General features: G+C 43.3%; 2 protein-coding genes across 4 annotated transcripts in view; both read left to right on the top strand.

Annotated features, from left to right (window-relative positions):
• The window catches only part of ARHGAP11A (Rho GTPase activating protein 11A), a 27,883-nt gene extending 16,030 nt beyond the window's left edge, over positions 1-11,853 (top strand). The window contains exons 7-12 of the mRNA XM_025884553.2: positions 1,518-1,592; positions 2,360-2,527; positions 5,395-5,524; positions 6,438-6,546; positions 8,800-8,938; positions 9,347-11,853. Of these exons, the coding sequence (XP_025740338.1) occupies positions 1,518-1,592; positions 2,360-2,527; positions 5,395-5,524; positions 6,438-6,546; positions 8,800-8,938; positions 9,347-10,932 (2,207 nt within the window). The 3' untranslated portion in view covers positions 10,933-11,853. The remainder of the gene's footprint in view (positions 1-1,517; positions 1,593-2,359; positions 2,528-5,394; positions 5,525-6,437; positions 6,547-8,799; positions 8,939-9,346) is intronic.
• A 2,920-nt stretch (positions 11,854-14,773) lies between these two features.
• On the top strand, positions 14,774-70,454 carry SCG5 (secretogranin V). Of its 3 annotated transcripts, XM_073876760.1 has the most exons (7): positions 14,774-14,880; positions 16,334-16,566; positions 54,518-54,667; positions 58,679-58,791; positions 65,916-65,969; positions 69,448-69,574; positions 69,908-70,454. In XM_073876760.1, the coding sequence occupies exons 2-7, from the start codon at positions 16,341-16,343 to the stop codon at positions 69,982-69,984; spliced, it is 747 nt and encodes a 248-aa protein (XP_073732861.1). In that variant the 5' UTR covers positions 14,774-14,880; positions 16,334-16,340; the 3' UTR covers positions 69,985-70,454. The 3 variants fall into 3 exon arrangements, with proteins under 3 accessions (XP_073732861.1, XP_025740249.1, XP_025740251.1); XM_025884464.2 differs by lacking the exon at positions 69,448-69,574; XM_025884466.2 differs by lacking the exons at positions 65,916-65,969; positions 69,448-69,574.
• Positions 70,455-71,530: the final 1,076 nt, after the last annotated feature.

The following is a 71,530-nucleotide window of genomic DNA, read 5'->3' as shown; positions in this document are numbered from 1 at the left end:
CACTCTCACTTTTTAAAAACTACCATTGCTGAGCTGATGACTCTCAAACTACTTCTCCAACCCTGATCTTTCCACAAACTGATTCATATCCATTTCAGTGTTCCATAGGCATGTCTAACTTTTCCCTGCATAATTTCCTTTTCTTTGGGTGGCACCATTGTCTTTGCAATCATCAAAATCAGAATTCTGGATACTCTTATCTACTCTTTTCTCATTCCCACATCTCACTGATCACTAAATCTTGTCACTTTGAGCTCCTAAATACCTTTTTTCCACTTCCATTTGCACTCTTCCTGCCTTAATTCAGATCTTCACCTTTTGCTTGGCTAATTGCCACTCTTCCTTTTAGGTCTCAAATATCACTGCCTCAGGAGCACCTGTAACTCCCCAGTCTAAATCTGTTGTTAAATTTGTACTTCAGACTACGAATCCCATTTTTCATTTATTTTCCTTGGTTTTTTTCATGTTTTTTTTTCTCTGTTGGAGTAAGTTTTATAAAGGCAAGGACCATGTCTGTTTTGATCACTTTTGTATCTTCAGTGGTAGCACTGTGCTTGACACATAGTAGGCACAAAATAAATCTTTGTTGAATGACTAAATAACATACTTAGAAGAACCTTCAGCTAGTTAGCCAGCCCCCTAACTCTGTCATACTGCTGCCAGTTATTTTTTCAAAAATGCAGATCTGACGATTTTGCCCCCCCCTTTTGCCTTTGGAGAAGTTCAAGTTCTTCAAAATGACATAGAGGCCTTTTTCCATCTAATGCACAAGACTTATCTCTTACCATATCCACTGCTCTCTGTTTGCTCTAGCAGTATCAAACTACTGGTTTCTAGCATACATAAATCGTGTCGTTTCACCTACATGCTTTTGCATATGCTATTCACCTTGCCCAAGTGCTACCTTCCTACTAAATCAACACCTACTAATCCTTCAGAACACTGTCCAGGTTTTGCTTCCCCTGCCAAGCTTTCTCTTTTCTTGCCATTTCTTCTCTTCCTCAATAGGTAATGATTTTCTCTCCCATTCTCTTTCTGTACATTATACACATTTGTTTTACACACATTCTTTATTGTATGTCTTTTTTTTGAGAGAGAAGAGATGGGCATATAAGTTGGGAATGTAATCAAAATACATCTTTTAGTTTTTTCCTATTTTGAAATAATTTCTTCTAAATAACCTTAAGTGACTTAAAATGTAGGGCTGCCTGGGTGGCTCAGTTGGTTAAGCATCTGCCTTTGGCTCAGGTCATGATCTCAGGGTCCTGGGATTGAGCCCTGTGCCGGGCTCCCTGCTCAGCAGGGAGTCCGCTTCTCCCTCTCCCTCTGCCCACCAACCCCCACTCATACTCTCTCTCAAATAAATAAGTAAAATCTTTAAAAAATAAAAATAAATGTATAAGCTGACATAAACTTAGATGCTGGAAAACCACAAACATCAATATGATTTATTAATGAAAGATAAGTAAATGTTAAATTATAATTGATTATATGATTATATGTGTTTTGCATTTCAGATTTTGTTAGTGGAGCATTGAATAAACTTAAATCTAACAGAACACCCTCTGTTACACCTCAACAAGAAAAAATTGGTAGGTATTATATGTTTTGTATTTAAGTGAAAATTTCTGTATATTATACAGAGTAACCATTGCCTAACTTATTTTGGTTTAATCAAATCCAAATATTATTTTAAATGGAGATATGGTACTATAATTGTGTTGTGACATTGCTAATTACGTTGGGTATAATGAACCCAAAATTGTAGGTAAGAATTTCTTTTAGTTTGTTGTTACATCTTTAGTCTTTTAAATCATGCTTTTCTGTTGAATGTAAGTTGGATGCTGTTGAATATGTGAAAATAACTCAAATTTCATTTTTGTTTTAGAACCAGAATTTTATTAGTGTATGTTCCCATTTTTATCTTGGTTTGCTTGTGGCTGAAATTAGTCAGGCCAATAACATAATAACAGACGATATGATCATTTGTTTTGTTTTTCAGATTGAAGAAATTAAGTGGTTAATATTTAGTTATGATGAAAAGCAAAACTTTTATGTAGATCAGTTTGTTTGATCTCCTTGATTATTATTTTCCATATATTAGTATTCTTTACTGTGGATTATATGCATCTTTCAGTCTATTTGGTTTAAGTCACTATTGTTAATCTTACCTCTTTGTGACTTCCCTGTTAACATTTTAAATAATTGCATGGTGTTAATTTAGTTATAACATATATTTGATAATGTAAACATATTCTTCATTCTTTGGTTAGCGCTAAGTAACAACTTTATAAGAAGAAATTACATAAAGCTTTTGTTTTTCCCACAGAGTTGATAAAATAAAACATTTTTTTTTCAGCCCAGGTATCCATATCACCCACGATTCTTACACCAAATGCTAAGCGTAAACTGCCAGTGGATTCCTCTCATGGTTTCTCAAGTAAGAAGAGGAAATCCATCAAGCACAATTTTAACTTTGAGTTGTTACCAACTAATCTCTTCAGTAGCAGTTCTACACCAGTATCAGGTAGCAAATAGAATTTATATAATTGGGTTGTAAACATTAACATGAAAGTGTCTATTCTGAGCAAAGTGCTATTTCGTATTAATGTCACCCCTTTTAGGAGGTATGGCTTTATTCAGTTTATCAAATCTTTTAATTTTTATAAAGTCCCCTCACTTTTAAAATAGACACTGACCCTCTATAATTAATGTGTATGTGTGTATGTTGACTGACCCTGCCTATTGAAAGTTATGATAAGTAACTTAGAATGAGAGTTTGGGCTCCTGTGTGTAGCACTGGTGCTCAGGTTTTAGGTGGTTGGACATCCTGAATTCTACTTCATTACTTCCTGATCTAGAGCTAGGACTGTATTGTTATCTCCTGTTGAGGTTGCCAAAATTTGATTTTCCCTAAATGCAGAGTGGTGGGGTACTGTCATAGAGGAACCATTGTGCAGTTAAAGGGGGGGTATTTTTTAGTTTTATACTCAAGTAGATTTTATAAAAGCTTTAATAACTTGGTTTACGCTGTTCCTTATGACACGGTTTCCAGATTCTTTACCAGCCCAGCCATTTTCTTCCAAATGACATATAAGTTCCTAATATAGCCACCCAGAGCCGCCAGAGAAAAATATAATTTTGCTAATTTGAGTACCAGATTTTTGTTAGTATGGTCTTAGATTGAGTTGGCTCCTTTAGCATGTACAGAATACAAGTTGGCCCATGGTTGATCTTACAAGTTAACGTTAGGATCAACGCAAAATGAGATGAAATCCTAACTGAGCCCAGAGTCCTCTATCTCCTGTTTGTCTCACATTTCATCAAAAGTGAGTGATCTCTAATTCTTTTAGGTTTTTATTGATTTCAGACAGTGTTGAGAGTGTTACTTTAAATTTGTTAGCTAGGTTAAGAAAAGTCTAGATTTTCCTTGTTTGTTTTATTAGAAAGTTGAACTTGTTTTTTATGGTCCTTCACAGGATCTCTGTGTGTGGTTTGCTAAATGTAATGATAAGACATATCGTTGTAATGATAAGACAAATACAGATATATCTGAAGCTATGTGTGTATTTCTTTCAGTATTCAGAGGTTGGAGACTTGAATTCTTTTAAACTAACTTAGTGTTTTCTCTCTTTCTCTCTCCTTTTTTTTTTTAGAGAGAGAGAGAAAGTGCGAGCAGAGGGGGAGGGGCAGAGGGAGATGGAGAGAGAGAATTTCGAACAGATTCGGTGTAGAGTCCGAGGCTGGGCTTGATCTCATGACCCTGAGATCATGACCTGAGCTGAAATCAAGAGCCTGAGGCTGAACCAACTGAGCCCTCCAGACGCCCCTAACTTAGTGTTTTCTTATTTTTTTCGACCTTGGAGGACTGTTTCCAAATGGCCAGTGTGAACTGTAATTCTATCTGCCTTTGCTTATTAGCATTTAATATCTACTTCAAGAAGCGAACCTATTGATTCCTTCTCTCCAAGCTCCCAAAAAGTAGTTTAAACATTCTTGTGTTACTGGAACGTTAGTATGAGCCTGCTGAATCAATGATTTTTTTTTTAATAAAAAAAATCAGGTTCAGGGGCACCTGGGTGGCTCAGTTGGTTAGGCGTGCGTCTGCCTTCGGCTCAGGCCATGATCACAGGGTCCTAGGATCGAGCCCCACATCGGGCTCCCTGCTCGCAGGAGGCCTGCTTCTCCCTCTCCCACTCCCCGTGCTTGTGTTTCCTCTCTCATTCTCTCTCTCTCTGTCAAATAAATAAATAAAATCTTTTTAAAAAAATTTAAAAATCAAGTTCGATAACAATAATCCTGTTATTTTAACTCACCATTTTCTTTCTTTCTCTTTTCCTTCCTTCTTTCCCTCCTTCCTTCCTTCCTCTCTTCTCTTTCTCTCTCTCTCTTTTTTTTTTTTTTTAAAGATTTTATTTATTAGAGAGAGAGAGAGAGAGAGAGTATGAGCAGGAGGAGGGGCAGAGGGACAAGCAGATTCCCCGCTGAACGCAGAGCCTGGTGCATGGCTCCATCTTAGGACCCTGAGATCATGACCTGAGCCAAAGTTAGACACTTAACTGACTGAGCCACCCAGGCACTCCTGAAAAGATTCATTTTCTATATTTGTCTAATTTAATTACAAAAATTATATTTTAATATCTTAGGGAACAATAACACATAAGTCTTTATTACCAAACACTGTGTTTATATTATTAAGAAAAATAATAATATAGTTTACATTTACTGATATTTTTATCAGACCTGTGAAAAATGGGTGAGACTGGAGCCATCTTAAAACAGAGCTAGAGTGGCCACTGCAGAGAAACTGCCTTACCCACTTTTTTTTTGCTGTTTGGTTTTTTTTTTGCTTTTTTGTGGGTTTTTTTTTTCATTTTTAAAAATTTTAAATTCAGTTAATTAACATATATTATTGGTTTTAAAGACAGAGGTCTTAACTTACCATTTTTCTTTGGCCTTACTTTCTCAGCCACAATTCAGTAAATTCCATCGCAAAATTGAAAATGGATTGGTTTCTAATTTTGGATAATAACAGATATGTGCTTTTTTTAATATATAAAGGCAGCTATATTAATCTACAGTTCACAGGGTACCTATTTATAATTTTTTTCCTGTATTAATCTACACTCCTTATTAAGTGAGTTTAAAGCAAAACTTTAATATAAAAATCATGTTTAATCTGACCCTTAATTGGCAGCTAAAAAGTAAGAAATTGATACTTTTTTTAAAAGGTGAATTGGGTTTATTTGGCTTCTGAAGTTGATTACCAGAAATTATGTGATTTTGTTATTGCATAGGGTTGGAAATTAAGACTTTAAATCTAATTGCTATTAATATTTTATACTTTGGAAAGGAAGTGTGGGTGGTATATCACATGTGGTTATATTTTTATAGTTCCCTTTGATACAAGCCCAGAAGGATCATCTCAGAGTTCAGTCTCTCCTATAACCATCAGTGGAAACCGTTTGATTAGTACAGGTGTGCTAAGGCGAAGTAAGAGGATTGCAGGCAAAAAAGTTTGCAGGTAATAAATCCAGGACATTTCGTTTCACTGGTATATATCGTTAATAAAATACTTCGTTTGTCTTTCTGCTGAGAATCATATTTGAGTCATAATTTTTTTTTATTTTTATTTTTTTAAAGATTTTTATTTATTTATTTGACAGAGAGAGACACAGCGAAAGAGGGAACACAAGCAGGGGGAGTGGGGGAGGGAGAAGCAGGCTTCTTGCTGAGCAGGGAGCCTGATGCGGGGCTCGATCCCAGGACCCCAGGATCATGACCTGAGCCACAGACGCTTAACGACTGAGCCACCCAGGCGCCCCTTGAGTCATAATTTTTAAAAATTCCCCCTGCCTTTATTATCTTATCAATCAGCTGCCCTTTATATATCCTCCAGAGAATGACTTCTAATTTGAGTCCACTTTGCTTGCTTAAAATCCTATTGTATGTTGATGTGTGTAATTTTTTAATTTCCCGTTAATTTGTAGGCTAGTCTGTTCTTCTTAAAAAAAAAATTTTATTGGAGGGGGAGGGGAAGGGGCAGAGTGAGAGGGAGAGAAAGAATCCTCAAGCAGACTCCCTGCTGAGTGTGGAGCCAGACATGGGACTCAATCCCAGGACCCTGAGATCATGACCTGAGCCAAAATCAAGACTGAGCCAACCCAGGCGCCCCAAGGCTAGTCTGTTCTAATGATTCTGTTTTATAAGTGACTAAGTAACTCTTGTGATAAACAGGAGAGGCCATTTTATATACAAATATAATGTATACATTAAAGCTTAACTGATTTTAGAAAATTATTACTCTGTTTAATTACTAGCAATATAATTTGCTCTGGACTTTCAAATTGCATTTTGCAAGAATGCCTCCAGTTTTTATGCTAACATTTTTTTTTTTTTTTTTTGATGCTGACGTTTTTAATCCCATGCTTTTTTAGAGTGGAATCAGGAAAAGCAGGCTGCTTCTCTCCTAAGATCAGTCGTAAAGAAAAGGTCCGAAGATCTCTTCGTTTGAAATTTAGTCTGGGGAAAAGTAGCAAAGACATAGTAAGTGTCTTTCACCATTTCATTGATGTTCATATTAGCATAAAGCTGTAGACTTGACGGTAAAAGACACTCTCAACCCTGCCTCTCCAGCTACTGTCTCGTTCTCTCGTTTATACCAAACTCTTACACATGAATTGATATCTACTGTTCCGTCCTCTTCTGTTCTGCTTAAATTGATTCTGATGAGGCTTTCATCCCCAACACTCAATGCAGCTGCTTTCAAGATCACTCATGAATTCAGTGATGCTCAAACCAGTGGACAAATAACAGTCCTTATTAGACTTGTCAACGGCATTTGACCTGGCTAATCACTTGCTCCTCTTTGGCATACTTTCCTTCTTTGCTTCAGGGGCACTTTACTCATGATTCTTCCTTCTTCACTGGTTACTTTCCTAATTCCTTTACATTGGAGTGCCCAAAGAGTTCCCATTTCTCTTTCTACTCACTCAAGGTGCTCATTAGCTTTAAACATCATATATTTACTTAAGACTTCCAAGTTTATATCTCTAGCCCAAAATGCTTTCCTGAACAACTTGACTATTTCTTAACATCTGCCTACTTCTTTAGTTGATGTCCATCCAATAGACATCTCAAGTGTAACCTGTCCCAAATAGAGCTCGCAAGATGCATTTCTTCACTGCTGCTATTTCTCCACTCCTCCCCCTCTCCACCAACGATATCCCCACCTATAGTCATCACCATCTCAGCTATGGCAACTCATTCTCCCAGTCACTTAGGCTAAAGACCATGTAGGCAGGGGCGCCTGGGTGGCTCAGTCAGTTAAGCGGCTGCCTTCGGCTCAGGTCATGATCCCAGAGTCCTGGGATGGGAGTCCCACATCGGGCTCCCTGCTCAGCGGGGAGCCTGCTTCTCCCTCTCCCTGTCTGCCACAATGCCTACTTAGGCTCTCTCTCTCTCTCTCTCTCTGTTAAATAAATAAATAAAAAATCTTAAAAAAAATAAAGGGCCTTCTTTAAAAAATAAAAATAAAAACCATGTAGGCATTCTTTTTTTTTTTTTTTTTTTAAAGATTTTATTTATTTGTTGACAGAAACACAGCAAGAGAGGGAACACAAGCAGGGGGCGTGGGAGAGGGAGATGCAGGCTTCCCGCCGAGCAGGGAGCCCGATGTGGGGCTCGATCCCAGGACCCTGGGATCATGACCTGAGCCGAAGGCAGACCCTTAATGACTGAGCCACCCAGGCGCCCCCCCCACGTAGGCATTCTTGACTCCTCACTTTCTCACACGTCCTGTGTAAACCATTAGGGAACCTTGTGTCTCCTCTGCTTTTAGAATATATCCAGACTGAACAATTCTCACTGGTACTACAGTTCTAATATTCTATAAATTCTGTCATCTCCAACTTGGTTTACTGCAATAAGCTCCTACTAGTAGGTCTACCTCTACCTTGCTGTAATACTACAGCCAAACTGATCCTTTTAAATCCCAAGTAAAGTCCTGTCACTCCTCTGCTCAGAATCCTCCAGTGACTCCTCATTTCACTCTGAAAAAAAAGATAAAGTTCTCATGTTTACATGCACCTCTCCACAGGACTGGAGCCAGCCTGCCTTTCTGAGTCCTCCTCTCACCGCCCCCTCGAGCTCACTCAGCTTCTTGCCTCCGGGCTGTTTGTCAAATGTGCCAGACCTGGTTTCAGCCTTGGACACTGCCCTGGCCTTTCTTCTCCCTGCGATAATGTTCTTTCCCCCTTTATCTTCATGGCTCCCACACATTTTTCTTTACTCACACATCATCTTCTGACCACTCTGTGTAAAATGACAGCCCACCATAGCCTTCTTACCCTGCTCTGCTTTTCTCCACAGCATTTCTCACCTTGTGTGTTGTATAATATACAGTATAATTTATGGGTGTTCTTGTCCTGCTCCAGATCTCCCCATCTAGAATGTAAATTCTGAGGGTAAGATTTTGGTCTGTTTTGTTTTGTTCACTCACTGTTGTGAGCAGGTCCTAGCATAGAGTCATCACAAAAGAAATTATTTCAGTTAATATGTGAGGTGGTTTTTACTTTAGATCATAAAATACCAAGTAATAGCCAAGTAAAATGCTTACAGTTTTCCTCAGCATGCATGCAAGTACATTTGTATTTGGTATGAAATTGTTTACTTTTATATACCTTTTTCACTCAGCTGTAGAGGATTTTGATAACTACAAAAATTTACTTTGTCTTAGTATTTGAATTAACTAGGCTTATTTCTTAACCAAAACATTTTCAATTTCTCTTTTCTGTACAGACTGGGTGTTCTGGTGTCGACAGACATGAAAATGTTGGTCGACGACTGGCAAATCAACAAAGTTTAAAAAATGGGATTGAGTCTGTAAAAACAGGTCTGCTTTTTAGCCCAGATATTGATGAAAGATTAACAAAGAAAGGTACAGTTACATGATATTTTTAGTTTTACCCAAAAAGCCTACTTTCATTGCTTTTCTGAAAAAGTTTTCCTGGCTTTCTTGAGATATAATTAGATATAATTGACATATAAGCTTCAGTTATTTTATCATAAAATATATTAATTTACTGTTCTAGAAATTAAAAATTCATGTCTGAATAGTGAAAATATTTGAATTGGCATCGTATTTTTGTCTGAACAACTGGAAGATGCTTTATAATATAAATACAAAAATGTTTGACATTTTTATATTAAAAATTATTTCTTTTAACACAAATCCTTAATTTATTGAAATTTAATGTTTAATACCTTTATCTGCCATGTGTTTGAATAATAGTTCAAATATGTTTCAAATATAAATGATTAAAAAGACTGAACTGTTTTATTTTAGGTTCAAAAAAGATCCATAAATCTGACGAAAACTTATTAACTCCAGAGCGTCTAGATGGAACAAGTTACCGGATGTCTTGGACAGGACCTAGTAATTCCAGTTTTCAAGAAATTGCTGCAAATGAAGTTTCTCCGATCAAAGGAAACCTTGAGGTGAAAAGCTCTTTGGAGCGTGATACTACGGTTGAAAAGTCCCCTGTTCGTTCATGTGAACTTACCCCTTCTAACGTACACGATAAGCATAACAACAATGTAACTGGAAGCTCTCTTAGTGGGGATGAAAATAACTTGACCACAGAGACTTTGGTGAAAATTCAGAAAGCATTTTCTGAGTCTGGAAGTAATCTTCATGCATTGATAAATCACAGGCAGTCATCAATAACTAATGTGGGGAAAGTAAAGCTAAATGAAACATCCTCTACAGAATATAGCCCGGAGAAAAATCTATTTGAAACTAGTGATTTGACTGTGATAGAATCAGATGAACATCAAACTAAAACAGATGAAAATAGTTTTTCAGAACAAGACATCTCACTACATCAAACTCAAAAATCGGGTGGAGAAGCAACTATAACATTTTACTCAACTCATATGAAGACTGAACATGAGAAAAGCATCCATTCAGATATACCTAGAGATCATTCAGTCAAGCCAGAATTGCCTAGTGATGAACACATAAAGAAACAGCAGTCCCCAAGGGATAAACTAAATACTCAATTAAAGGAGAATGAGAATATGATTGAAGAGAACTTCTTACTGAAATGTGCAGCTTCTAGGGAGGATGCAGCTGACCTCTCTTCCTCAGAGCAGATTACATGTAATATAACAAACTTACCAGAACCGAGGCCTGTGAGAATCATTCAGCAGCAGTCACTGGGGGGAACCTGCCATACAACCAGCCCTGAAAGCTCACAAATGACAGAGCACGGGAGGGTGTCAGACCACATACAGTGGTTTAACAAGCTTTCTCTCAACGAACCAAATAGGACCAAAGTTAGGTCGCCTCTTAAGTTTCAGCGTACACCTGTCCGTCAGTCTGTCAGAAGGATTAACTCCTTGTTGGAGTATAGCAGACAACCTGTAAGGCACAAATCGGCAAGTCTCGGTGATGCCACTTCTCCTCTGGTTAAATCAGTGAGCTGTGACAGTGCCCTTTCCTCTGGTACAGAAAGTACATCAAAAGATTCGTTGATTTCAAGTATCAAATCAGGTCCTAAAGAACAGAAGTTTACAGCATGTGAACAGCCAAATGTTGATGCAATTTCAAAATCCGGCATGGAGTTAACTTACAAGTCTTTTTCAAGGATGAAGAGGTACCCAGACTCCAAGAATGCTTCTCTTGGGTCTCCCAGAATTTGTAAACAGGAAGTAGTATCTGATGATCAAATTAAGGTTCCCTTGGATGACCTGACAAATCATGACATATTAAAATCTGTTGTAAATAATAATATGGGCTTTTCTCCTGGGATAAATACCAGAGTCCTTAGGAAACCGTCAGAAAAAGAAAGGATCTGGTATAAAGGTTCTCCAAAAAATCCTATTGGCAAAGCTCAGCTACTACCAACGAGTAAACCTGTAGACTTGTAATTGATAAATGTTAATACTTGTTAATGTAAATAAAATTAGTGGTTGGTGATACGACTGGCAGGATAATCTACATGTTAGTTTGTTAGCTCAGGAAGATGAAGTGATAGATTTTAATTTCACTGCACAAGCAACTTGAATTCTTATGCTTGTATAAATGACTATTTTGTTTTTCTTAATTATGGCAGTATTTAAACTTGTGATCTCTTAAAGCAGAATTTACACTTTTTGAAAAATTGTTGGCTGGGTTTGTGAGAAATTAATTTTTGAAAATTGTATGAATTTTATATTAAGTGTGATAGGAAGAGTGGAACGAGTTACCTATTTCCTGTTATTCCTCCTAAGTCAGGTTTCTACAAGAAATTTCTTACATGTAAAGGGAAGAGATAAGCCTTATAAATCTTATTTCTTTAATTACACTGATATTTATGGCTTTTGCCAAAAATCCCTAAAAATTAACTTGTTTCAATAGCATCTTAATCCTTTACTCCTATTTGGGGCAGAGTAGTTAGGCTTATATTGTCTGTAGTTGTGTACAGTTATGTTCCCTGGGACTAAGAATTACGGCTAAAGCAGAAAAATGACTCAAGTGTCCTCTTACAGAATGATGCTGCAGAAATAATTGATGACTTTTGAGCCATACTGTTTTTAAAGTTAATTTGCACAGATACATTTGTAGCTGTTTTGTCTGATACAGAATTTAAAATTATTTAAGGAGGAATAATTAAGCTTGGAAATTTTTAATCAAGGTGATTTCTTAATATGCACACACTTGATTTTATAATTTAAAATAGTTGATGTACCTCTGTACATTTAACTTGGATTCTTAACTTTTGATTCTTATAAAAGCCTATGATGGTTTTGTCTGGTGTGTAAATGTTATTTATTTAGCATAGACATTAAAGGTAACCTTCTGGAAAATGACTTGTCTGAATCTCTGATGAAATTCAAAGTACCTCTTAGAATTTGACCCAAATTGTCAAGCAAATCTGTCTAAATTTATATTTTAAATTATTAAAAGTTACAAGTGCTTAAGGAAAGAATAATGTCAACAATGGTGGATATTCTCGACGTTTTAGAGGAAGGAATGTTGCAGGCAGAACGAACCACTAAAGACAGTTTTGCAGGGCAGTTATTAGAACGCCACATTCAGATAGTGGAGCAGAATGGAACAGCATTGCACATCTACTCAGAGCAGCCCATATTTACAGAGAAATTTAAAGTCATCAGATGTGTCTGCTTTACCAAGTTCTACTTGTTAGCAATACATCTGTTTTATTTCAAAGCTATTTCCTGTTTCTGTGTTACCTAGGAATCAACCGTTTCTCACTACTAGTAAGAATTTTTTTTTTAAAGAGTTTATTTATTTATTTGACAGAGAGATAGCGAGAGCAGGAACACAAGCAGGGGGAGTGGGAGAGGGAGAAGCAGGCTTCCCGCAGAGCAGGGAGCCCAATGTGGGGCTGTATCCCAGGACCCTGGGATCATGACCTGAGCTGAAGGCAGACGCTTAAAAACTGAACCACCCAGGCACCCTCTCACTACTAGTAAGAATTTGACTTATATAAAGACTGAAAACCTGTAGCTATAAATACCATGTTTTATGACATCAAAACAGGTTTGTGATATAAACTGGATATGCATTTCAGGTGTTTATGATATTTCTGATAGTAAGTGGAGATAGAAAACACTCATAAACTCTGAAATATATGTTGTCTGATTCAAAGCAATTGTTTAAACTTCACCTCCCCTCTGGATAAACTTTTAAAAATGTACTGATGTTATTTTATACCCATGGGTATGGGTGAAGTCCAGTAAGAAGGCACAGGAGATAAACTGTACAATTACCTGAATTAGTGGCTTTTCTGAGATTGATAATAATGAAAGATATTCATTAAAAAAAACAAACAGGCGCTTGGGTGGCTCAGTCGTTAAGCGTCTGCCTTCAGCTCGGGTCATGATCCCAGGGTGCTGGGATTGAGCCCCGCATCAGGCTCCCTGCTCCGCGGGAAGCCTGCTTCTCCCTCTCCCATTCCCCCTGCTTGTGTTCCCTCTCTCGCTGTGTCTCTCTCTGTCAAATAAATAAAATCTTAAACAAAAAAAACTACCCTGGGATGCCTGGGTGGCTCAGTCAGTTAAGCGTCTGCCTTCACCTCGGGTTGTGATCCCAGGGTGCTGGGATTGAGTCCCACATCGAGCTCCTTGCACAGCAGGGAACCTGCTTCCTCTGCCTGCCGCTCCCCCTGCTTGTGCTTGCTCTTTGTCTCTGACAAACAAAATATTAAAAATAAATTTAAAAAAACACCCACATGTCACTCCCACTTTTGTTAGCTGAAAGCTAACAGTATAGGAGGACTATGAAGGTGAGTAGCTTGGACAGTCAGGAAAGTTAAATTTTAGAATTAATCTATTTTATATAAAAGATAATATTGCTCATGAGAGTATCTGGTCAAATGTTAGCTGAACATACTTAACACAAAAGTATGGTACATAGTCACTAACTTAAAGGATTACTTTCACTTTGTTCTTGCAAGTGTGACTAAAGATCTCATACAAATTTGTTTACCACAAGCAACAAAAAATACAATTACATAAGACTTAAGTTAGCAGGCTGGCAACATTTTATAATCACTAAGAATTTAATATTGGTGTTTGATCATCAAGTCCAGGATATATATGTTTTTAAAATACCAAATTTCATATGAAGCAAACCTTTTGGTGTATCTCAATTTCCTTTCAACACAAAAGCTGTAAATTGTAATGGCTTCTCCATTTTTCCAAGCACAAAACGAAGATAACAGTAAACAATGTTAAGATAAAATTCTGAATTGAAAAACTTCAGTATGTGTAAATAATATTAAACCCCAGCATGGTCTTTGAGCCTAAAACCAATAATAGTCCGCATTTGTCCTGTTGATTTGCAAGCACTGAAACAAAAAGCTGGAAACGAGCATCCATGGAAGAAAAGACACTAGAAAGGAGGCTTGGCTTTAAGCCAAAAGGCCATGTGTCTTGGGAATGAATTTTGTGGGCCCCTCTAATTTGTACAAGATGCTACAGCTGAGCAGGATTTGCAGCATGGAGCTAGGGTAAAGAGATCTGGATTCTAGCCTCATCAAGATAGTTATTCTCTGGCCCCCAGGGTACTTTACTCATCCCCAGTTTTGAAAGAAATGTGCCATGCTCTATTTTATGGTTTTACATCTCAACTTTGTATTTGGACTAAATTTACATGTTCAAGATTGTTCCGTAAGTACTCAACAAAAAATTCTGGGTCTACCTGGATAAATTTCTGCAATGTGCAGGAAGTTCAATTTCTCTTCAGGCTAAAGAAATCTTGATAGTTGGTCTGGAAGTTTAGAAATATAACAGAACTAATGTTCCTAGAGGTTTTCATGCTTTTTGGTGTATCGCTTCTAAGAGAAGTTTCTAACACCTCGTATTAAAAATCCCCAGTTTTTCTGCTCAGTGAAAGGGCTCCTGAAACACCCTTATGATGGATACACCATCATTAAAATTTCTTAGGACCTCTTCATCTTTTGTCTCTCCTATCATTGCCCCTTCTTCAACCTAGAAGACTTAAAAAGAAAAAAAAAAGATGGGAGGTGGCAAAATTAAAGATGTGGCATTGCGGGTGAAGGGCAAAAGTGGCGAGCTGACACACTGTTCAGATAATTGCTTGAGAAAAAGTGAATTACTTCCGCAAGGGTCGATAGATAAAAGAGTCTCCAGGACATGTGTACATGGAATGCGTGGCTCAGGTCAGGAGGCGCCAGCATCTGGGTCGCGCTCTGGGGCCTCGGAGCGGGGCGGCCTCCACCTGCTGGAGGAGCGGTGGGGGCGGAGCTAAGATGAGGAGGGAGGTGACGCACGCGCGATACGGCTCACCCGGCCCGCAGCTCGACCCCCGCCGAGGCCCAGACCGCAGCAGAATCCTCTGGCTGCCGCTCGGTGAGTTCTGCGTTGATGCCTGCTCGACCCCCTGAAGCCCACCCGAGACGCGCGGGTTTTACGGGATGGGGAGGGGAGGGGGCGTCCTGCTGAAATCCTTGAGCTGGAGGCTGGGGACAGACAAAGAGTGGGTGGGGATTAGAAGGTTTGGTTATAAATACGAGGGAAAGAGTATCGAGGGAGGAAATGGTGTAGTTCATCAAATCAGAACGGTGTTGGCCAGGGGTTTCGACGAAACAAAGACATCCTGCATTCACAGCGGGCCAGGGGAAGATGGAGATGGCTGGAGAGGTTGGCGTCTGCCTCTGGCCTTTTACGTCAGAATCGCAGCTTTTCTGTTTCAGCAATTTGGGGAACAAGGTTTCATATCTAGGGGTGGCTTGGAAAAAACCTTGCCTTTACAGAGGAATAAAAATGGGGGTTATGAATATTGCAGTTTCAAGGAAGAAAATGAATCCCCCAGTCCCCTCCGTAGAAGAATGGTCAAAAGGAGGGTTTGCACAGCCATTGCCTGAAGCGTCCATCTTAAACAGGTTCAACAGCTGCAGAGGGAAGCTGCATGAATATTTGTCCCCTTGTTCTGCAGGCTTCTGGTTCCAGAGAAGCCAACATTTAAGACAGGTTGACTCCCTGCAGCAGTTTTCTCCCTCTCCTCTCATCATGACCAGGTCTTCAAGTTCTAACCTCTAGAACCATGAGACAATATTGCCAGCATCATATTGACAGTATGGGGGCTCTGCCTGGCATTGTGCTGATGCCCACAACAACCCTATAACACAGATGCTTTCCTCATGCCCGTTTTGCAGAAGAAGCGGGGGCATTTGCCCAGGATCACTCAGCCAGTATGTGGCTGAGCAAGCTTGCCTCTTCTCCCCTAGCAGGGCAGGCCTGAGCTGGCTGTATTTTCATCCCCTTCAGGATCTCACATGTACTGGATGTCTGCTGAGCTAAGATGTTCCCTTCCACTGCTCCTAACCTTTCTGTGCTTCTTTACCATTTGTGTCTTCCTGACTCCTTCCTTGGGACCTCTTTTTTCCCCTGAGACTGGGAAAACTCCCGATGACCCTCTCCCTTTCTCTAATTTGAAGCTGGTTCTTGTTGTTGGTTTGCTTGCTTTGCTAAGAGAGGAGAGGTTGGTGGGGTTAGGGGTAATGAAGCAATTTCAGGGAGCTGCAAGGAGAAGAAAAGGAGTGAGAACGGCCATTCCTGGCTAGTCTTCCCAAGGCTGCCATGTGCAGAGGGAATTGGCTATCTTGGGTTGTTTCGTTTCTTTAATACCATTCCACAGCAGGTGTTCCACCTAGACTGGACACTTAAGGCAAGAGCAAACCCCTAAGGCTTTTTCATTGCAGCCCCCATTGGGTGGGTGGTCCTTGAATCACTCACTTGTGTGATTGATCATCACAGTCGCTGATTGTCGCCAGTCGATACATGTTTGGTCTTTTTTCTGCAGGTGAAAAATGGTCTCCGTGATGGTTTCTACCATGCTCTCTGGCCTAGTGTTTTGGCTGACATTTGGATGGACTCCAATATCTGCGTATAGCTCGAGGAGCCCTGACCGGGTCTCGGAAACAGATATCCAGAGACTGCTCCATGGCGTTATGGAGCAGTTGGGCATTGCCAGACCGCGGGTAGAGTATCCAGCACACCAGGCCATGAATCTTGTGGGCCCACAGAGCATCGAAGGTATTTACTGTATTCTCCCAGTTGGAAGTTTCCAGTAGTACTTAAAATAATATGTGCTGAAGAAACTTTATTTCCTCCCTCTGTTTCCCATTTCTTACTCTTCACGGTATATACATGCATGCCTCCACATAAGAATGTAAGTATCAAGAGAACAGGGACCTTATCTATCTAACTCACAGCTGTAGCCCTAGCACCTCACACAAAGTCTGGTACATTAATATTTGAATGAATAAAGGAGCATCTAGCATTATCCCTAAAGAAAGATTAGAACCCAGCCCCCGCATCTTCTCCCATACTGATCTTTAGGAAATTGTGTCCCCAGCTGGCTCCCTCTTTGAGTCACTGCCAACCAGTATTTGTAAAAAAATCCTTAAAATGCAGGACCTTTAGGATCTGACTTGATTCTTAGGGATTATGTTGTATAAACGCAAAGGAAGCCGAAAGAGGTACTGACATTGAGTTTGTGTCAAAAAATGTTTTTGGAATATTTTTAATTATTACAAATGTTAATTAAATTCTTTTAGTGTGGCAAGACCATTGCCTCCCAGAATTTTTTGAAGTTTCTGGCAATGTCATTGTAATACTTTTATTAAAAAGCAGTACTTTGTTGTTTAATGATTTATCTATAGAGAGAATCTGAATCTAGTTCTTATGAGTTGGTGACAAGCAGGTGCCTTATTTCCATGCCTTGCTTTGTATCCTCTCTGATTCTGAAACAATCTTTTTCTCCAGTGACGGGGAATCCTACAGCAGTAGCATGGTTAATTTAGGTTAGCTACAAGGGAGAACTCCAGACTTTTGCCCGTGTGAGGGGGTTCCGAGGAAAAAACATGAATTCTTTCTGAGTTTTGTCAAAATACATAACCAGCAAATGCTATTCTGTATGGATTGATGATGCATCATTTTGCCTGAGTCTGTGATTTCCTAAAAATGCTATCTGCGCTGGAGGCCTGTAAATGCCATGGATGTGGGCAAAAAATGATTCTCATTTCTGTCTTGTTATCCATGGTTGCAAGCCATTGAGTAAAACTAACTGTGGGATTGTTGTCTGTTTAGGTTGGCATCGCATGTCAGGAATGGATTAACAGATAATTTGAACTGGCAAGCGTGCAAACCTAGCACAGGGCTTAAATCAGAGCGAATCATGTCACCCCTTTAGGAAGAATCTCCGTCCTTCCCGGCACCTGCTGCCTGTCGCTCCTAGCACACCTATCCAGTTCAGACCAGCTTTTTCGGGACAGTAAATATCTGCCCTTTTAGCGCAGTAAGTGCTTGATTAGCCACCCAGCTGTTGTCATGGAGAAGGCTTTCCGAGTTTCCGTGAATACCTGATGCCTGATCATCTGTGTGGAAGAGAAATAGCAGCTCCCTGGGCATGCGAGGCTTGTGTTTTTCCAGAGCCTCATTTTCTTTACTCGGTATCCAATTATTTAGCACCCACTCCACGCCAGCCCCGGTGCAGGGACTGGGGCAGCTGTGTCCTAAAAGAAAGATTACCACAATGCAACCTGCATGGCAGGGTTTTGGGGAGATGTCCAGACAAGCTGCTATCATGGAAGCAAAGAATAGGAGTAATTTGTTGTGCTTGGGAGTGGATGGGCATGGCTATAAGGAAATTCTTCTTTGGAGGAGCAACATTTGACTTGGGTTTGGAAGCCTGAATTGGAATTCAGCAGGGAATAATACCAAGGGAAAAGGCAAGGAAGTCTGAAAGAGCAGGACAATTAGGACAATTCAGAATGAAAAATTCTGTTTCCATTATGATCCCCTGGGATGATGTGAGTTCATGGCGATGTTACGTCACCTCTCAAAGTGTCTGTGTAAGGGATGAAGATTGGCTTGTGTTTTAGTTTTCTATCACGCTATAACAAATTACTACAAATTTAGCATCTTGCCATAATGCCCATTTATTATCTCACGGTTTCTTTTGGTCAGGCATCTGGCTTGGGTTTGCTGGACCCTCTGCTCAGTCTCATCAGGCTGAAATTGAGGGGTTGGCAGGAGCTTGGGGTCCTTTCAAACTCATTAAGGTTGTTGGCAGAGTTCAGTTTCTTGCTGCTGTAGGACTGGGGTCCTTTCTTGCTGGCTGTCAGCCAGGGTCCCTCTCAGCTCTTAGAGGCTACCCCAGGTCATAAGCCACAGGGCCCCAGCGCAACAGGGCAGCTTGCTTCTTCAAAGCCAGAGGGAGAATATCCCTTTAGTCTCCTAATTGTAATGATGTGAGTGGCCATTCCCATCACCTTTGTCATTTAACAAGGGACTGATACCCCATTATATTGACAGGTCACACCCACACTCAGAAGCAGAGGATTATGCAGGGTGGCAATCCTGGGGGTCACTTCAGGATTCTGCCTTTTACAGCTTGGATGAAAGCTAATAGAAAATAGTCCAAAGACTTTGGGGGAGAAAAAAAGCAGAATAAGAAGCCTGGCTTTTTCCCAGTCCTGGACCTTGGCGCTTAATTTGTTAGGTGATCTCATATTTATTTATGTGAGTGTAGCATTGTCTCAATTCATCCATTTATTTGCAAATAAATGATCAATTCATCCATTTATTTGCATTGTCTCTGCTCATTTACTCCTGCTAATTCCCAGGCTTCTGACACATAAGTGTAGTATCTTTTATATCCCTTCCAACATTTATTGTAGGATTTTATTATGAAGGACCAAGTTAGAAAAGGGTTTTTTTTCCCTGATTTTTATAGAAAGAATAGACATAAAGCGTGTATTCTGGTGTGAATATTAACACATGTTTAACGTAGACTATTGGCAAAGACACCTGAGTTTCAATGCCAGCAAATTACTTAACTTCTCTAAGCTTCTGTTTAGCTTGGGGATAGGATTTGAATTTACTGCCTGAATTTGAATTTATTACCTGCAAGCAGGTAATATTCCAGTTCAGAAAAAAAGGTGTTCACATGTATAATTGCCCTACTGTGAAATCATTTTTGAATGAATCATCATCACACTTTAGATGACTATTACTGGACTCTAAGTCCCTTGCAGGAAGGGCTGTTTATTATCTAATAAATGGCACATTGAAGATAATTTTCCCTTATATTGTCTATTCTGATTAATTAATCTTATTATCCTCAGATTAATCTCCTTAGTGAAGATATATATTGGGTCTCAAACATAGGATTATAAGCTAGCCTTTTAGTAGAGGATATAGGATCAGTATTAATTACCCATATATCCCATTAGAAAACTTAGCCCCTCCTTTGATCTCATACCCCTATTGTACCATTTTTTGTTTTGTTTTTTTTTTGCTGCCCTTCCCAGCATCTGTTCACCGTGTACTGATGGCGCTTCCCCACCTCCCATTCTCTCCTCGTCCATGGTTCCTGCCCCTTATTTGTCAGGTCAACAAGTATTTCTTGAATGCCAGGCACTGTTTTAGATACCGGGGAAAGAAACATGAACATCAAAGATTGGCAAGACAGGAGAGATACAGTCCCTAAACAAACAGATAGGTAAAATATATAATAAGTCAAATGGTTATAAGTGCTCTAAAAATATAAAGCAGAGGAGGGGGTTGGAGGAAACAACTTAAAATAGGGGAGGGGGCCCCTCCCTGGGAAGAGAAGCCAAGCTCTGAGAGTTGGAGAGTAAGCTGTGTGGTACATAGAGAAAGACATCCCAGGCAGAGAGCTGCCCGTGCAAAAGCAAGGAGGCTAGTGTGGCGGGAGCCCAAGACTCAGGAGGATGGTTGGAAGGAGCCTGGGTGAGGGCAGGAAGGGGAGGGTGGAGGCTGGGTGCGTGGGGACAGAGCTCCTCACAGGGTCTTCGGCTTGTCCTCTGAGTGCATATCCTTGAAAAGGATCACTCCAGCTGCTGTATTGAAAATCATCCTGTGGGGAGAGAGGACTGGAATGGGGGAGCTCATTTAGGAGGCTTCTACAATAATCTGGGGGGGGGAGATACACTAGCACGATAGGTAGAGAGGTAGCGAGACATGGGCAGATTGTGGGTGTATTTTGAAGCTAGAGCCAACAGGATTTGCTGGTGGGTTGGAGGCAGGAACTGAAAGAAAGAGGAGTCAGGGGTGACACCAAGATTTTGGCCTGAGGAACTGAAAAGGAACACTTTTCTCCAAGAGGTACACACTGAGCCTCTCCAGGGGAAGAGTTCAAGTTCAGTTTTCCACAGGTTAATTTTGAGATGCCTTGGATGGGTTCTTGTCTTGCCAAATCCACCGATGTTCTGTCTTCATCCTGTTCAACCTCGGCAGCATTCGACACACTTGACTTTCTTAAAACCCTTTTCTTTCTTGGTTTTTGCACCAAGATGGCACACCGTTGGCTTTCCTCCTTTCCCTTTTCCCCGTTAACCGTTTTCTTCCTGGTCTCTCTGGCAGCTTTCTCCTTCTCCAGGGTTAAGTTCTCCAGGACTCACTGCTGGCTCTACTTTTATTCTTCTCAATTCTCTATCTAGAGGATTTCATTTCTTCCCTTGACTCCAAATGCCATTTCTTTGCTGATGACGCCAACATTCGTATTTTCAACCCAAACTTGTTTCTTGTATATCTAGAGGCTTCTGTGAATTGCTAAATTACCATATGTCAATCCTGATCTCTTCACCACCACCTTCCTCAACCTGATTATGTCAATTTTTTCTGTCTAAATGAATAGTGCCACCACTTAGTCATGCATGCAGGCTAAAAACCTGGAATAATCCTTCCATTTTCTCCATTCCATGTCATACCCAAATTATTAGCAATTTATTTCATTTCTGTTTCTAAAGTACATCTGTGTTTGCCTGCCCTCTCTTTTCTCTGGCTCTGCTCCAAACAGCCTGGTTCAAGATACCATTGTGCCTGGCATGAATTTATGAAATTGTCTGTTAGAAACCGCATCACTTCGACTTTCTCTTTCTTTCAAATTTTTCTCCACAGGAAAGGCAGGGTTAAACTTTAAAAAATACAAGTTTAAATCCCATCAGTGTCACTCTCCAGGGTTAAAATTCAATCCGTGCCTTCCCATTGCACCTGGGTTAAAAATAACACTTCCTGCCACATCCTGCAAGGATCCACACCTGCTGCACACCCTCCTCCCTGACCTTGCTCTACCGCCCACTCCCACCCCACCTCCTTTCAGCCCTGGTCATACCAGTGGGCTTACTCCACCTTCACACCATCTGTTCTTCCCACTCTGCGTGGCGTACCTTCCTCTTCAGTCTCAGTTTTAGAGTCACCTGCTCAGAGAGAGCTGCCCTGACCACACCGCTCTGAGTAGCCCCCGTTCTCCATCACGGTGTCCTTTTTTTTTTTTTTTTTTAACCCCCATAGCATCTTTTATAAGTTATCATTAGTGTTTGTTTCCTTGCTCATTTTCTGTCTGCCCACTTGGGATGCAAGCTCCATGAGATGGTTTTATTTACTACTTTGCGCCCAGACACAGAGTAGGCACACAGTAAATATTTGAAGAATGAATATATACATACTATGGGGGGGGAATACATATATTTAGCAGCAACAGGTAAGTAAATACTGTTTGACATCTGGATCTGTTGAGACTTCTTTCATTTCGAGGCAGATATTTCATTTCTAATCTGAGTTTAAAAAAAAATCTGCCTAAAAGTTTTTGCCCAGAGCTCAGTGATATGAGCAAAAAGTCTTTACTTTGGTGGTGACTGATGAACGCCGTACAAGTTTGGTGCCCTTTGTATTCCTGCCTGTTGAGACACAGAAAGGACGTTTTGCAGTTCCAGCACTGAACCAGCAGGGGGCCAACTAGACTCTCCGTGTATCAGAGGATTCCCGGAACTTGGTAAGCAGCCTCCCGGTTAACTGCCGATTGTTAAGTCGTCAATAGGGAGGAAGCATTTGCCAAAGCCATCCGAGAGCATTGGTAGTTATTTTTTATTTCTCCATAGGCACCTTAAACTTGACTTGGTAAGGAGCATCTCTCAAATGCAGGCATTGTTAGCCCAGAGCAAAATGGAAACATAAAGATAAACGAGGATCAACTTGTGGTTTTATAGAGAAGAAAACACGGGGGCTGAGGCTTGGCCATACTGTTCACGAGCTCTCTGTGACCCTGGTAACTTCTCTGAGCCTTCGTTTTCTCCTGTGTCACCTGAGGCTTTGAGCCCGCTTGCCGGCAGTTGGCTGGTGCTGTTGGTAGCTGCACGGCAGGCCTGCCTCATCTCACTCGGTGGACTACGAACACATTTTCAGGCTTTCTGATTTCTGATGACCCATCCGGTTAGGGTACCATTCAGACGGGCTTCGGTGCATTTCAGCAGTGGCCATCCAGCCCAAAGTTGCTCACGGGTCCCTGTGACCTACCCGAATGGCTACTGTTGTTCTCTTGGCCCCGGAAACAAGTAAAGCCACCAGCCGGCCAAGGTGATTCAGAGAGCCATTTGCCAGGGGACAGAGACTCTTGGGAGTCAGGAGTGGCTCTTCCAGCTGACACTAATGTTGGCCTCGGAAGAACCCAACCAGAAAATGTGCTTTGGTTTTCAGAATGTTAACGGCCTCAAGTAAAAGAGGATCTCCTCGGCGCCACCAGTTTATTTTCCCCACAGTTCTAGGCCACCGGATGCCTAGCTCTCTGATAACACCAGATAACAAACCACTGGATAGAAATTTATGAACATGGGCATTTGATGGTTTCAGATAATTTTAAAGCCATATTGCCGAGCATAAAAATGCCAAAATTCTTTTTTACAACACTCACTTTTGGACCTCAGTTTTTTCATTTCAAAATAAAGAGAACCAAGATTGTTTTCTTAATAAATATCAAGGGGAGAAAGAGTCCTTTGTAAGGTAAAGCCTATTTGAAGGGGCCGATTCTAAGCGGCCTTAGCCAGCCTTTGGCCTCTGTGGCCAAAGGACTGCAGTGCCTCCATCTTGCCACAGGGGGCAGCAGTTGCTTCCCGTTTGAAGGTTGGAGGGGAGAGCGACTTCAGCATTGAACAGCACTGGGGCCTCAGGTTCTGGCTAGCCTCTGCAGTTGGAGGAAAGAATGGGGCTGACTCTTGACCCAGATATCCTGACTAAAGTCCTTCTAGGCTGCCCCCCATCCTGGGGGAGCCAGTGAGAGCAATGGGTTGGCTCTTCGAGGAGGCCAGGGCCTCCAGTTTGGCCCATGTCCTTTGGGGTTCCATTCAGCCCACCCTTAACTCAGATCCTTAAAAAAGTCCCTGGATGATTTCCAGTTTCTCATCTTGGTCAATTGCACAGATAGTGAAAAATTCAAAAGGAGGAGGGGGAGATTTGGAGTTTTGGGGGGGACGTGGAGGCAGGACAGGAAGATGAAAATAGTGGGTGTTTTTTTGTGTTGTGTTTAAGTTGCCCTGGGGCGTCCAGGGGCAGGCGTCCAGGAGGCATGTAGCTGTATATGAGGCGGGAGAGTGGCTGGGGCAAAGGGAGAGATGTCATGGTTGTCCCCATGGTCACAGTGGCTGATGCTATGGGGATGGGGGAGGTGACCCTGGGCAAGGGTCAGGGAGGAAGAGCAGAGCACCTGAGAAAAAGGCCTGAAAGACTCCTACAGGAGTGCCAGGTAGAAGAGCCTACAGGGGGAAACAGAATGATTGGCCAGAAAACACCGAATGATGACGTGCCCAGAAAATAAGGAAGGACTGTCTCAGGAATGGGCAGTAGTCCCCATGGTAAAAATCTGCAGAGAGGTCACCTGAAACCAGGGCCACCGGGGGTAAAGGGTTCACTGGTGGAGCGGGGCATCGGGCAGAAACCATCGGGCAGGAGACAGGGAAGATGACCCAGGAGGTCAGGTAAGGGGGAGAAGACTGAGTAATCCTTATGGAGGGAATGGGGCGGGGAGTGGCATAGCGCTGAAGAAGGTTTTTGTTTAGGTTAGCGTGTCAGGATGAGAGAGATCTGAGCTTGTTTAAGTGCCAATTGGCCAGAACCAGTGGAGAGGGGGTGCAGAAGACGTGGCACGAAGGGCAGATAACCGAGGGGTGAAAGCTCCTGAGCGCGTGGGAGGGGATGAGAACTGGAGCACGGCCGGCCCGAGTCCAGCCCTTCCAACGCTGGGAAGAAAGGGAAGAGGCAGAGGGGCGTCACAGTGCGGCGAAGTTTGGAGGTTTGGGTCTCAGTATCTGCACAGTCTGTACTGTTTCAAGCCACGTGCTCAGAATTAAAATAAGAATACAAGAAGGAAATGCAGTCGGCTTCCCAAAGCTCTGTTCTTTGCCATCTTATATATTTCATACACCTTGCCTATATGGTTTTTGATGTTTTAAAATATCAGATAACTTTAACTCTTGATGAATTGTATTAGAAAAACTCAGTTTTCCTACCGTGTCTCCCCTTTACTGTCCCACTGACTGATACCATACTCACAACACATCCGATCCCACATGTGATTTCCTATAGCAGGCAAGTCGGCCACACCGGCTGGATAGTCTACAATTTAACTCAATTCTGACACTACCTCCCTGGAGATACCTCCCTGCTTCTGACTGCCTGGCTTTAAATCTGAGCTCCCGCTACCCCCACCCTACCGCTTCTTTGTTGGACTGGTTTGGTAGAGTCGCTCACAGAACTCAGGGAAATACTTATATTCACTAGTTTATTAAAGGATATGTTATGGAGAGAGATGAACAGCCAGATGAAGAGATACCTAGGGCTCGGTCGGGGAGAGTCCCAAGTGAAGGAGCTTCTGTCCCTGTGGAGTTGGGGTGCATCACCCTCCCGTGTGGCTGTGTTTACTAACCTGGAAGTTCCCTGAACCCTGTACTTTTGGGGTTTTATGGAGGCTTCATTACATAGGCAGGATCAATCATTAACTCTATTTTCAGCCCCCACCCCTCTCAAGAGAATAGGGCGGTACTGAAAATCCCAAGCTTCTAATCACGCCTTGGTCTTTCCGGTGACCAACCCTCATCTAAGAGCCACCCAGGAATCCTCCCAAAGTCACTTCATTAGAACAAAATACATTCCTGTCACCCAGGAAATTATAAGGATTTCCAGAGCCCTGTGTCAGAAACCAGAGTCAAAGACCAAACACTAGAACAAAAGATGTTCCTAGTACTCTTTATCACTCAAGAAATTACAAGGATTTCAGGAGCTCTGTGCCAGGAATGAGGGCAAAGACCAGTATATATTTTCTATTACCTTGCATGAGTATATAATCCAACTCTTAGTTATTTACTAATTATGTTACAGCATTTTTGTACTTACATTATAAAATCCCTCTGTAACTTGTAAAATATAATTCAAGATGAGAAGAGTATTGTCTTTGTCTACTTTCTTTTTTGATTAATATGATAAATGTTTCAGGGGCACCTGGGTGAGGCAGTCCGTTGAGCAACCAACTCTTGGTTTCGGCTCAGGTTGTGATCTCAGGGTCATGAGATTGAGCCTCTCATTGGGCTCTGTGCTCTGTGCAGAATCTGCTTAAGGTTCGCTCTCCTTCTCCCTTTGCCCCTCCCCCTGCATGCATGCCCGCTCTCTCTCTAAAATAAATAAATCTTTAAAAATATATAATAAATGTTGGGGTGCCTGGGTGGCTCAGTGGGTTAGGTAGCTACCTTCGGCTAGGGTTGTGATCCCAGGGTCCAGGGATCGGCCCATGTTAGCCTCCCTGCTAGTGGGGGATCTGCTTCTTCCTCTCCCTCTGTTTCTCTACCCACCCCCCACAACCCGTGCTCTCTCTGTCTCAAATAAATAAATAAAAACTTAAAAAAATATATATATATAATAAATGTTTCAGTGAGGCATTAACCAAAAGAATAGAAATCAATATTTCTCAGTAGGAATATTGAGCTGTTGGGGAATGTTGTGTGTGCATTTTATGCGACTTTGAAACAGTGCAGTACAAAAAATTAGTATGCGCTCACTGCCTATATACCATGAGAAGTGATGTGAATCCCCCCAAGGTAACAATTTGTCAAGGGTCACGATTTCAAAGTAGTAGGCTTAGTCATTGTACACAGTGCTTATTGCATTTTAGCTGATTTTAGCAGAAAGAGTCCTCGTCCTTGGTTAGGATTGTTCTTGAGTTCTGTGAATTTTGACTCATGTTGACATGTTCAGTTCATCCCTTAAGTAAAATGTGACTGTCTTCTAATGGCAGAGAGGGACACAGAATCCGAGGTTCCGTTTACTGGATGACGACTGCTAAATGCCGTGCTGGGCGTCTGACTCCAGGACCCTTGCTGTGAAGTGCTCACTTCCATACAGGCCAGAACCTGCGAGAGTCTGAGCCTCCATATATTTTCATGGAATTCAGTGGAAGTCAGATGTGTTAGGGTTTTCCAGAGAATCAGAACAAATGTGTGCACACATGTGTATGTGTGTGTATTTATAAATAAATTATAAATTATGGATAGATACCTGTGTGTGTGTGTGTGTATGTATATAGAGAGAGACAGATTTATTTCAAGCGGTTGGCTTCTGCAGTTGGGGCTGGCAAGTCTGAAATCCACAGGACTGACCTGCATGCTGGAGACCCAGGGAAGAATTGATGTTGGACCTTGAGTCTGAAGGCATCCGGAGGCAGAATTCTCTCCTCTTCAGGGGACCTTGGTCTTTTAAGGCCTTTGACTGACTGGATGAGTCCCTTCCACATTATGGAAGATGGTCTGCTTTACACAATGTCGACTGATTTCAGTGCCAACCACATCTAAAAAAGACCTTCACTATACCATGCATCTAACATCTATCTTGGTGTTTGTCCACGCAACTGGGCATATAGCCTAGCCAAGCTAACACGTTAAATTAACCACCACACCAGTGTGGAGATTAACACGGTAACACAGTTGCATCAAGCTGCTGGTTCCTAAGGAAAATGATTATAATTCACACACAAACAATACCGTGCTTTTGGATACCTCTATTAGATTCTGGATCTCAGATTATCTTCACGTGCGGTCTTGTGCTTACCCCTCACAATCTCTTGTTTGAGATTGGGGGGGCACATATTTCTTGTCACATTTTATGAACGAGGAAAGAGAAACTCCAAGAAGTGACTTATCTGGGGATGCAGCTACTATTTGCATGTGGATTCACAGCTTGAGCACGATCCTGGTGTTCTGTTCTGTGCAGCACAGTGAGAAGCTTCTCAGGCTACTGGATTAAAGGTTTAGGTGTGGACAAGGTTGATCTTAGACCTGATGGTGAAATAAGTTTATCTTTAAAGATGATCCTTGCTCGTGGCTCCCTGTGGATCTTTCTTTGAATTTGGTGCTTATGGACTCCCCATGAACTGGCATTTATGATGGTGCGCTGCTCACCTTCCCCAGGCTGTAAGATCTGCAAGAGCAGACATGATGTCTGCCTGCTTTTCGTATCTGCAGGGCCTGAACGGGGCCTGGCACATAACAGACACCCACCCACCGAATATTTGCTAAAATCACCTTGCTTTGTTTGCTCCTTTGAAACAACGCTGACCTCCGAGACTCCAGCAAATGAAACTACTGTTATTTTAGTCAAGATCGTCCTGTAATACAACCTGTGAATACACTTGGAGCCACCCTCAGAATCCTAAATTCACTGGCTTTTCTCATACCTCCTCAGTCAGGACCCCAGCTCCCTGCAAAATGCCTCAGATATTTCTTGAGATCCCAGAGCCCGGAGCATGCATGATCCAGAACATAACGAACTGATGCACTGCCTCGGGACAGTTACCCATTTCCCCTTCTTCTCTTTGTCTCCTTCAGCTGGGCACCACCACGGCCTCCAGCCTCCAGCGGCCTCCAGCAGTCACAGCCTCAGGGAGTTCTGTGGCATGTATTGGGCGGCAAGGCAGGGGGAGATCCCTCAGTGTACCTCGTGCCCCTAAATCCCAGAGACTTTTCCGGAAAATGGCTTTCCCTTTTATTCCTCACTGTTCTGTGCTTTTCATAGGATTCACCCGAGAGGCTGGGCGTGGAGAGAAATCTAAGCATTAGACAGCATGGGGGCTAAGAACCTTCCCTTCCTGCTGACCGCAGAGGCATGACTTATTCCTGCCTCAGCCTGGGCAGGCAGACCCGTCCGTCCTTCAGTAGGATCTGGTCCTCAGGAGGCTTCTCAGGTCCTCGTACAGATCGGCTTCTGGCAGGTGTCCTCCTAGATGTGCTGTTCTATCTGAAGCCCAGAGTAGGTTCAAGCCAGGCCCTTGTTTCCTATCACCTGGGCAAAGGGTGAGACTACAAGAAGCTTGCTGAGTCCCCAGGGAAGCCAAGTGAGCAATGTTCCAGAGATAATTGACCAAAGTGGATCACGCACATGGAGGAAATGGAGTAGTAACAGCTAATATTTTATGGTTTGCAAAAATACTTTCCTGTACTCTGTCTCATCTGAGAGAACCTTTACAGCGGTGAAAAAGGTTTAAAGTTGCCCACAAGCACACAGCCTAATCTTTACGAGTTGGTTGGCAAGCCAACTGTGTTAGGTTTGAATGCATCTCTCCCAGCAGCACTATCCTGGTGTTCTGTCTTCTATCCCCGTAGACTTGTATAATCCTGTGATACTTAGCTGACAAGCTATAATGATGCTGGGAGTCGTGGTAAACCACATGCAGATTTAGGCAGATGGTATTTCAGGAACATGAAGCTTCAGGAAGCAAATTTTCTGACAGACTGCCCTCTTGGAACAAATTGGTGCAGATACCTTGGACACCATGGTTTGGAGAGAAAGCTATTGAAGCAGGCTGGAAGGGTTTAGCAGACCCCGGCTTGGTACCGCAGTTAAAACTAAGTGTGCATTTTTGAGCGTGGCGTGCCACGGGATTGGAGTAGTGGAAGGGGCACATGGTGTGTGTGTGTGTGGTAGGGGGAAGGTGGGCGTGTGTAACGTAGCAGGAAGCTCACCGAGGCAGGAAGCCCAGGGCTTGGTCCTGGCGGGGACCCGCTGGGTGGCACTGAGCAAGTCCCTTTAAACTCTATGAAGTTTATTTTCCCAGTCTGCCCACGGAGATAAGTGATCCAGTCCATCTTACGGGGTTGAGGCAACAGTCAAGTTAAAGAATGGATAGAAAAGTGTTTTGGACCATAGAAAGCATTACACAGATGCAAAGCATCATTCTCATGGTAGCTGCTTCTTTCATCCTCCCACATATATCTCCAAGTGCACCTGGCTTCGGGGGTGGAAGATGGTCCTGACTGTGGTCATATCCTGTGTTCTCTCTTCCTTACATCCTTCTCCTAAGCGTGGCCTGGGAAAACTGCTGTCAAAAGTTGTGAATCTTTGGATGAATGGGCTTCCTTCTGGTCTTACGAAGTGCTCTGCCCCCTCAGTGTTCACCTTAGGAGCTAGGGCCACATGACTATAGTGAGGTTGGATGGTTTCCAGAAACCCCGGTAAAGCGCAACTTCTTCATGTTCAACCACACTCTGTTCCATCTCTTGTTCTTGTGGCTGTTTAAATATTGCCTTTTGCCATGAAATAGGTTATAGAAGCATCTTTGGTTTTTTTTAAAGGTTTTTTATTTAGGGTGCCTGGGTGGCTCAGTTGGTTAAGTGACTGCCTTCGGCTCAGGTCATGATCCTGGAGTCCTGGGATCGAGTCCTGCATCGGGCTCCCTGCTCAGCAGGGAGTCTGCTTCTCCCTCTGACCCTCTTCCCTCTCGTGCTCTCTATCTCTCATTCTCTCTCTCTCAAACAAATAAATAAAATCTTTAAAAAAAAGATTCAATCTTTTTTTTAAAGATTTTTTATTTATTTGTCAGAGAGAGAGAGAGAGAGAGAGCACAAGCAGGGGGAGTGGCAGGCAGAGGGAGAAGCAGGCTCCCCACTGAGCAGGGAGCCCGATTCGGGACTTGATCCCAGGACCCTGGGATCATGACCCAAGCCAAAGGCAAATGCCTAATGAACTGAGCCACCCAGGTGTCCCTAGAAGCATCTTTAAAGTCAAGAAACATATTTGGTCAGCTGCTAAGCTAAGAGTGAAGCATGCTCCTGGAGAGGTCAGAGATGTTAGCGTAAGGAAGGTGTACAGGGGAGCTGGAGATCGTGCCCTCCATGGCTGTCCACGTGTTGGCATGGCTGGGAGACAGTGATCAGTGCTTCCTCCAACCCATGGATTCTATCAAAATGTCATCTAACACCTTTCCAGTTTTGTTTATTCAATAAGTAATTATTGAGCCCCTACTACATTGCCAGGAGTTGTTGCCTTCATGCATTTTTAAAACCAGTAAGCACACCATCTAATTCATTACACGGGATCTTCGTAAAATAGGCAGGAGTCAGGCATTATCTTCTTTTAATCTGTTAGTAAAGGTTAAACTCTGACTGGAGTAATTGAGTCATTTTACAGATCACCAGGATTGGAGCAGGATTAGGCTACTTTTTGCCTTATTCCTCCATCATTCCCTGGCTGCATTTCCCATTGGTGTGTCAGTCTAGAGGCATCCAGACGTGCAGAGTGACAACACAAGAGAGATTAGGAAGGACGAGCTATGTTTCACATACCGTCTCACCCCAGTGAGGGGGCCAGCTAAATGGGCATCAGAAAAACTGGTGTCCAGGGAGTGGCAGAGAGGAGTAGCCGGACCCATTGTCCCTTCCTGTGACTTACAGTCCTTGTTTAAGGCACCTGAAGTCTAGGTGAGGGAAAGGGACATTAAAAATTGAAAGTCCTATCTGCAATACGCTGGGACAGAAGCTGAGAGCCCAGGATACGGTCAGCACTGAGGAGCTCTGTAGAAAGGTCAGGTGTTGGCCCCCAGAAAAGACATCGCAGATGAGTTGAACTTGAGCTGGCCTTCCTTTTGGAGGCTAGGTGGTGGATCATGGGGACTCAGGTTCAGGCAGGAAGAGTAGGAAGAAATAGACTTCTTAGCTCGTATGTGTTGAATGTAGGGCAGTGATGGGGAGAGGTGGCGGCCACAGGGAAGACTGGACACTTGTAAGAGTGTCACCGAATTTCCCTACTTAAGAGCATCTGGGGAGTAGGGGCATATGGTCAGTATTTTTCAGAGCCCTAAGATGCCCCAAGGAAGCTCTGGCCTCCCATTGCCTATCCCCTTGCCTATAGAATGTCCTGTAAGGCCTCTCTCTTTGCAGATAGAAAGGCTCCCCAAATCTGGAGAGGCTATTGGGTGGGCGCGGGGATTGGACATTTGTCTTTGTGTTGGACAAATCCGTGTGCCTTTGGCACCAACACCATTGGGGGTTCTTCCGTCACTTGGCACTTAGGGATGTCAGAAAGACGATAAAGGGAATGTGCTTTCTGCGGTGCACAGCACATGCTGAACAATCTATAAAACGGACCTTTGCCATAACCGCCCCACCTTTTCCATGCGGTTTTTCACTGGGACACATCTGATTATAAGGTCTCAGCAGGTCAGACTTTAGAGACTACTTGGTCCCCAGTGGGCAGTGGCACGGCGTGCGGTGGGAAGGGAAGGGTCCGATGGCGTGTGGCCTAGGTCAAGATGGGGCGAGACTTACGCAGAGCCTGGAGTGACTATGGCCTTGACAGCTCATGGCACCACCGGCCGTTTCCCCCTGGTAGCCTGTCAGAGTTTGTCTTTGCACAAGACAGATTGTGGCTTAGGGGACGCTCCATCCTGGCGACTGGCCCAGGGGACCGTCCCAGTGCCACGGTCTGGTACGACAGCTCAGCAGGACTGGGCCAGCAAGCCCTACGTGGTGTGGACCCAAAGTAGGTGACTAACATTTTCCTCTCAAAACGACAGGAACGGGTGGGCCTGCTGGGAAGAATTCCTCGGCTGTCAACGATCGAGGATGCCTGTTTCCCGAACTGAATGAGCGAGTCTCTTGTCCTGTCTCTTAGTTTATTTCCGTCTAGTCGTCTTCTTTCCAGTCCTTCCCTGGATGATGGGAGGGACCATTTGTTGAGGTTGTGCAGATGCTGAATAGTCTCTGCTCACTGGAGTGTGCAAAAATATGGCAGCAGCACAGGTACTATTGTCTGAAAGTGTTTCCAAAGGGCAGGGGAAGAGAGTTATCTGAGAGTAAGTGATGCGTTATACTAATATCACAGGGATTTTTCTTTTCTTTTTTTTTTTTTGCATGTGTGGTCAGTGAAGAGAATTTTTGGCAGTTGGCTCTCGCTAAACTAGATCTGTATACAGCACGCTGGAGCCTGGTAAGTGCCTCTGGTTTTTTTTACAGGCAGAGTTTTGGTGCCTAGGGGTCTGGGCTGTGGACAAGCAAGACGTGCCTGCAGGCAGGGAGTGCTCAGCTTGCTCCCAGCTTGCCAGAGCCAGGGCTGTGATGCTTCAGGCTGTTCACCCGGGCTCCGGGGGAGGTCACATCACCTCTCAGCCCCTCCAGGACAGCCTGGAGGGGCGTGCGTGAGTGACTGCCTTGCTCCAGTTTAGGCTAAGGAGCGAGAGACAACGGCGGGATGTCCCGTAGCTCTCCCAGACGGTGCCGACACTGTGCTGATGTAGAAGTAGTAGGAGTGAGGGTGTCTTGGGTCTAGACTTTTGGTCTCCTTAGGCTATTTTTTATTTCAATGAGCAGACTTATAAATAGAGCTGAATCATTCAGTGCAGAGGAAAAGTACAAGAAACCCAAATGGATGGATGAGAGCCAATCATTGATGTGTAGCTCTGGCTGATAATGAGAGATACACACAGGACCCCTGTGTATGTGCCCTTTGGTGCTCCACAAGCCCAGCCTTTCGATCACAGGACAGACCCAGCTGGGCAGTGTTGGACCCAGAGATCAGCTTTTCACCTATGTTAGCCCCAGAATTTAGAACATTTGCCTCCATGAGTTTTTGGTAATCGCTATTGTAGACCCAAGAATTTATTTTTTTTAATCCTCTCAACTTGAATATTGAAGCTCTAAAATCCAGGGAGAGCACCATCTATGTTTTAAATGGGTAATTGAGAAGGATTAAAAGGTTATAGGAACTTTTTTTTTTAAGATTTTATTTATTTATTTGACAGAGAGAGACACAGCGAGAGAGGGAACACAAGTAGGGGGACTGGGAGAGGGAGAAGCAAGCTTCCCGCCGAGCAGGGAGCCCGGTGTGGGCCTTGATCCCAGGACCCTGGGACCATGACCTGAGCTGAAGGCAGATGCTTCATGACCAAGCCATCCAGGCACCCCGGAACTTTTTTTTTAAAATAAGTACCTAGCAAAAGGAAACACTGCATTGAATAAGAGTGCTATTTCTTTAAATGTGGTTCCAGGGGGAAGAGAACTTATCCTTATATTTTATCTATTATTTGCCTGACACTTCGTATATTGTTATTTAAAAATCCTCAAAAGTCGTAAGTGATGATCCCCTTTTATAAGGGCAAGTTGGGGTATAGAGGTGTGAGTGGTTGACTCAGCATTGACCAGCTATGGGAGATAGGATCTGGATTCAAATCCTGTGAGTCAGTCTCTAAAGCAAGGTTTTCACTCCCAACACTCCTGATGTTGGGCCAGAGAATTCTCTGTTATGGGGGCTGCATCCCTGGCCTCTGCCCAGAAATGGCTCCCCGATACTGTCCTCTGCCAGTCAACAACGGGGGACCACTGCTCTAGAGGCTTAATTTTTCCTGCCATTGCACATTCAGAAAGAAGTTTGGGGGTACCCTTAAAGACTAGATGCTACGGTTCACTGATGTTTAGAGTGATTTTTCTTACTACAACCATAATAAAGTCCACTTGTGGATGATTTGGAAAAGAAATTGTTTATAGTCCCACCACGTAGAGAGACCCACTTTCAACATTTGGGGTATTTCCTTCCGGCACCTTTCTCTATGCATATATATATATGTAGTTTTAAAAAATCATACTTTAAAAAAAGATATTTATTTACTTGAGAAAGAGAGCAGGGGGAGGGGAAGAGGGAGAGAGAGAGAATCTCAAGCAGACTGTGTGCTGAGTGCAGAGCCCAATGTGGGGCTTGATCTCACAACCCTGAGATCATGACCTGAGCCGAAACCAAGAGTCAGAGCTTAACCGACTGAGCCAGCCAGGTGTACCCAAAATCATACTTTTTTTATCTGAATGTTTATACTTAATATTTTTATCTGAATTTTATACTTTATATTATATCAAGAACTTTTTGGATTTCATTAAATAATCACTGTAATTATTTTTAGTAACTGCATTATATCCTCTTATGTTTATACCATAATTCAGGTAAGCATTACCCAAATGTTGGACATTTAGAGTTTTTCCAGTTTGTCTGCGTCATAAATATTGCCTCAGTGAACATATTAGCACAGAAGTCTTTGTGTAGTTCTCTAGGCTATATATTTCTATGAAAAGAGAAATTGGGTCAAGCTCCATGCCTATTTTTAGGCTCCATTTCCTCCATATTGTTACATTGCTTTCTGTAAATGCCGGACTAACCTGACTGTCTTCTCTTCATCTGTTCATGGAATCTTGTCTTGCTTCTTAACTATGAGTATTACCTTTTTCAGTCTTTTCATTTAACAGGCAAAAATAACATTCATTGTTTTAATTTGCATTCATTTGATTACCAACAAAACGGACCGTCTTGGAAGACCTGGGTGGCGCAGTCAGTTGAGCCCCGTCTCTTGGTTTCAGCTCAGGTCTTGAGCTGGGGGTCCTGGGTTGGAGCCCTGAGTTGGGCTCTGTGCTCAGTACGGTGTCTGCTAGAGATCTCTCTCTCCCTCTCCCTCTGCCCCTCCCACTCATGTGTGCTTTCCTTCTCTCTAAAACAAAGACATCGATCTTAAAAAAAAAAAAAACCTGAGCGTCTTCCCTTCTATTATATAGCTATTTACTTTTCTTATTCTCCAAAAATATTTGTCGATGAGATGCGTTGTTGGTTTAGTAAATCCAAATGTGTCTCACTACTTCAAGATTTGCTACTTTCTTCCTAGTTCAGACTTAACCGCTGAAGCTCCTTAAGCTTTCCAAGTAGCAAGAGAGGGAGACACAGGACAGGGGTTGGGAGAAGAGATGGAAGGGAATGCTTGTGTATAAACTGTAGATCACCTAGCTAGAATTAACTGAGCCCTGAACTTGGAAGAAGAAAAAAGGGGAGAATGGCTTGCGCATGAGGTTCCGCAGACAGTGAATGAAGTGGTGCAGTAGTACCGGGTTGGGGAGTTCCTGTGGTGGCCACCAGGTGGTGCCATTGGCCCGGGACGATTTGGTTTCTCTGGTGTGGGAGGGCTAGGGAAGCGTATTACTAAGTGGTCACAAGGTGAGTGCGGTGATAAGGAGGCTGAGTGCCAATCACACACATAGGACATTGGCTAGTTAGGTGTTTGTAACTAACCTGCTGGTGATCACCGGTTGGCATGATGCACCTGCGTGTGTGTGTGTGTGTGTGTGTGTGTGTGTGTGTGGTTTTTATCACTCTGAAAAGAAATTCCATTCCTGTGGCCATCATTCCCCCAGTTTCCCCACCCCTCCCTAGCCCATCCTCCCTCCCCCTTCCGCCAGACCCTGGCAACCACTAAGCCAATTTCCGTCTCCAAGAATTTGCCTACTTTGGACATTTCATATAAATGTACAAATTTATATGCATTATAATACATGCAAGAGGTGGTCTTCTGTGATAGGGCTGTTTTCTATTACTACTTGCCCCGACCAACACTACCCCAGTTTACTTTGTGGCACGAGGCATCAGGGTAATGAGATAGACTGATTATTTCAAGTGCTATAGCATTTTCAATCCTGTTAGGACAGAGGGAAGTACCTAGAACAGCAGTTTCCTGACCTGGGAAGCTTTTAGAAGTAATAATTCCTGGCCCCCAATATCTCCAGGAATTTAAATTTAGTGGTTCTGGGAAGTTGGGCTGCTTAGGATTTTGGGAAGGTGCGGGGCTCCAGGTGATTCTACTGATAGTTTAGCCATCAGCAATGAGCAATGGGTGATCAAGTAGTGGAGCAAAGGAAACCTGGGTTTGAACAGAGACAGGGAATGACATGGCCCTTCGCTGCAGACTGGCTCTCTTTAGCAGCTGCAGCTTTAACTCCAGTGCCTCCTGGGAAAGCAGCTGCACCCTCATCATCTGCCACGTCGCATGCTACAGCACTGGTTCATGTCAGTGTCATCTTTGACTCAGCATGACAACAGTGCATATTTGAAGGCCAGCAAAACCAATGACATCAGCCTTATTTACTGTTCAACTGGCAAATATGTACAATGTGGTATAGCAGAAAGAACACTGAATTAGAAGTCTGAGGCTCGCCAGAACATTGTACTGAATGCCGCCGAGGGCCGTGGTGACATCCGGTGAGAGTAGGGCATGAGATGTGGCACAGGGAATGAAGTGGGGTATTGAACCCCAGGTCAGCATGGGGCTTTAGAGAGCATCTTGTCTACCTGCTCGTTTCATAGTAGAGAAGATTGTGGCCTTGAGAGGGGAGTTCCTCGCTGCAGGTCATATACCAGCTGTTATTACAGTTGGGACTAGGGCTAGGGTCAGATCCTTTGCCTCTTCCTCTTTTCCCACTTTGCCTTACTTCTCCACATCTCTCTCTTTGGGAATCTGAAGAATCATACCCAACCACTTTTCATTTTCAGAAGTGAGGAAACCCAGGCCTAATTTGTCCAGTGTTACAGAGCTAATTGATTTAGATTTGCTTTGGATGAGTGGAAGTTGCAATGATGACAGATGAAAAATCCAAGATGGCGTTCATGGATGGCTTTTCAGAACAGCCCAGAGCAGATCCAAGTTTTGTGAGGCCTGAAGCTTATGCAGTTGAGAAACTCTCTTTAAAAAAAATAATACAAAGTTACAAATGCAAAATTAGGTCCAAGGCTTTGGAAGCCATCTGAGCAAAGGAGGGGCCCTAAATATTTTTTTAAATTTTATTTTATTATGTAAATCACGATACATTACATCATTAGTTTTTGATGTAGTGGTCCATGATTCATTGTTTGTGCATAACACCCAGTGCTCCACGCAGAACGTGCCCTCTTTAATACCCATCACCAGGCTAACCCACCCCCCTACCCCTCTCCCCTCTAGAATCCTCAGTTTGTTTCTCAGAGTCCATAGTCTCTCATGGTTCGTCTCCCCCTCTGATTTCCCCCCCTTCATTCTTCCCCTTCTGCTTTCTTCTTTTTTTTAAACATATAATGTATTATTTGTTTCAGAGGTACAGATCTGTGATTCATCAGTCTTATACAATTCACAGCGCTCACCATAGCACATACCTTCCCCAATGTCTATCACCCAGGCACCCCATCCCTCCCACCCCCCCACCACTCCAGCAACCCTCAGTTTGTTTCCTGAGATTAAGAATTCCTCATATCAGTGAGATCATATGATACATGTCTTTCTCTGATTGACTTATTTCGCTTAGCATAATACCCTCTAGTTCCATCCGCATCGTTGCAAATGGCAAGATTTCAGGGGTTTTTTTGATGGCTGCATAATATTCCATTGTATATATATATACCACATCTTCTTTATCCATTCATCTGTTGATGGACATCTTGGTTCTTTCCATAGTTTGGCTATTGTGGACATTGCTGCTATAAACACTGGGGTACACGTACTCCTTCGGATCACTACATTTGTATCTTTGGGGTAAATACCCAGTAGTGCAATTGCTGGGTCATACAGTAGCTCTATTTTCAACTTTTTGAGGAACCTCCATACTGTTTTCCAGAGTGGCTGCACCAGCTTGCATTCCCACCAACAGTGTAGGAGGGTTAGGGGCCCTGAATCTTACACCTCATTCACCGCACTGTAAATCCACCTCTAGGAGCAGTCCTAGCAAGATCCCTGGTCATATGTGTTCTGCCAGGTTCTTTTATGTATATAAATAATGTGTATCCTGCTGAGAACCAGTTAGTTGCCTCCAGTTGTATGGAATGGAGGCCATCCTGTCAACAAATACGTGTTGAGGGTCCATTTTACATAAAGCATGCTTCAGGGGACAGAGAGAGGCTTGAACACACAGTGACCACTGGTACCAATCCTCCTCACCAGCTGTAGCACTGTGGTCTGGCCCAGGGGCACCTCACGGATCCCAGCCTCTGTTTTTGTCCCTGGTTTTGGTCTCAGAGAGTCTTCTTCCTCGGACATTCTTCTCCCTTTATCGGATGGGGAATGGACCTCAACATGAGTACAACCCTTGGGGGTTTCTGGGTGGAAACCTTGTCCAGGTTTAAATGACATTGCTATGGCTGGGCACTGCCCCCGCCCAAGTCCCTTAAATATCAAATCACCACCTTGAAATGAATTCATCAGGGCTACTTTTACCCAAAATGTACCTAATGCCATTGAAACAACTAGAACAGCATGACTATCCCGAATAACCTCTGTGCATATTCTTGAGATATTTATTTTATTTCCATTTTGGTAAGACATCTGTACACAATTCTGTTTATTTAACTGATCACATTAGCATTAGCTCCTATATTTTAAAAAACGATCCTGGTTTCTGCTACTTTCTGAGAGATACAACATGACGATAGAAATAAATCCAGCGTCAGGAGTGGAACGAGTTTAGTAGAAGGTGTTTTGGTTATGTTTGCTTTATTTCATGTTTCACAGTTAACGTTTCGTGTTTATTGAATTCCTGTGGATGAATGAAGTGCCAGAGCTGCGAGGTCGTAAGTCCCTATCGGGAAAATCCAATCCTTGGATTGTTTGTGTCTTGCCAATATTTCCCTTTCCATTGGTGGGAGCAATGGATGAGGCCCTCAGGGTCACCCAGAACTCACTTTTGTTTTTCATGGCCATCTTACCGTCATTTGGAAACAAACCTTCTGGGACGTTAAAGCACGAAGGGGCATTAAAGCCTTAGGAGGGTTTACGACATCTTCTTGAAGGACAGTGTGGAGGGTTCCCAGCCTCGTCGAGGAGTGGCCCATCACTGCTGATGTCACAACCAATCCCGTCACCCTCAGGTCCCTCCCTGCTTTGAATCACGGATTTCAAACATCCTCAAAAGCTCTTCCCCAGTAATTCCAAAACTCTTAACAAATCAATCCTAAGGAAAAAGAAATAAACAAATATGCAAAAGAGCAGAAGGATAATTAGGGTATGGTTTTAATTAAAATTTTTAAGTGTTCCTTCTCAAAATCTTGTTTAAGCTGCTAAATATGCAAAAGCAAACTTCTGAGTGGAAAAGCAGTCAAGGCCATTACCATTAGAGATTTTGAATTCTGTAATAAACAAATAGTTTATTTCTTCTTCTCCTTCTCCTTCTTTTTCTTAACATCAAGGGAGTCGAGTCATGGCTTAAGATTTTAAACTACAGAATGGCTATCTACGGCATTAGGTGTACACAGGGATAGGTCACATAAGAGGCAGATACAGCCTCCATTGGCCTGTGGGTTGGTGAACCTGCTTCCTGTTCTGTAGCTTCTAGTAAAGGGACTACCAAAGAAACACATCTAGTGGGTACACTCAAACTGCCCGAGGTAGGTTGGAGCCATCTGGATGCTTGCTGCAACATGGTTACCTCATGACTCTGTACTTTGCCAGTTATCTGGGCCCATTTACCTCTGTTCCCGCTCCACTGGCCCTTTGGCTATTTTTCTGTTTATTGACATCTGAATCCAAGGGGAAAGAAGTGAACATTTATTAAGTGCTATGTTTGTACCAGTTAATCTTCTCAATGAAGTATTATTATCACCCGTGTTTTACAGAGAAGGAAAACAAATATTCAAATAGGTAAGACACTTTGCCCAGGATCACATAAGTTTTTAATCGTGCATTGTAAAAGGACAATCTCTTGGTATTTGCCAGACTCCATGCAAGGAGCCTTACAAGGACTATTTTATTTTATTTTATCCTCATGTCACCCCCTTAAGATTGGCATTCCTTATGTCCTCATGTTACAGACGAGGTCATGCAGCTAGGGGGAGGGAGCCAAGATTCAAACTCAGGCAGATGGATCGCAGAGCCTGTACTTCTGCCCACCAAGCCTCCTCTGTGTACCTGAGCTGTCCTGGGACACCAGCCATGTGGGGCTACTAAGCCCTCGAAATAGGACTGGTTTGAATGGTCATGTGCCCTAAGTATAAACTACACACCAGACTTTGGAAATAGTTCAACAAAAATGCACAATATCTCATCACTCATTTTTTTTAAATTACATGTTGAAATGATAATAATTTGCATGCATTGAGATAAAGTAAGTTATTAAATTTAATTTCACCCGTTTCTTTTTACTTTTTTTTTTTAAAGATTTTATTTATTTATTCATGAGAGATGGAGAGAGAGAGAGAGAGAGAGAAGCAGATGGAGAAGCAGGCTCCCAAGGAGCAGGGAGCCCGGTGTGGGACTCGATCCCAGGACCCTGGGATCATGACCTGAGCCGAAGGCAGACGCCTAACCATCTGAGCCACCCAGGCGCCCCTCTTTTTACTTTTTGATATGAGGGCACTAGACCATTTAAGCTCACCTGTGTGGCTCACATTATATTTTCACCTGACAGCGCCCCTTATGTACTATTCCAAGTAACAAGGGACTATGAAATTTACCCAAGCCAACAGTGTTTCTCGCCAGTAGTTCTAGTTAAAATTTTAGTTGAGAGTGTAGGTGGAGAGCTTGAAGCCATTTAAAAAATTTTTAATTATTTTTTAAAGCTATTTTTTAAAAATGTGTTAAAACATTAAGCCTTTTTTATTTGTGAATTTGAATTATGCTTTCTTCACCCCCATGACCATTTGTGGGTAAAAAAGATGGCCATTTTTAGGGTTTAAAAGAAGCATGTGAGTTACCATTTCAGAGTCTACCACAGGGAGTGCTCTGCCTATCTGAGTGTGTGCTCCTGGGTGCCCCCTCTTCTAGATTCCGTCGAGGGGAGTTGCCTGCCACTTTCCACACAGCCTTGTGGCCGACCACCTTTGTGTCTCCTCCAACATGGCTTTGGGCCCTCAGCCCAGGTATGGTGCCTGGCACTGAGCGGACGCTCGGTGAGGAGCTTAGCGGTTTTCATTATTTTTGATGTTTTTTTATTCATAATGACGAATACCTGGCAGAGATTACATGGATACAAAAGGAAGAAGTTGGGAATATTTGTGTGCAGTGGGAAAACTACAGGCCAGAAAAACTATACCAGAGGTTTGTAGAAGTTGTCATCGGAGGGAACTCCCCACCCCCGACACACACACCACCTGCTCTCCCTTTCCGGGGCTGGAATTAAAAAAAAAGAAGAAAAAGAAGAAGAAAGAAGAAGGTAATAACTACTAGAAAATCGGAAACAGAAAAGAATGTCCTATAAGGAGATCACTGTCCAAAACAAACGTTTACACTAGCTATTTATAAAAGACACTTACTTACTTATTTACAGCAGCTTTGGATGGAGAAAGGGAGGTTGGGGATCAATAATTAATGCAGGCACCAATTTGTTAGGCCAAGTGAGACCTTCTTCGTCGTGGTCCAGAAGGCCTTCCCTGACTCAACTCAAGTCCCCTCATCTTAATTTACAGAGGAGTAGAAGGAACTGCCATATGAAATAAACGCGTCCCTGAGCCACGTGCCCAGCCCGGGCCAGCCCAGAACCTCAGAAAGGAGACTCTTGACAGCAAGCAGCTGACAGAAGGGGGCCCTGGGCTGGCCATCCCATCCAGCATGGGCCTGTCTCAGTGTCTGCCATGCCTTACTCACACCTGCTTCTCAGCCCTGGGTCCCCAGTGTCGTGCTTCCCTGTAAAGCCCGAGCTGGCTGGGAAAGTCCAGCCTCAGATGAAACCATAAAAGAGCTGTGAGTCGGGCCGAGGATCACTCCCGCTGCCACGCGGCTTGGTGTTGATGTCACCTATTGGCCCTCCCAGGCTCCTGCAGACCTCCTTCAACCTTTCCCTGTGTGTTGGAAGCTAGCTCCTTGCACACCCCATCACTAATTATAAACGTCCTGGCCATTTACTTGGCTCTGATCTGGCCACTGATGTTCTACTTGCGTTGATTTCTGCCTGCCGCCGGGGACCAACCCAATACTGCCCTCTCTCCTCACCCAAGAACACGTACTGTCCCGCTTGTCTCTTGAGCTGCTACACTAGGGGGCCTGGGACTCCTGTGAGGAAGTTACTGCTTTAAGTTACAGTGATTGCCCCAGAAATTGTCTAAGATGCAAATATATTACACAGGAACAGAGGACCACATAGTACTCATTACCCTGTTAGTGGAGAACCTTACCCAAAGGAATGGCACATGGGATTCAGCACATCTTCAAGAACAGAGATGTGGGGCTCTTGCTCTGGGCAAAGGACATCATCAGTAAGTGGAGTTTCGGAAAGGAAGATGAAGTCGGGAGATTTCAATAACTAGAGACAGTAGGACTCTAGACAGGACCAGGTGCTGAAGGGCCCACCCAAGTGTATATCCTTTTTTTATTGTTATGTTAATCACCATACATTACATCATTAGTTTTTGATGTAGTGTTCCATGATTCATTGTTTGTGCATGACACCCAGTGCTCCACGCAGAATGTGCCCTCTTTAATACCCATCACCAGGCCAACCCATCCCCCCAGCCCCCTCCCCTCTAGAACCCTCGGTTTGTTTTTCAGAGTCCATCATCTCTCCTGGTTCATCTCCCCCTCCGGTTTACTCCCCTTCATTCTTCCCCTCCTGCTATCTTCTTCTTCTTTTTTTTCTTAACATATATTGCATTATTTGTTTCAGAAGTACAGATCGGTGATTCAACAGTCTTGCACAATTCACAGCGCTCACCATAGCACATACCCTCCCCAATGTCTATCACCCAGCCACCCCATCCCTCCCACCCCCCACCACTCCAGCAACCCTCAGTTTGTTTCCTGAGATTAAGAATTCCTCATATCAGGGAGGTCAAATGATACATGTCTTTCTCTGATTGACTTATTTCACTCAGCAGAACACCCTCCAGTTGCACCCACGTCGTTGCAAATGGCAAGATCACATTCCTTTTTTTTTATGGTTTTCCCCATGTCCTCACTCAATCGAAACCCCTACAACAATTTTGTTTAAATGTCACATTATTTTTTTCAACAATAAGTGATACCTCAACTTAAACTCTACTCTGACTCCCAGTTAAGTCATATAATTTCAGCAAGAATCATAGAATAAAGGTTTTAAAGGACCCCCAATGGGCCTTAACCTCAGTACAGAAACATACTTGGCCTCCATACAAATTGCCAGATAGAGACTTCACTTCAGGCAGCAAATAAAGTTATATGAAGGGATTAAAAGTGCTGCTGCAAATTACCTGTTAAAGTGGCTTTTTTGAAAACCTACAAAATTCACAGCTATCCTCCAAGTGCCTCATTTTCAAATTAATGTATTTTATTCTAATTTTGGGTTTTGTGCAGATGCGTTGGGGAGGGGTGGGGCTTGTGGTGGCTGTAGGAGAATTAGTTAAATTTGCAGAATAAAATTTGAACTTTTGCAAATAAGCAAACAGCCAAAACAAACACCACTTTGGAAAAAAATACACATTTTCTTCTTTTGAAAAGCAAGCAGTGCCTAAGCAAAATACCTTAAAAGTGAACTAAAAAGCTTTTCTAAAATAAACAACTCTGCTTGTGATCCTAAATTGGGACCATATGTAGATGTGAAAACCACAGATGCAGTGGTTCGCCTCCGAGTTTCTGCCTGCACTGTTTGCGTGCCTTCGAGTCGATGATGATAATGTTGCCTTTGGTCCCAAAGGAGCCTGAGTTTTTTAGATCCTAGTATGGGGCGGGGGCAGGGGGGGTGTGTGAAGCAGAAGAGGAAAGAAAAGGAATGAAAACAAATGCCTTTCAAGACAGACTATCTGAACAATTTTATTTTGCCTATCTGCCAGGAGATTCAGCTCGGCTCAGATCTCTCCTGCACCTTTAGGGTGGTGCCAAGCGACGGGCGTGGCGTTTGCTGAGGACGCAGGCTGTGTGGGGAAGTCCCTGTGAGAGACCAGGCTGGCACTCTGAGCATTCGATGGCTCCTGCGAACTGCCTGGACCAGCCCCCTGCCCTGGGGCAAATCAATGAATAAGCCAATTCAGCAGAGATAGAATCATTTCTTTGTTTTTCTCAATTACCGAATGCTGTGTGCTTTGGGGTCACTTGTCATGGGTTTAGAGAATGTGGATGTTGCAACAGAAGTCCTCACCATTCTAAACAGCTTCAGCTGAGCTCCGTTACCAAGGAGGAGAGTTGAAGCCCCAACACCCATCTCTAACTGTAAATGATTCTGCATTCATCATCTCCTTCTAGGACACGTTTATGTGGACGTGTCTTGCCCCCTTTAACTCTGATGACAAATCCTTCAGGGAAGGAGTTCTGTCACCTGGGCAAGAATGGAAGATGCCTGCCCTGAGAAAACCGAGCAGGTTGAATCCAGGTATTAACTTACTTAGTTTTAAGTGGGTGAAGGAGGCACTGCTGTGAAGAAAAAGCCTGGCTGTTCTGAGCCCCTTTTGCTTGCTGCCCCCAATACAGGGCTGGGATCATCAGAATGAGGAATACATAGGATTGCTAGTCTGGGCTCTGTTAATTGTGCTGTTAGGAAATACTGATGAGATAATAAAAGGAGCAAACATTTATTGAGTGCTTACTACATACCTACCAGGCAGTGAGCTAAGCATTTTGAATATAATCTCTTATTTGATCCCCCCACAAGCATACTATCCCCAAATTCAGAAGAAGGAAATTGAGATCCAGAGAGATTGGGATGTTCTCAGAAGTGTGGCAGAATGTGGACTCGAACCCAGGGTCTTAACAACAGGAAGCTATAAAAGGTTTTTTGCATAAAAGGTGCTCTCTTTTCTATGGGTCCTCAGTAAATGAAAATCAGTTGCTTTTCCAATAATATGTTTGAATTTTGGGACTCTCACTTCTTACCAGGAATCAAGGCAAAAATGCCTTCATATATAGTTAATTTTGAGGATGGACATGTATAGAAATGACTATTTTTTTTCTTCTTTTTGGCTCACTTAAATTATTTGGCCTGAGGGAAGCAGAAACATGAATATTAGACATCTAACATTTTAAAATCCCACCCTTAAGCTGGCCACTTTTTTCAGGTGTTTCCTCCCCCCTCCCCACCCCCCCATAAGGGCTAAATCGTGTGTCTTTCTCTGGCCTTTTCTCCATGCTTCTGTCTTCTGTGCTCCAGTGTGAACAGTAACGTGTAGCCCAACTACCTGAGTGCTGCACCAAGGAGAAAGCTGAGGTGTGGCCTGGACAGCAGGTGACAGATTGGTCCTCCCACCTGTGAGAAGTGGTAGTACTTTGTATAACAGTGTGTGTGTTTACCTCAAGGTGGGGGGCGGGGAGAGACAAAACTTGTGGGGCCAGCAGAGCTTCCTCAGGTTGGCCCTCAGGACTTCCTGGGATGTGGGCTCCTCTTCATCCGCTCGGGGTCAGGCCGGTGCTGCACGCTGTCTGTGTCCTGCTCGTCTTCATCGGTGCCTGCTCGGCAGCCTCTGAGGCCACGGACTGCCGCCTCCTCTGTTCCGGTTTCCTTGCCCTCCTCCAGCTCCGCTCTGGCTCAGGAGTGTGAGGGGGCAAACCAAAGCAGGGCAGCGTTCCTCTGAATCACCTCTCTCATGCCTCAGTGTCCCAGGCCATGAACAGCAGAGAAGCCGGTGGTGCCTCTGTAAATGATGCATGGGGACGCGCAGGAGGAACGAAGGCCCAGACTGCAGGGTATTTTTAGCGCCGGCTGTTTGTGGTGACCTAAGTGAAAACTGCTGGCTCCTGTCCCTTCAGCTGAATGGCTGGTATTCAGGAGAGTGTGCCCACTCCCTGCCAGACTCTGCCCACGGAGCTGCCTTTTTACGAGGTGGCTGACTTGCTCCTTGGCACCAGGCAGCCCTGCCACAATTCTCCTTTATTGCCCAGCGCCGGTGCCTGTTCGTGTGGGCCCATGGGCAGCCCCGGCGTGGTGCTGCGGCCGGGCGGGGGCCCGGGGGAGACTGCTGGCTGCGAGCTTGTCAGGGTTGTTACTGAATTGTGAGGCAGCGTCCGCAGGGCCGGGGCTGTGTCTGGAGGCTTGGAACCTCTGGCGTGAGGCTGGCACGCAGACACTGCGTAACCACGGTGGCGGGGACCACAGCCGGCTCCCCATCCCAGAATCATTCTGCTGGGGCCCGGCTGTTGGGGGGGAAGCTGTCCCTCCTGGTCGCAGACACTTTGGGGGCCTCAGAGGGAGCTGGAAAATATGAGAGGCCCCTGTTATTCTGACAGGTCATTCTACCAACGACTGCTCTGGAGCTAGAGCTGATCTTTGGAGGACGACTCCCCCCCCACCCCCGCCCCGTAAAGGGAGTGGATGGGCTGCATAGAGCCTTTTGGGGGCTCCCCTGGTGCCACTGTGGAATGGAAACAGTGCTGGGGTCCCGGTCTCCAAATAGCACTAACTGGCTGAGTGATTTCAGGCAAGTAACAATCTCCTAGGACTCCCTTTCTCACTTATGAGTAGTCACGCTTGCCTTACTGAACTCACGGAACATTTTTAATGAGGGTATAAAAGTACTTGGAAACGAACTGAAATAGTAAGAGTACAAAAGGGCGATAGGGGTGCCGGGCCCCATTTATCTTCCTCATTTCTGGCCAACCTTGACTTTTACCAAATCTGTCCCCACCAGTCCCGGCCAGGAGGGACTCTTGCATTAGATGGTGTGAGGTCATCAAGCTCTGTGAAGGACGTCGCCTGTATGTGAGAACTGAACCTTCAAGATGGAGGTATTTCTAATTCTCACACAGAATTTGTTTGAATGAAAAAGGGTGCAGCGGGATCCTTTCCTTGTGAAATGTGAGCACATGCTTCTATAATTAGAATAAATCTAAATCCTTAAATAAAAGGATGTCAACGGTAGCCACAGCTCCTTTCTCTGAAACCTCAAGTGAATTTTAGAAAGCCTCTCAGCAGCAACCCTGGGATGTTGCAGGCCCACGAACCAAGATCATTACCCCAAGGTCTCTCTCAGAGATAATTTAATCTTATTTCATATATAATTTGAATAAGTCCGGCTCTCTCGATTCTTAGCCCCTTGCTACTGAAAGTGTGGTATATGGATTGACAGCATCACCATTACCTGAGAACTTGTCAGAAAGGCAGAGTCTCAGGCCCCGCCCCTCACTTGTTAATCAGAACCTGCATTTTGACAGGATCCTCATGTGATTTATGGGTGTAGTAAAGCACATTTAGAAGAGGGGATTTGCAAGGCCTAGGCCCACTATTTATGTAAGTCCTTCATTATGAAAAGGACCTGGAGTGACTAAGATTAACAGCTGACAAGGAGGGAGGAGACGAAGAACTGTAAAAGCCATAGTAGCCGGGACCGTGTCACCGGGTGATACCACTGTGCGCACGTCCCTGCACTGAGAACGCGCTGCTGCAACACTATGTGGTCATTGATACGGCCAATAACAGTCCCAAATTATCAAGAGGAGGGAAAGTCATATTCCCAAGCTGCTGATCAAAGTCTTTACCTAAAATTCATAGTGAAAGTTTTCCTTTAAAATGGTTAAATAAATGAATCTTGATGTTAAAGTGGTTGCTTCAGTGATGTGCATGCTATATGGAAAACCACATTCTCCAGGAAAAGAGATACATGAAATGTCACCCTAACTGGAAACTTCATTCGTTTTTGTTTTTTTGTTTTGTTTTTTTAATGCACTACATTTAGGAGAGTCAAATGACATCAAGATAAGGTGTGATACCAGAGGTTTACTCTACTATATAACTAAACAACTAAACAACTCAGCTGATACCAAAAAAAAAAAAAAAAAAAAAACCATGACTGTTGGAAGCCAAGTAAAATTTTTTGGGTCAGTAGGTATTAAACTTTCATATTTTCATTTACTAGATACTGGCAACCGATCTTCAAAATTCTCAGGCAAGAAAATGGATTTGAAACTAAAGGGAGTTTTAAATTAACCAGAAAAGCTAGTGCCCTTTCCTGGATAAATGAGCATTGGAGGTGCAGGGCCCAGCTGGTGGTCCTTAGGAGTCTTGCTGGGAGCTGCCATGTTGAGACTGCACAAGCCTATGGGTGGCAAAGCGGGAATTGAGGTTGCCCAGATTAGCCAACTGAAATAACAGCATTGCCAATCTAAAAGGGTCTTGCAGAGGAGGGAGAATCCAAGCACAAGGCAGGGGATGGGAATGCAGAAAAGAGCTGAACGCTGTTAGAGAAATCCCCTAAGACATGGAAAAGTGCCTCAACAGGTTTTTTACGGAGGGTTTCAGTGCAGGCCAAGGAGATTTAAGAGCTCTGGCCTGGATCAGACCAATCTGGGTCTTCTTCCCCTTCTTCCCCACTCCCTGCTTCCATTGCCTCTGAACACAACTAACTGACACTTTACTGCTGTCATAATGCGAAGAAAACCTACCAGTGGCCTGGAGCTTGAGAATAAACAGCTGCACGGTACCAACTGTATTAAAGAAAGCAAAGTTTATACAAACAAAACTGAGCCCGAAACCTATTTGGCAAGAATTAAATATTTTCTCTTTATTCTAGAGACATTTGTGGAGTGCTAGGGCTGTGATGGAAACAGATAATAAAGCATCATCACAGGATAGAATTAATTAATTGCCTGAAATAATTTTACAGCTGTAGTGAAAGATCCTGTCTTTACCAATGGTATTATTTTCCCTAATCAGGGGGCCTCTACACTTTGGAAACCTCATGGGCTTTGACTCATCTTCCCTTTGTGCACTGTTTGGAATCCCCTTTCTACTCATGTTGTGGCTACCCCAACCCCAGTCCTCCTTTCTCCACCCCTGAGTTTCAACATCAGCCTCATAGCAGGACGTCTTAAACTTTCTTCCAATCTACCTTCATACAGCGGTCTTTCGAAGGGCACTTGGATACAGTGGCTCTGGAGTAGAGGGCACTGGAATTCTTTTAAAATGCCACAAGTGAGGGGTGCCTACGTGGCTCAGTCATTAAGCATCTGCCTTTGGCTCAGGTCATGGTCCCAGGGTCCTGGGATCGAGCCCCGCATCGGGCTCCCTGCTCAGCGGGAAGCCTGCTTCGCCCTCTCCCACTCCCCCTGCTTCTGTTCCCTCTCTCACTGTGCCTCTCTCTGTCTTATAATAAATAAATAAATCTTAAAAAAAAAAGCCATAAGTGATTCTGATATGCATCTTTTGTTGGGAATAAGAGCTTTCAATTGTTGCTAAGTTAACATTCTGTGTAAAAAACATCCAATTATTACATTGCTCTCCTGCCCAGAAAGTTTGGTTGCCATTTATTCCTATGTTAATTCATACTTTTCTGCCTGGCATTGGCCTTCTCTCCTTCCATCCAGCTCCCTCCCTTCCCCAACAGTGCTCATTACGGATGCTCAAAACTTCCCTGCTTTATACCTGCCTCTGCGCTCTCACTTGTGGTTCTTCCTTTGCTACCTGTAAAGATGGATCCTGTCTTTGATGATGATTCCAACTCAAGGGTCATCTCTTTCACGGGTATTTTCTTGGCAGGTTCTCTGTTCCCTGAATTTCTACATCATTTACAGTCTGTACCATAATGAATTATGTCAGGGGATGTATCTTATCATATACCACTGGCTTATTGTGTTAACCTTGAAGAACCATCTAGAATAAAGAACGAGTTAGAGAGTAGGAACCATGTCTTTTACATTTGTCTTCTGCAGCACCTAACGTAATCACTGGTATGTTGCTTCCTGCAAGAAGTCCTCCATGTCCCACATTTGGGTTAGATGTTTCTCCCCTCATGCCTGTGACATCGTGCTGTATCCCAGTTACATTAGAAGTGCATTCCAACTCTGCATTGCAAGTGTGTTCTTATCTGTGCATCTTTTGCAGACTGTAAACTGTGAAAGCAGGGCCCCCGTTTACCTGGTTCTAGCACTTAGTCCAGGTCTTGGTATGTAGTCTGTAGTATGTGCTCAATACATATTTTTTAAACTGACTAATTAATGATTTTAAACTCTGTGTTTGGTTGAGACTGTGACAAATAGAACAAAGAGCATCCATTGCATCATAACATTTTGATTGACTTGGTTTCAGGTATAAGAAATTAACATAATCTAAACATAATGAACCTGATAACTAGCATTTGGTTGCATACTCAACTATATCATTTTCTAATTATTACCTAAATGTGGTTTCTTGTCTACAAAATTCAAGCTCCTGGAGAGAGAAGGATAGCATTTGTTACTTCCATGTATCTCCCACAGTTCTTACCTCAGTGTTTCTTGATTTGAGGTCATTAAATGTAGTTTTTAAAAGAGCCTGTGTTATAATGTATCTGCCTGGTAAGAAACATCTGCTACTCCCTAACAAGTGCTGCATTCATTTTAATGGCCCTGGTGCACAGAGGTAAACAGAGCCTTGGCAGGCCTTCCGTAAAGGAAACTGTGTTTGCTTCCTTCATTAATTACTAATGGAGCATTAAGAAGACATGCATTCTCCCCTAAGCCAAGTTGGATAATTCCTGGCACTTAAGGCTAGGGTGCTTTCAAAAGTTGAGACATGTATTGACACACCAGAGAGCATGCCCTATAGCAAACACAGTGGTGAATGCATTGCCAAGATTATACAAAGTTTCAAATGTATCAATACCAAGGGCGCTGATCTGTTTAACCTTTTGCATGTCTTGGGTTAATAAATAGGAATCCCTTGAACTTCTCTGAAGGCAGGCACCACAGGAGGAATTGGAAAATCCATCAGAAAGACACAGAAGGTTACAAATAGAAGGATGATCAAAGATTTACCCAGCAAAACAACAGAATGAAGAGCAGCAAGGCTAATGGGAGAAATATGATTTGTCAATTACATTTTTACTCAATAGCCAATTAATAGCACAATTAAAATGAAGAATTTATACTCTCGAACATGGCAACTCTCATATTATCAAAATGCTAAAGCAAAAACATCGAGGAATAAGAGGTTGAGAGACTTACTAGTAGTAATAGATTTTAACACATAACCATCAAATTAAGATAGGATTAAACCATCAGACTGTGATAGATACAAAATTACATCTTATTTTAAACGTTCACATGGACATTTTCCAAAAATAATACCTTTTTTATTTTTATTTTTTTTAAGTATTTATTTATTTATTTGAGAGAGCGAGAATGAGAAAGAGAGAGAGAGCACATGAGAGGGGGAAGGGTCAGAGGGAGAAGCAGACTCTCTGCTGAGCAGGGAGCCTGATGTGGGACTCGATCTGGGGACTCCAGGATCATGACCTGAGCTTAATGGCATGGCAGTCGCTTAACTGACTGAGCCACCCAGGTGCCCCAAAATAATACCTTTTTTAATGTAGAAATTTTGCAGACTACTCACTCCCATCACAAAGCAATGAAATATAATATAAATGTAAATGAAACAACCCAGCTACTTGATGATATCTATGTTTTGGGGGCTAGAGAAATTTGAAATTGAAGGAGGTACAATTATCCTTTTAAAGATCAACTTTAATCTGACGTAATAAATTAAGACAGGATGATACAAGGTCATTTCAAAGACAGTGTGAATCCCAGGACACTAAGATCTAACCATGATCCTACTGAATATATTAATATTTCCAAAGGAAAAAAATGTGTTGCTCCAAAGGGGAGCTGGTTCAGTCAAAAACGCCAAAAAAGCAGGTGTCAGAGCAATAACCTTGACACATCTCATCCAGGGGAGAAGGGTACCTCATCCAGCTGGGCTTAAATAATATAACCTATTGGCAAGATGTCCTGTGGAGGTGGACGTGTGGCTATTGTACGAGACGAGTGCTCTAACCCTTGAGCTATGGAGCCTTCTCCTGGAAGTGTGGCTATCATAGCCTGATTTTGACTCTAAATTCATGCACACCAACCAAGGCACCTTTTGATTTTGATTTGACCCTTCATGTGTAAGATATACCTTTTGCATTAAGAGAGCTATGTCCCAATACAATTACTAGATAGGAATTCATTCCAAGAAATAGTCTGCTATAGTGCTGGTAGAGTAAGCTTCCTGAACAGGAAAGATAGGATTACTTCACTAATGCTGGTGGGATAATTGGTTAATTATTTTACATGCACTAAAAAGAAAGGAAGGAAGGAAGGAAGAAGAAAGAAAGAAAGAAAGAAAGAAAGAAAGAAAGAAAGAAAGAAAGAAAGAAAGAAAGAAGAGAAAGAAAGAGAAAGAGAGAGAAAGAAAGAAAGAAAGAAAGAAAGAAAGAAAGAAAGAAAGAAAGAAAGAAAGAAAGAAAGAAAGAAAGAAAAAGAAAGAAAGAAAGAAAGAAAGAAAAATAGAAAAACTAAAATATCCAACTGTTGGTAGTACTCCTGAAAAGGCAACAATTTTATAAATTTATTTTTTTAATTTTTTATTTTTTAAAGATTTTGTTTATTTATTTGACAGAGAGAGAAACACAGCGAGAGAGGGAACACAAGCAGGGGGAGTGGGAGAGGGAGAAGCAGGCTTCCCGCAGAGCAGGGAGCCCGATGTGGGGCTCTATCCCAGGATCCCGGGATCATGACCTGAGCCGAAGGCAGATGCTTAACGACTGAGCCACCCAGGCGCCACCCAATTTTATAAATTTAAAAAGACAAGAAGAAATCACAAAGGAGAATAACAAGAGCATATTTGACTACATAAATATTAAAAACTTACGGTTGCAAAATATTGCTATAATAACCAGAATTCGGAGTCAGAGGAAATGGGAACGTGGTTGCAGGAGATGTTAACAGCCAAAGTCTTGTTATCTTTACTATGTAAAGTGTTCATGCAACTTGATAAGAGAAATGATTAAAATTCCAAGAGCATAAACAGACAATTTGCATAAAGAAATTAAAGCTGGTACGGGGCACCTGGGTGATTCAGTCGGTTAAGCATCTACCTTCGGCTCAGGTCATGATCCTCGACTCCTGGGATTGAGCCCTACGTCAGGCTCCCCGCTCAGCAGGGAGTCTGCTTCTCCCTGTCACTCTCCCTCTGTGCTTTCCCTCTCTCTCAAATAAATAAATAAAATCTTAAAAAAAAAGAAATTAAAGCTAGTAAATAAACACATGGAAATATATTTGAGCTGGTAATCAAGGACTTTAAAAATAAGAGAGTAATTTTTCCAAACACCTTTTAAATTAGCAAGGAAAACAAAAATTATTTTTATAAAACCCAATGCTGGTAGAGATATTATAAAAATGGTATTCTCATATTTTGTTGACCTTATTTTATAAATTGGTACCTCCTTTTCCAGGTTGGAAAACAGCGTGGCAATATAATATAAAGACCTATAAAAATATTTATGGCCTTTGACCCAGTAATTTGACTTCTGGGAATCTATCCTGAGAAATATTAATCCAAAATATGGAAAAAATTAAATTCCTAAGAGTAAATTGGGAAACACTAAATGCCCCACAATAGGGGAATGATTAATATGTTGTGGTACAGCCACTGGATAGAAAAACAACATAGCCATTTGTAATTATGTGAGAAGAGACCACGCAGCCACATGGGCAGATGCTTGTGCTTTAATATTAAATGAACATGAATAAACACTTAAGTATAAAGAGATATGCAGAAGAGAAAGGATTGAAGAAAATATACCAAATTTTAAGTTGTTGTTCTAAGTGGCGGAGGACAGTGACTTTTTTCTTTCTTTCTTTCTTTTTTTTAAAATTTTATTTATTTATCTGACAGAGAGAGAGAGAGCACAAGTAGGGGGAATGGGAGAGGGAGAAGCAGGCTTCCCGCTGAACAGGGAGCCCGATGTGGGGCTCAATGGGGGGCTTGATGTGGGGCTCTATCCCAGGACACTGGGACCATGACCTGAGCTGAAGGCAGACGGTTAATGACTGAGCCATCCAGGTGCCCCTTTTCTTTCTTTTTCTGGAAATGTGTTGTCTTTCAGCCTGTTCCCATGCCTGGCAGCAGTTGCCTCCCTGTCTCTTCCTCTACCCTGCCCCCAAGTGCCACGCAAGTTCCAGCTCGTCCCGGAAGCCCTCCCCATCCTATCAGCCAAATGAAACTCTCCCTTCACCATGCTCCCATGATGCTGTATTAACATTTCTATTAGGTCTCGTATCTAATGCCTTGTGTGGAAATGGTACATGTGGGGGCATGTGTCTGTTTCCACAACTAAAGTTTTAAGCCCTAAAGGGCAGGAACTATTCGATTTCTTATTCTCTTTCCACAGTATAGATCACAGTGCTTTGCCTGAGTACATATTGGTTGAAATGAATTTAATTGCACTGAAGTGAACTACTCTGATTCCCTGGCAGGTGGAGCCCATGAAGGTCTTCAGCACTTGGGTCCTTTTGGCAACATCCCAAACATTGTGGCAGAGTTGACTGGTGACAACATTCCTAAGGACTTTAGTGAAGATCAGGGCTACCCGGACCCTCCAAATCCCTGTCCGGCTGGAAAAACAGGTAATGGGCATGCCCTTGGGTTCTCATGGATGGTAGAGTCTTTGGGAGGAAATCTGCTACAAGTATTCTGAGAAATAGTATTTTTATCCTAATGACCCCCCCCTATGTTTTGTAGGTAGATCTAATTTATTATAGAACCCTTGGTGTGTTCTGGCAGTCAGATACACCCACATAAGATTCCCTTGCCGAAGCTTTACCTTCAGTCTTTCTCCCTCTTTAGGAATTGATGCTTTTTTCTGCACTTGCTACTCTTTTAATAAAAATGGAGAAAGATTTTCTTTTTGCCTTTTCTGTGATACAGCTGCTGCCCACTTTTAGTGTCTTTGGAACTTACTAGTTTGTGGATTATCCATGTCCACTGTTTTTCCTTACTTCCTTTGACAGTTGACATTTTATCCATGTCACAAACAACATCAATCCTGAGATATTTCCTTGGGGTCAGGAGGTGGCATGAGAGACAGTGGGTCCAGGAAGATAAGAAGTTGGTTAAGGGAGAAGCTTGAAACTTTCCTTTGCTTCTCGTATCTCCCTTCCATTTTCCTACTCCCTGATGCCAAAGAGAATGAATGGTGAGTGGACTACCCTTATGGTGGGCCTTGAGCAGCTAACCTTGGTGGTTAAGAGTAGTGGCTTTAAACTCAGACTACCTGAATTCAAAACCAAGGTCAAGATATGTGACCTTGCACAAGCTAATTAACCAGTTTGCACCTCAGTTTCCTCATTGGCAAAATGGGAGTTGTTGTGGGAATTAAATGAAATTATCCACGTTAAGCACTCAGTGCAATGCCTTTCACAAAGTAAAGATTCATTAAATGGCATCCTGATTAGAATTAGTTTTTGCCGCTAGTAAATAACGCATCACTCTCGTTGGGCTTGTGTTAACTTCTAGCACCAGAATAATCTTTTTCCCCAAACCTACAATAACAATAGTTGGTATTTATTACCCCTACTTTGCATGTATGGAAACTGAAGCTTAGGCCATAGCTTGTCCAAGCTTATCTTCTTAGCAAGTAGTGGAGCCAAGACTCAAACCCAGGTCTACCTGATTCAGGACGGTGTGCTCAACCACCGTGACGTCTTGCTCTGAAAATTCTGACAGTATTGGCCCCTCAGATTTTTTTTTTAAAGATTTTATTTATTTCATAGAGAGAGACACAGCAAGAGAGGGAACACAAGCAGGGGGAGTGGGAGAGGGAGAAGCAGGCTTCCTGCTGAGCAGGGAGCCCGAGGCAGGGCTCGATCCCAGGACCCTGGGATCATGACCTGAGCCAAAAGCAGACGCTTAACGACTGAGCCACGCAGGCGCTCCGGCCCCTCAGATTTTCTTAAACACAATGCAGGCTTTCTCTGGAAGAAGCTTTCCCTGAAAGATACTCCTCCTTTCATTTAGGGTAGGTGTCTGTTTTCTATGGGGCACAGAGCCTCTGGAGCAACCAGAGTAGTTGGATGTAACCTAGTCAATGGAGAAATACTGGGCCGGCTGCTGGAAAACCTGAATCACTACACAGAGCCAATCACTGCAGCCACATTTTATGTGCTTGTAGGGTTTTGAATGGGTGGGAGGAAAGACCAGTCCAGAATTTGAAGAGCAACAGTCTCCATGGGGAGTTGGTTAAACTGATTAGATACAGTACGATATAGTAGTTCTTAAAGTGTTGTCCCAGGTTGGTCCCAGGTTTCCGGCAGCATCAGTATCACCTGGAAACTTGTGGGAAATGCAAATTTTCAGGCTCTCCCCTAGACCCACTGAGTCATAAACTCCTGGGGTAGGTCCCAGAAACCTGCCTTCCATGCGATCTGGCACGTACTGAAGTTTGAGAACCACTGTTGTAGGAGATTGGACGGAGTTTGAGCCAAGAGATCTGAGGTCTAGTCCTAACTATAGTATGTCAGTCTACTTCCCTGTGCCTCAGTTTCTTCATCAGTAAAATGAAGACATAGTCAGTGCCTTCAAAAACATAAATGCAGTTCTAGACTGTCCTAGGAAAGGAAAGAGTCCAGATCCGTGTAATCAAGCACTAGTTTTATGCACACAGGAGTTCTGAGACAGGGCAGTCCAGGAGGGCTGATAGAGCTGGGTCAAATGACAACTGCCAGACTCTTCCTTGTCACACACTGTCTGCCATTTTTCTTTGCTATCCGGACACTAAGCAAACATGTTTCTCACTCTATGTTCTACCATTATTTTCACTCTAGAAAGGAAATCGTTGGCAAAATTTAGACATTATTTGTTTAGAGATTGCTTGAGATATGCCTCAATGAGAATCATGACACCGCACAGTTGAGCAATCCAAGAATAAAACCTTGGCTTCCCCCTCCCCTGCCATGCTCTCTTCTGAATCGTGGTCCAGCCACCCTGGATAGAGCAGCGGATCACAGAGAGCACATCCTCAGGCGTAGGATGCGAATCCCAGGGCACGTTTTCAGGCCCTGAGATACTGCCATTCCCAGAGCAGGGCTATATCTCTACATTGCAGTCCAGGCCCACTCGGAAGTCCTGGAGAAACAATTATGAACAGGTTGTTAAGCTGCCCTATGCAGACTGCCTGAACTCTCTGGATTGGCTGTCTCTTTCTTACATGGTAATTGCTGTAGATGAAGAAATTAGATAAGCAGTTCCGTGAAAAGTGGGGAGCCACGTTAGGGGTTTGGTCAAACCTAATGACTCCACACGAGCTTCCTCCTGTGAAGACACTAGATGCTTCAGGCTGCTGGAAGGCTTCAGAGCAGGCTCAAGAGACCGAACTATCTGGCTGGTTCTTGTGGACTCCTTTTAGCATTGACTTTGAGGCCTCATTATCCCTTTGCAAAAGGACTCTCTTTCCTCCCTCCCCAGCCCCATGCAAAATTCACACCCCCTCCTCTGCCGCCCACCCTTTGAAGCTATTGTCTAAAAGCACATTAGAGACAGAAAAAAGGGACTTAATTTCAGAACCTCACCTCCTGTAATGATAGGGCTTAGGTCAAAGCAACAGCCAAGTGGGATAACCATTCTTGGGTTTGACTGAAAGACAAGCTTATTTCAAAGAGCTGTCAGAGTATCAATTGTCATTTAAAAAGAGATGCTGGGAAAGGAACTAAAGCAGAGTGAACCTATTATGTGCAAGGTGTTCTGTGTGTGATCATCTCTTTCTCACCGCTACCCAGTCAGGTAAGTCCTTGATTCTGCCCCTCTCGTAGATGGATGGGTTTAGAGAGACAGAGTTAATCTTCCCGAGGAATTAAGACCATCTGTCACTTACGAGCTAGGATGGGAACCCTGAGTGCTGGTCCGTCTGACTCCAAGCTGCCGCCATCACCACGATAACACACCTCAATATTGTCTGGTGATGTTGTCATTCTTATATAAGGGGCCTTCTCCAAGAAGCTGAAATTGTTTCTATGGAGCTCACCCAAGAGAAAACACCATGAGTCATGTGGAATTGAAGTATACTAGTTAAGGAATGATTTGCTCTTATAACAGATAAAAATGATAGTGGTAATACAACATAAGGTTATTTATCGCTCACGTGAGGTCCTGCCAGAGGTGGGTGAGGGTGTGGCAGGGGCGGGTGGCTCAGCCACCCAAAGTGCCATCTTTCCTTTTGACCTGCAACAGTCCCAGTTGCCCTGATTGGCAGCATGTAGCAGGCAGAGCAGCCGATGAGGTGGAGGGTGGGTGGGAGCGGGGATCATATCAGAGGTTTCTATGGGCCAGGCCTGGAAATGGAATACATCACTTGTGCCCACATTCCACTGGCACACACTCAGCCATATGACTCCACCTGACTGCAGGGCAAGGCTGGGAAATTAGCTGTGTGCCGAGGGGGCAAGGGAAGTGGGTTTGGCGAGTAGCCAGCCAGTCTCTGCCACAGGTGCGAGGAGGAGTGAGAGCTTGGGACTAGCAGATTCCAGAGTGACTGATGTGGACAGATGCTTACCTTGGGATTTCCGGTTGTTTTGGAATAAATTCACTCTTAGAATAACAATAGATGCCTGGGCCATTCCTCAAAAGCCTTTTGCTGTTTGCAGTAGATGACGGATGTCTAGAGAACACCCCCGACACAGCAGAGTTCAGTCGAGAATTCCAGTTGCACCAGCACCTCTTTGATCCAGAACATGACTATCCAGGCTTGGGCAAGTGGGTAAGTCCAATCTTAATGACTAGTAGATCTTACACTCTGATACTCTGAAGGTACTGATGGCAGGGATGAGCAATGCGGGTGGGGTGAGAGAAGAAAAATTGCTTGGAAGCTGATTTTTCAGGAATCTCTGGTTGAGAGGGAATTCAAGTAATTACCAAACCACATGCATGTCTAGGATGCAAGATACCAACCCATCCCAAGAGTCAGTGACCTAAACCCGTCTCAGCAACTGAAGTCTCCAAAGACTTCGATTCTGGTCTCCTCCACAGCCTGTGTTATAACACATACTAAAGTCTTGCCAGGGTTTCACAAAGGTCATATAGGAAGTATATGGGCTGTTTTGTTGTTGTTGTTGTTGTTGTTGTTTTTATTTTTTGGTAAAAAAGGATACTGAAAAAATTTGGAAATTATCTCTCTAGACTGAGGGAGATGATCTCTGTGGGACCAAGGAAAAATGATGTCAGAAACTTAGAAATGGGTGCCTGGGTGGCTCAGTCCATTGAGCGTCTGACTCTTGGTTTCGGCTCAGGTCGTGATCTCAGGGTGGTAAGATTGAGCCCTGCATCAGGCTCTGCACTCAGCGTGGAGTCTGCTTGAGATTCTCTGCCTCTCCCACTCATGCTCTCTCTTTTTCTCTCTAAAATATGTAAATCTTAAAAAAAAAAAAGTTTAGAAACAGACATATGTAATTCTGCTCCATGAAAAGAGAAGCAAAATTCCAAACTGTGGAGCAGTGAACTTGCTGTCAGTACAAGGCAAGAATCTCTGTCCGTTAAAGAAATTGTAGGCACTTGGAAAGAGAAATCACCACCATTTGGCATATGTTTGTTAAAAACAAGTTTTGTCAATCTGACTATACTCTTCTACTTGCCGGTGTTATTCATTTACTTGTCACCTTGATGAGGGAAATGGAGTGACAATTGGTGCATTTGGACCTCAGCAAAATACTTGATGAGCTCTTTCATGATCTCCTCTTGGAATAAGTGGGGAGATGCAGCCTCGGCAAGAGAACCTCACCAAAAGGGAGCTTGTGAAAAAGTCCATGTCCGTAGGGAGAGAGACCTCACATGGTATTCTGCATGTCTTGGCGCTATCCCACTCCACATCTTTAGAAATGTTTGTAATAGAAAATATAGGACACGTACTTATCAGCTTCTCAAAAGATGACACAAAGTTAGAAGGGAGAGCACTGAATGACAAGAGTCGGGACTCAAGAAGATCCCAACAGGCTCGGACAATGAGTCAAAGAAGATCACAACTGAATGGGCACATCTATGCCCCTGTGGTCGGCCCTATGTAATCAAATGCAAAAGCCCCGTGAGAAAAGTGAGAAAGTACTAAGAAGTGTTAATTCACGTGTAAGTAGCTGGTCAGTACATCTGTGGCATGAGTGAATGAGCGGATATTCCTGCCTAAGCCTTTCTAGAGTTATCGGTCCCTGCTCGGTTCATTGCTGGCAGCTGACGTTGCTTCCATCATTACTAGGGCCATCGTAGTCTTAGGACTAAAATCTCTCCCTTTCTTTTAGACTGTTTTAGAGAGAGATGCCTCTCCTCATGAATCACCACTTTCAGTTTTCCATTACCTTGCTTTAACATTGCATTGAATTGATTCCCTCTACCCTTGACGTGGACACATTTCCCATCTTCAAACACCACAGCAGCTTTAATTGTGCTTCCTCCAAAATGCATTAATTCTATTTCTCTTCTTTTTCCTAAGTGGTTCTGTTAGGAAGACTTGGTTTATGGAGCCATTCTGAAGCCTCTAGCAGAATTTAAACATGTTGAATTCCATAGGCAAACATCTATAGGTTCTGGAATAGGAGACTGAACTCATGAAAGTCTTCTATAAAAGAGGTTATTCTGGTGGCATATGGAAGGACGGGATAGAGAAAGAACAGACTAAGGGCAAGAAAAAAATATTTGAAGTAATTCCAGTTATGAAGGCCACGAATATAGTGGATTCATGTGAGCCTCACCAATGTGATGAGAACCTATGACATTTCAAAGGCAGCTGGGGAGCTGACTAGAACTGGTATATGGAGTAAATATAGCATGAGGAGGAAAGAAGAGCTATGCCAAGTTTACGGGAAATGGCATAACTTTTCCTCTGAGGGAAGTTTTTAAAGGATGGAGTGAAGAAGGGAGGGAGGTAGGAGGGAAAAAGGGGAGCAGAGAAGGTGGGAAAGAGTAGGAGGTTACAGAGGAGCCCTGGGAAGGACTCCACAACAGAGGGGCAAAGTGTTGCCAAAGAAAAGCAAAGGCCAGGGTCAGCAAAGAACAAGTGGAAGATACGGAGCCTGCTTTGTTCCAGGCGCTGTGCTAGGTGCTTGATTTACAATTGTCTTCCAGACATGGGACTGGTCATGAGCTTACCACTTCGTGGTTGAGATGAAATGCATGAAAACACAATGAATCCAATGTAGCGCTGTCCAGCTTCATAGTCTAGCTATCCCGTGAGCACCACGGCAAAGAGGGAAGAGAAGGGGAGAAGAATACCCAAGATGGAGGCCTTGCACCACCAACTGAACAACGGCCCTCGAGGAAGTTGAAGGTACCCTGAAGAACTGGTAGGCTGGAAACGACCAAAAGGAAGCAGGAGAGAGACTGAGGGCAGAGAGCCCTTTTGAGGAAGCAAGAAAGATGGAAACTTCTCTCTTGGGAACTTTCCTTGCCTCCTCTTGAAAACCTGGACAGATTACTATTACAGATCAATGACCAGGAACAATGTGTACACACCTTTTATCATTTGTAATTATGTGTTTATTTAAACTTAAGTTTCTCTCGTTTATTTTCCCATTCCCGCCTGGCAGTGAAACATGATTTGCTTGATCTTTTTTTTTTTTAAGAATTTATTTATTTGTCAGGGAGAGAGAGCGCGAGAGAGCACAAGCAGGGGGAGCAGCAGAGGGAGGGGGAGAAGCAGGCTCCCAGCTGAGCAAGGAGCCCGATGCAGACCTCGATCCCAGGACCCTGGGATCATGACCTGAGCCGAAGGCAGACGCTTAACCGACCAGGTGCCCCGATTTGCTTGATCTTCACATGGAAGTGTGAATTGAGTACAGTAGTCTTCCTTATCTGAGGGGAATTTGTTCCAAGACCCCCCGTGATTCCTGAAATTGCAGATGGTACCAAACCCTATGTATACTGTTTTTTCCTATACATACATGATAAAGTTGAATTTATAAATTAGGCACAGTAGGAAATTAACAACAGTAATTAATAATAAAATAGAGCAATTATCACAAGATACTGTAATAAAAGTTATATGAATGTGGTCTCTCTCTCTCTCAAAATATCTTTATTGCACCCATACTACCCTTCTTATGATGAGATGAAGTGAGGTGAATAATGTAGGCATTATGATGTAACAGTAAGTGACCATATGTCAGAAGGAGGATCGTCTGCTTCCAGACTGTGGTTGACCACCAGTAACTTAAAACCGTGGAAAGCAGAATCTCGGATAAAGGGGAATTGCTGTATGTCTTGCTTTTCTATGCTGGGGTTGAGAGGCCTTCCTCCCTGTTTATAGAGAATGATCGTCTCAAGCCTCTCCTAAGCTCAGCCGGATTGTAAGTTAACAAAGTAATGGTCTTGCACAAGAGAATGGCACACAACACCGTGATTCCTTATATGCTAATAACATTTGCCTGTTTTTGACATTAGCTGGAGCTCAGCTAGGTCTTTAGCAGTGATTCATATATTATAAATATCAGCGTCTGTCTTGTTTCCTGCATTACTTTCTCTTTGTTAATGCATCAAGAGACATTTGTTAAATGCACATCACATGCCCTCCAGGCCTTCTGTTAGATGACGGGAATGAAGATGAAGAGTAATAGTCATTGTATTTTATTATATGGTAGTAAATGATAATATTTATTGAGCACCTACTGTGTGCCAGACATTATGCTAAAAACTGTACGTGAATTATCTCATTCGATCTGCCCATCCCGATCACTCCCATTTTACAGATGAGAAAATCCAGACTTAGGGGGTGTTGTGTAGCCTACCCAACACCACAGAGCTGATGATCAGCAGAGCTGGGATTTGAACTGGACCATCTGACTCCAGGCGTTCTTTAAAAACAGATTCCTTATTGTTTCGTGGCTCATGGCTCATAATGCATCCTATACAGGGGTCTCATCGAGTCCTGTCTAGGACTGGCTGCCTTTTGGACAGTGTGTGTGCTCCCAGCGTCAAGTGGCTATACGCACAGGCTGGCCACTGTAGGTATCAGTCGCCCCCTCCTTCACACAGTAATTGCTCACTGCTACTCAGGAAAAAGTTCTCTCGAAAAGCAAATGTTTCTCTTTTCCAAGTGCTTTTCATATCTTTTCATCAGCCCGTTGGGGTGAGTAGGGTCTCTTTCTTCCCCGGAAGCAGCTGATGACAGCCAGAGCCTGAGCCAAGAAAGAAATGGGGCAACAAGGACCCTCTCTGCCTTTCTTTGTCTTTCAGGACCTCAACCCTGCTAAAGAGTCACTTGGGGTTTGCCTCATGTTTCCATGTGATTAGCCTTGAGTTATGCCTTTCTGAGATGTTCCTCTTACTGTTGACATCAGGACACATGTGATGCCACTTTGTCCCAGATTTGGTAGTGACCTGGTCTAAGTGATGTCGCCAGGTTTCTCAAGTGTAAAATTACTGTTTTTTTCCCTTTGAAAGTAATAATCCATGGGGAGATACTTTCAGACTGTATACATGTTCTGTCCCCACTGAACTTGAGCCAACAATTTTAGTCTCCTTTGATGATACTCTCCAGAATCAGTGATAACTATGGTAGTTGTCAAATGGTGATTTTCAACTCTCTTATTCTACATTTATTGACTGGCATTCTACTCTAAGCAAGGGTCTCCCCTCTTCCCCCACTTATTCATTTATGTGTTTAAAAACTGGTTTATTTCTTCTAACTATGGATTTGTAGATTCCTATTATTACTTATTTTGGTGTTCAGACTGTCCTAGATTTAGCCAGTGGGAGTCTCCAAGCTGCCTTCTCTGTCCTTTTGACATGCCTCACCACTTTCTGAGCACGTTCCTACTTTATGGCACAATTAGATATTCCAGCTTCATTGATCCTCGTACTTTCCCTGCCCTGGCCCTGGAATCAGACATTCTCCGAGAAGTCTCCCTGGTTCCATTTAGGAATGGAATTTGAAACCAAGATCTGGGCAGTTGTCCAAAATCTTGATGGCACAATGGAAAGCCCTTTTTGTGAACTTGAACCTGCTACTCACATGGAAAACAGGCTCACCACTCCCCCATCCCCACCCCACCTACAGGGAATGGGTGTCAGGGGAGGGGGTTGCTTTCTTCTGGTTCCTTTCGTATACTTCTCTTACCCACCCTGTACCTAACAATCCTTGCCTTTAAATCCATTCAATAGCAGAGCTAGTCAGGAATGCCCCAGCCCCTTTCATGAAGGTGTGGGAAAGCATCATCCGGCTAATCCTAACCCTGGGTCTTAGACAAACCCAGGGACCATCTCTGAGAGGAAGACTTGCTAGACTTTTTGCACTTCTTTTTGAATGAAGGCTGTTCATTGGTATCATCTGCCCCACAACCTTCTAAAGGAGATGAAGGACAATGATGCTGCCTTCACCCTGCTGGTGGCGCAGTGGAGCTCTGCCGTGGCGGAGGGGCTGCCCCACCCATCCTTCAGGCTCCAGGCCCCGTGCCCTCCCACCCACTCAGGCGGCAGATCCTGACGATGCACATGAAGAGCCTCTGTCCTGGCCCCCCATCTCCCAACCCCCTTCCCCGGCGTCGGCACAAGCTCCCAGACATTCTCTGCCCAACACGAGTTGTTACATCCATGGAGAGGCAACTACAGACGACAAGAATGAGCCTCACGGCGATGTGCTCATTCTTCTAGGGTGTGATCTGCACGTCTGCCTTTCCTCCCTTACAATATTAGAATGACCAGTTCCCCAAGTGAGCGGAGGGCTGAGGCTGCGGCCAGTACTGGCCTTTGCGGCAGTGGAGGCCCCTTCACTCCCCGGCGCTGGTCTCCCTGCATAGTTGAGGTTGGGCAAGAGATACACATTGTAAATTGTGGGTGGGGTAGATTTTAATGAACATGAAAATTATGAAGCTCATTCTTGGCATTTGTCATTTTCATTTCCAAATCTACCATTAAAAAAAAAAAGTCTCTAATCCAAACAGTTCAGAGGATAAAAGCGTTGTATAAACTTGTTCCTTAACAGAACTGTCATCTCTTAAAAAAAAAAAAAAAACAACAGTGTCAGTATATTTTATTTAGAGTAAGATGAATCATCTCTTTTATACATTATTTCCCTTCTGATGAAAAAAAAAAAAACAACACAAATATGTCCCCCCAATGCCCCTTCTCCCGTTCTGCCTTCAGATTAAGTGTTCTGTCTTTTATAATCTCAGTAGAAGAGAAATCTGCAGAGCATGTGTCTGATATTCTAGAGCTCATTTAAGTCCACTATGTGTTTGAAATACAGCAATATGTGGAAACACTTATACAAACTGTGGTAACAGAGCCCGTTTTTTTTTCCCCCAACATAGCTTTCCTTCTGCCAAGAAGTTTTTGGCAGTTTTTAAAAGGTTCACTCTATTAAAAATGTTATAGACCAAATGGTTTTCCGATTGTCTTGACTGGGGGCACACACTGACTGAAGCCACAGGAGGAAAGGTCGCATAAGTCAGAAGGTCTCGTTTATTGACATAGAGGATTGTTATTAATAGTCAGACACTCCTCTAGAGAACAGTTTATGTGTAAAGCTCATAAAAAGGGAGTTGGGTACAAAAGTAAAACGAGATAAAACTGTTTGTTTTAAACAAAGGCTGTTCAAAGTGAGGAGCCGAGTTTCCAGTGCCCTGTGTGTTTTAGAATGTCGTATTTTCCTGTTTATATGATTGTTGGTGACACTGGGGTGCCTCGGGGCATTGCAGAGAACTTTATTAAAAGCTACACAACCACCAGCTTTTCTCTTGTGGTCTATCTTTCTGACACGACATTCCTTTCATCTAGCTTTGTTTCCAAAATATGCGTATGCAAATATCCAGGGGGACACACCAAGTATTGCTTCTAAAATAGACGCTCACCAAATTTGATCCATACTTGTGCATTTGTGTTTTCTTTTTCTCCCCATTCTAGAACAAGAAACTCCTTTATGAGAAGATGAAGGGAGGACAGACACGAAGGCGGAGGGTAACGTGTGGTGGGCTGGGCTGTTGGTGGGACGTCTGGAGCTTTCTGAGTGTAACTCACCCTCCGTGGTCGGAAAATAGCTGAAGCCTCTCTTGTGCCATCCTGGGAGGGCACGACTGGGGTCTTGGGGAACAAGGGCCATGCCGTTGGTTCCTGCTATGGCTTGTCCACGATTTAGCGCATGGCTCTTAGCGGAGCCCCCCTTTGTGGAGATCCAGCCACCTCCACTGCATTCGCGAAATGTGGATTGCATTCCTGCTCTGGGTGTGGGAATTCAGGGAGCACATGAGGGTGTCTTTCCTCAGAGGGGCTCTAGGCCACTGGGGGCAACTGCTCACACATTTGCACCAATTATATAAAAACACAAGACAGGAACAAGGAAGTGCTTGCTGAACTGCAAGCTCCAGGCAGTAATTTTGAAGGAATGTAGGGGTAAAAGATGAGATGACCAAACCTCATTCCTCTTACATACCTTTTTCTTCGCCTAGCCAACATGATGTACAGTCCACTAGATCTGTTATATTTGTCTGCTGGCGGGTGAATTTGCTGGCAGGCTTAGGTATTTACCATCTCAGGGCGGCCCAGGGTGGCACATTGGTCTGGGAGTCGTGCATGGAGCCGCTGTGGTGTTGCCTCTTGTAAAGCTGAATGTCAAGTTTGCTCTGAGTTTCCAGTGCATTTTATGGCCCCGAGGCTGAATCAGTGATCAGTGTCTGTTCTGATAATCCATGGGTGCCCTCGTGGACAGAGTGCCTGGCCCCCTGCCTTCTTTTTCTGATCAGGTGGAGGAGAAAGTTCAAGTCCTGTTCTTCCGCAGCATAGTGCTGCCAGAGAGTAACCACATTAGTTAGATATACAAACCAAACCGTATACCCAAAGCCACTGACTTTATTTAGAACGGCAAGTTCCTGGATCCTGGCAACATCTGGGAATCTGGACAGTGGTAGTTGCGGCCGGCCTACATGGTTCTGCCAAATCCGGTCAGGGTGCTTGAGGAGATGTCGATTTTCTGGATGCAGCATTAATTGACGGCCCCCGCAACAGAAAGTTCCAAGCCCCTGTGCTGCCTAACAAGATACAAATGACACGTGGCCAGTTTTCTATTGAGAAGCAAAGTTGTCTGGAAACAGATCTTCTTCCAGAGAGTTCACAGGGTTATTAGGGTTTTAATACAGTTTCCAGTGGCAAATGGTGGCAGAAAGGGTCCGAAGGGTGTAATGTGGTCTTGAGAGAACATCAAGAAATTCTATTTCAGGAGCTCAGAATACACATAATTTACCAGTAAGATCGCTTGAATATCTCCCCGTGGCACAAGAACATTTCCAAATAAGACCAATGACCGACCCCAGATGAATAATTTAGCATGAAGCTTTAATTTATTTCCTGGCTCACCATTCCTTCTGCCCTGACTTGGTTAATGACCGTGGGTCAGGCTTCAGGTCATTTGTCCATGAGACCCGTGATTACCAAAACTAAGAATTCTGGCTAGGACACATGTTATAAAGGATTGTACTTTGGCCTCAACTTCCTCCACATAGGAAAGGCTTAGAATTTATGAAAATAAGGGTCATTTTGACCCAGTGGTATCAAGTTCTTCTTATTCTCAGACAGCTACAAAAACTCATGGTCATGCCATAAATCCTGGCCTTCTCAGGACTGATGGGGAAACAGAACTTGCTTCAGGTGATGCTTCCACTTAATTGAAAGCCTCAGGTGAAGTTTCCACTTAATTGAAGACTTTACTCACCTCCTCAAGTGTGCCAATCACCAAGGCTGTCTCCAGCGAAGCTCAGTATCTGCTGTGGATTTCTAAAGGACATCAAAAGCAGGAATCTGATCCCAGTGTTTCTTCCAGTTATGAAATGGAAAAAATGTTCTCTCTGTAACCTAGCCAGTCTCTCTCACTCAGGAGAGAAGAGAAATATATAAGTGCCTTGAGTTTTTCAGAGTATAATTAAAACCAAGTATCATACTATTATTCCTCTTATGTATAGGATTCAATACTAATGAACATTTATCAAAAAAAAGTTCAAGTGATGGTTCCCTCTGCTTCCTCATTAATTTACTTCCCCTGCCCTCCAATATTTGTCATTTTCTGGGTCTGGGCAGAAGGACTTGCTCCTGTGAAAGTCCCTTTACGAAGACGGATCCTCCCTGGAGTTACAACAGACTCCTAGGTGGTTTTTATGTAACTTTCTGTATTCGATCAAATCCAGTTGAATTCTGAGTTGCTTCATGAGTAAAAGGTCAATTTCCCATTAAATGATCACCTTTGCAAACTATAACTGTTAAGATGTATCTTGTTAATATTTGAAATCTACTATTTATTTTATTTAAAGGGTTTATCAACTTTTTATTCCCATACATTGTTAAGTATGAAAATATCATGCCCTTTTTAATGTCTCAGAATTTTCAGAATAAATATTATTACTAAAAAACAATGAAGAAATTGATGGTATTGAGTACACTATTTCAGTCTACACTTGCTTCACTTACCTGGAGATTCTAACCTGACTCTCTGGAGTAAGCCAGGCCATTCTAGTGGACAATCTCTGATATAAAAAGTATTTTCGTTATTCTAAGTATTTTAAGGATGCCTTCCCAGCAAAGTACTGTGTTTTTCTGACATGTCCCTTTTCAGATATGAAGGCATTGCACACTTTGTAATTCTCAGCTTGTTTGTAATGCATTTTTGCTGGATGAGTAGGGCCTTTCATGATTCATGCTTTCAGCTGTGAGAATGTGGAAGGACATTTACAAATACTAAAGTCAGGGTCCATTTCTTTTGGAGAATGACCTGCTCACCCTTCAAAAGAGCCAAGGCAGACAGTGTCTCCTTGGCGAGAGAGACCCACCTGTGAACTGCCACCCTTCATTCACGGGGCCTTGGAATTGCTGATCATTTGTAACTATAGCTTCTTCCTTATATTTTTGTTCAGTTACCGGAAAGTGACTTCAATAAACAAATATCTTCCAAAACTTTTGAAATTTTTTCTGCTTGCTAAATACTATGTTGTAAAGCTCCAATTACTAGTTCAAATCCAAACCTCAAAAAATAGATATGTATTAGAGAAGGACTGGAAAAACCTTGACTCATTCAGAGGAGCAACAGGTAAAAGATTTCAGACTACGACATCTTGAGTCAAGAATAAAGGCACCTTGTGTATAGCTTAGTTCTTTTCTTTAGCTTTTGAACTTGACTGAGGGAAGAATTCTAGGGCCACTGATGAATCCTCTTGAGGTAGAACACTGGCATAGAACCAGTACAGCACCGGGATGTCCTATGACCAGTCTGCAGATGCTAATTCCCGCTTGGTCCTGCTCTGTTGTCTTCTTTAGAACATTCTTATAATTTAATGCATTTCCTATGCTCTCTCCCACTAAATAAGGCCATAGAATAATAATGTTATTTTGTATGGGGCTTGGTATCTAAGTAGTGAGAACTTATTAGCTGGTTCACTCTAAATCTTTGTACCAGAAAGCAGGAGGGAGACATAGTGCATCTGATAAAGAACTCTTTGGTTGCGTGAAAGACACAATTAGACACATCTGTCAGTCAGACACCGAGGTATTGAAGATGCAGTGGAGTAATCATTTGGTAGGTGGTAAGTACCACTGTTACCTTGTTTTTATTTTTTTATTTATTTTTTTTTAAAGATTTTATTTATTTGACAGAGAGAGACACAGTGAGAGAGGGAACACAAGCAGGCAGAGTGGGAGAGGGAGAAGCAGGCTTCCCGCCGAGCAGGAAGCCCGATGTGGGACTCAATCCCAGGACCCTGGGATCATGACCTGAGCCGAAGGCAGATGTTTAATGACAGCCACCCAGGCGCCCCTTGTTTTTAAACCCATTAGGCCAGAAGCAATTCAAACTCACGTCTTTTGTGAGATGTCTGTATCTGATGTTCAGGTATAATACCAAACTATATTTTTTTCAGAGTGTCAATCCGTATCTACAAGGACAGAGACTGGACAATGTGGTTGCCAAGAAGTCGGTCCCCCATTTTTCAGATGAGGATAAGGACCCAGAATAAAGTGAAGAACCCACATCACCCATTAGGCCTCAGTACTGCTTATGCGCACGTGTGATTAGAGCCCCTGTGAATGGCAGCATGTTTCTAATTTAGACGAGTACGGATGAAAAGCAGCTGTATTTTAATACTGCATTGTCCTTCACACTGACAGCTCTGCTCTCTACTACTTTTTTCTTTTTAAATGTGGATCTGCGATGAACATTAAAATTAAAGTGTATATATCAGCAACAGCAAAAAGCAAGACTATGAATGAAGTGTCCTCAGATATCTTGCAGTTTAAAATGGTGTTTCGGGCTGCACTCTTTTGGCAAAGTCTGTAAAAAGCTGGCATTTGATTTTGATTATGTAGTTCACCCAGCCCTTGGGCGTTGTTACACATCAGTAAAGAAGATTTTACTCAAGAGGAGGAACGGACACATTTCACTTGGCTACATCTTAATAAATGTGTATGCAAGCACTGGTGTGTGAAGCTTTTTATTTAGAGCATTATAAAAACAATTTATTTGCTTACTAGAACAGACTCACAAATATGATCTTATCTGATCTTAACACTAATACAGTGAAGTAAATGGGGGCTGGCACCATATCTCCATTTTAAAATGGCGGGACCGAGACCCCTGGCTTCCATGAAAAGCTGGAACTGGTACCATCAGTACCTGGTGATTGAAGTCTTTGACTTTGAGTTATTGTTTTTATTCAGCAAATATAGGGTTTCTGCCCCATGCCAGGCACAGGGCTGGGCTCTGTGGGCACATCGGGGACTCAGGCTGATACCACAAAGGTCCCCAGGCCACAGAGCCTACAATCCAGGTCACAAAGCAGTTCTTGGGGAGCAGAGAGTAGGTCAGTCAGCTCCCCTCTGCTTTTAAAGGGTGGAGCAGCAGGTGCAGGCGTGCGCTCCCCAGACTGTTTTTTGTTTTTTAAAGATTATTTATTTATTTATTTGAGAGAGAGAGAGAGAGAGAGAGAGAGCACAAGCAGAGGGAGAAGCAGGCTCCCCGCTGAGCAGGGAGCCCAAAGCGGGGCTCGATCCCAGGACCCTGAGATCATGACCTGAGCCGAAGGCAGACGCTTAACGACTGAGCCACCCAGGCGCCCCTAGAGTGTTTTCTGTTTTCCTGATTGGACCTTGCCTGATAGAGTCATCCATCGGGGGAATCAAGAATCAAGTACTGTGAGAAAAATTTAGAACGACCAAGGTGGAGAACAGATAGGATGGTACTTCTTGATCGTTCATGTGAATATGATTCACTTGGGGATATTGTTAAAAATGCACACTCTGATGCAGTAGATCCAGGATAGGCCTTAGATTTTGCATTTATTTTAAGTTTCTAGGTGATGCTGATGCTACTGGTCCATGAACAACATCTGAGTAGCACAGAAATAGGGGAGTAGGGAAAGATAAATGGAAGTGGGTGAACTGCGAGAGACCAGCTTAACTCAGTCTGAATTTATAAGGACGCTGTCAGCATTGCCACTCTGAGCACCTTTGGAAGAAAAGCAGAAGGCAGACAAGAGAGTGAGCCC

The sequence above is a fragment of the Callorhinus ursinus genome, unplaced genomic scaffold, assembly GCF_003265705.2.
Source record: "Callorhinus ursinus isolate GAN/ISIS: 27379988/994484 unplaced genomic scaffold, GSC_fseal_2.0 scaffold25, whole genome shotgun sequence".
NCBI classification, from domain to species: Eukaryota; Metazoa; Chordata; class Mammalia; order Carnivora; family Otariidae; genus Callorhinus; species Callorhinus ursinus.
This window is presented reverse-complemented; position numbering and strand designations above follow the sequence as displayed.

Excerpts from the sequence above, each read along its gene's own strand:
- SCG5 (XM_073876760.1), top strand. The coding sequence starts at position 16,341 with ATGGTCTCCGTGATGGTTTCTACCATGCTCTCTGGCCTAGTGTTTTGG. Across the intron at positions 54,668-58,678 it reads CTGTCCGGCTGGAAAAACAG|TAGATGACGGATGTCTAGAG; the intron begins GTAATGGGCATG and ends TGCTGTTTGCAG. Across the intron at positions 65,970-69,447 it reads GACAGACACGAAGGCGGAGG|AAAGCAGGAGGGAGACATAG; the intron begins GTAACGTGTGGT and ends TCTTTGTACCAG.